The sequence below is a fragment of the Sarcophilus harrisii genome, chromosome 2 (genome assembly GCF_902635505.1).
Source record: "Sarcophilus harrisii chromosome 2, mSarHar1.11, whole genome shotgun sequence".
In the NCBI taxonomy this organism is placed as follows: domain Eukaryota; kingdom Metazoa; phylum Chordata; class Mammalia; order Dasyuromorphia; family Dasyuridae; genus Sarcophilus; species Sarcophilus harrisii.
Genome location: NC_045427.1, coordinates 235,062,852 through 235,133,021, shown reverse-complemented (window position 1 = coordinate 235,133,021; position 70,170 = coordinate 235,062,852). Strand labels below are relative to the sequence as shown.

The following is a 70,170-nucleotide window of genomic DNA, read 5'->3' as shown; positions in this document are numbered from 1 at the left end:
TCTGTATAAAAACTATTCTTAGAGCCATATTTTATCAAGGACATTGATAAGTTGAAGAACATCCAGAAGAGAGAGACTAGGTTAGAGAAGGGACTGGAGAAAGTACTATAAGAGAATCATTTGAAAGAATGTTAACCTAGAGAAGAGAAGACTCAAGAGCCTCTGTGGATGTAATAACTATTTCCAAGAACTTGAAGGGCTGTCATCTATAGTCTACCCACTGATGAACAATAATTTATTAAATTCCTACTATGTGTCATGCTCTGTGCTAGGTACTAGGGATATAAATTTAATAAATCAAGTAATCACTAAAATAAACTTATAATCAAATAATTAAGATGACAATGACATATACATGTTCATATATACATGTGTACATATTGAATAAATATAGAAACAAATACAAATAAATACATTAGCTTTATTTGGTTTGGTCTTGGAGGCTAGAATTAGAAGCAATGTGTGGAAATTGAAGAGAGTCAGATTAGACTTGATTTCAGTAACTAAAGTAATTCAAAAGTTTAATGGGTTACTTTGAGAAAGAGTAAGTTCCTCATCATTGGAAGTTTTCAACTGGTGTCCTGGATGATCAAGTGTTGAGGATGTTGTATAGGAAGGAATGTGTAGGAAGGAAAGAAGAAAGGAAAAGGAAGAAGGAAGGGAGGGAGGGAGAGAGGAAAGGAGGAAAGGAAAAGAAGGGAAAAAGGAAGAAGAGGAAAGGAGGAGGGAAGGAAAGAAATGTTTTTAAAGCATTTTTGTGTTAATACTATACCAGGCACTTTACAAATTGATCTTATTTGATCTTTGTAATGACCCTGTAAAGTAGATACTATTATTCTTTTTATTTTACAGTAAGGAAAAGTGAGACAAACAAGTTAAGTGACTTGCTCAACAAACTGGCAGTGTCATTTGTCCAGGGTGCTAGAGCTGCTAAGTGTCTAAAGCTATATTTGAATTCTGGTCTTCTTGGTTAGACTTGGTCAGGTCCAGTATTCTACTGAGCCACCTGATTGCCTCTAGAGAAGATTACTCTTCGTGTTTGGATTGTGCTAGATGTTCTCTGAAGTCCTTTTAACTCTGAGAGTCTGTGATTCAATCAAAGCGTGAACTGAATATGTGCATGTGATATGTATCTATGTATATACACACATAATATAAAATATATATAAATGTATACATATAGTTAAAGATATAACAAGAATATATAATTAGCAATGTAACATATAAGATAATATATATCACCATATAAATGTAATATAATATATAGTAAAACATGAAGTTTGGATTAATTTTGAACTAACAGGTACTAGCATCAGAAGTGACACTTCAGACGAGAAGTCCATTCCAAACTTCACTTGTGGAATATCTCACATATTGAAACCATATTTAAATGAAATTCTTATGGCAGAGAGTTAAATATAATGCAAAGGAAAGCCACAACTCTAATTTAGCTGCCAAAAGTCATTGACAGGCTTTAAAAGTGATCTATTTTTTTCCTGTTCTATTCTTCATGTGCCACATGCAACAGAATGCTAGAGTAGGAGTGGGATTGGGGGGGGGGGACTGTTGACTGCAATGCATTTCTTCAAGAGGAGACTGGCAGACTGGCTAAAATTTTCATTTATAATCCTAATGTTTTTGTAAGACAATCATCTAGTTGTTTAGTCTACATTAATTCTAAACATCTGGGCTGTCGGAAATGTCTGGATGACTGACTACATTTTTCTCATGGTCTGCATGTTTTGGTAGACATTGCCATCTACCCATAGCAAAATATAACCCAGGTAAAATAGGATATGTGTCAAGGAGAGAAGCAGATAAAAGCTGCCCAGAATCTAAAGCCATTTCCTTTCTCCTCAGAACATAGAGTTTTCCTGTTTTACTTTAAGTAACCAGATCCTTTGCCTTGGGGAAGCCTATCTACAACTCTGCATTTCTGCTACTCTGATGACTTACACAGCCACCTGTGAGAAATGGAAAGTCGAATGCGGAGCAGAAGTTGGACCTACGGTAAAGTTTGGGATAAATAGAATGGGAGTCTCTTCTGATGAGAAGAATATTTGAACAGCCTTCTCTCCTCCGGAGCTTATCCTTTCACCAACCTTTACTCAGCCTTTGAATGCCCCAGTTCTAGGCATTACACAATTATCAAGACATATCCAAACTCTTCTAGGCATATGGAATATAGTAAATGGCCATACTAATTTAATAAATGATAAACCCAAAGATCCAAGCTTTTGGAATCAAAATTTGTTATTTGACAAGATCTTCTGGGAAAACTAGAAAACAGTATGGCAGAAATTGGGTATAGACCAATATCTCACACTGTACACCAAGAAAGGTCGAAATAGGTACATGATTTATACATAAAGGGTGATATCATAAACTAATTTAAAGAGAATAGAAAAGTTTATCTGTCAAATTTTATGGATAAGGAAAGAATTTAGGATCAAAGAAAATATAGTGAGCATTATAAAATGTAAAATAGATAATTTTGATCACATAAAATTAAAAGTTTTTACACAAACAAAACCAATGTAACCAAACTATTATAAAGAAAGCAGAAAATTGGGGAATTTTTTTTGCACCAAGTACTTCTGATAGAGGCATCATTTCTCAAATACATAAAGAACTGAGTCAAATTTAATTAAAATACAAGTCATTTCCCATTTGATAGTCAAAGGATAAGGATAGGCAGTTTTCAAAGAAGTCAAAGCTATGTAATATCATATAAAAATGTTCTAAATCACTTTTGATCAGAGAAATGCAAATTAAAACAATTGGGGTACCATCTTATCCCTATCAGAGTAGCTAACATGACAAAAAGGAAGATATTAGATGTTGAAAAAGTTGGGGAAAAACTGGGACACTAATGCCTTCTTGTAGAGTTATGAACTTATCCAACCATTCTGGAGAGCAATTTGGCACTGTGCCCAAAAGGGTATAAAACTGTGCATACCAGCAATACCACTGCTTGGTCTAAATCCCAAAGACATCCAAAAAAGGGGAAAGGACCTACGTGTAAAAAATATTTATAGCAGCTCTTTTTGTGGTGGCTAAGAATTGGAAATCAAAGGAATGTCTATTGGGGAATGACTAAATAAACTATGGCATATGATTGCAATGAAATATTATTCTATAAGAAATTACAAAGCTGAATGATTTTGGAAAAACTTGGAAAGATATGAATTGATACCATAGTTAAATGAACAGAACCAGAAGAAAGTTTTACACAGTAACAGTAATATTGTTCAATGAAGAATGTTGAATGACTTACCTGTAATTCAGCAATACAGTGATTCAAGATAATCCCAAAAGACTAATGATAAAACATGTTATCAACTTCCAGAAAAAGAACTAATATTGATTGCAGACTGAAGCATTCCATTTTACTTTCTTTTTCTTTTATTTGAGTCTTCTTGTACAAAGTGACAAATAAGGAAATGTTTTACATAATTGCATATATATAGCATATAGATCTGATTGCTTATATTTCAGGGAGGGGTGAGAGATGGGAGAAGGGGAGGAATTGAATTTGGAACTCAAAACATTAAATAAAAATATTTTTTAAATTAAAAAATAAAGAATTGCCTCAGGTGTTAAAATGATTTTATAAGGTTACCTAACAAATACACGTCAGCAATTGTCTTGAACACAAGTTTTTCTAATATACAAGTCAGAAAGCTTTTTATTTTTTTTCTTTAAAGGACAGCTAGGAGATGCAGTGGGTACATCAAATGCAGAGTCAGGAAGACTCATCTTCCTGATTCAACTCTGGCTTCACACACTAGTCGTATAACTAGTCATTTAATATTATTTGCTTCAGTTTCCTCATCTGAAAAATGAGGTGGAGAAGGAAATGATGAACCATTCTAGTATCTTTTCCAAGAAAACTCCAAATGGAGTCATGAAGAGTTAGACATGACTGAACAACAACTTTGTCTAATTTGAATCCTGAATTTCTCAATGTCAGAAGTTGTTTCTTCATCCCCTCACTCTAAGGCATTATTCTCATTTGTAATGGATACAAAAGATATCACCTTTGTAGGCATATAACCTGATCAATTTTTATGCTCAATCTAACATCACCATCACCACTAATTGGTCAAAGATAATTGTAATTCCTCAGAACTCTTGCACAAACTCTGATTTAAAGATCAACTTGTCTTCCCTCATTTTAAAGATAAAGAAACAGAGGGCAACTTGACATGAAGATCAAAGAAAGTAAGTTAACTTCAAACTAGAATTAACTGAGGTTTCTTTCCTTCTACAATCTCTATGAATTCCAGAGTCATCTGCTTTCATTCCAACACTAAATCTCTGAGATCTACAATTCTGAAGTTCTTCCATTGCTTTGTATTTCCTATAAAAATGTTTTCTAAGCATGTGTCTTTCTAACACTGACATTCATCTGGTAATTCTATATCTTTGGGCATCACGGAACATGCATCTTAATGAAAGCATGGATGGAAGTGACATAGAGGGCAATGGAAAGAGCTTGGAGGCAGGAAGTTACCATCAATGATTTCAAAGAGAAGTGGGTCTAAAGGATCTTATTAAGGACTAGTGTAACTGAAAAAGGAGGCACACTGCTCATAAAATAAAAGCAATCAATCAGATAATCAACAAGCACTCATTGAATGCCAAGTATAAGCCAAGACAGGGCACCTAAATAGTGTCATGAAGAGTGCCAGGTCTGGATAGAGGGAGACTCATCTTCCTGAAGTCAAAGCCTCAGACATTTACCAGCGTGTGACCTTGGGCAAGACACAACACTCTGTCTCAGTTTCCTCATCTGTAAAATGAGTTGGGGAAGGAAATGGCAAGTATCTTTGCCAAGAAAACCCCAGAGATCACAAAGAATCAGACAGACTTTATACATATAAAGATACATAAAATATACATATATACATACATATGAAGGTATGTACATTACATATTTTTAAATGTATATGTTCTTTTCCTATTTAGAATGTGAACAGCTTAAGAGGGACAGTTTCATGTCTGTGTTTGTATCCCCAGCATAATGTAGTGGTTGACACATGGTAGATAGACAATAAATGTTTGCAAGTCAACTAAAGGAACTGATAATTTTTGAAAGGGTCAGAGGGTAGAAAAGTGGTTTGGGGCTTAAATTGAAAAAAGTTATATATATATAAAAAATTATATATAAAAAAAAAAAAATATATATATATATATATTTTTTTTTTTTTGCGAGGGTAAGGAGAAGAATAGGATTTCCCAAGTCCCTTGACCAGTGATTTGAGGATAAATTATCCCCAGAGGATTTTACTAGGGAGCTGCAAGAGAAAGGCACTAGTCTAGGCTTTCAAATCCTTTACCATCCTGAGGGCTGAAAACATATTCTGAAGGACTGTGAATTGCACCCTAAGCCACAAAATTCCATGACAATGAAGTAGATTATTGCTTCTTAATCTTTTTCCACTTGAGACTCCTTTTTGCCCCAGAAATTTTTATGCAATCTTCAGTATATAGATATATAAAATTGGTATACAAATCAAACATTTACTCTTAATAAATCATAATTTCATGATCCCCACATTCAGTTACATGACCCCTTCCAATAAGGTCATGACCCACAATTTAAGAAGCTTTGAAATAAAGAGGGTTTAGTATCAGGACTTTGAACAAAGAGTCCTTCACCTAGAGTTCATGAACATTTTTTTTTTAAAGTATATCTTGATATTATCAGCTTCCTTTGTAATTCTATGCATTTTTTTGCATTTGAAACATTTTTTAGTGTTAAAATATGGATTTGCCAGATTTCCCAAAGAGTCTATGACACTCACAGAAGGCCAGGATTCTCATGTATGTATGTATGTATGTGGTATATGTATCAATTTATCCATCTGTGTCTCTTTATTCATATCTCTATCAATCTACCTATCTATCCACTTATCTATATATCTCTGTTATGTATCCATCTATCTGTCTGTCTATATTTGATGACACTTCCATAACTGGCAATCCTTAGAATCAGGATTAAATATAAGTGTAGTGTGCTTTCTAGAGCCCCCAAGTGGGGTGCCAAAATGTAGTGTTCAGACTAGTTCTCTGGAGGATTTTGGGACCAGCCCGAATCTTTGGTCTTAGAGGAAGAGTGACGAGGTAGGGACCCATGTGGATGGTCAAACATGGAGTCTGTTTATTTCAAATTCTTTCAGCCCTAAATACCTTAGTAAAATCACATCACCACAGCACACTGAGCATGTTACATTACTACAACACACTGGGCATGTGCTAACTATAAGCACCCTGCTATTATTATGTAAATTCATCTTTTACTGTAAGTATCTCTGCTTCAAGTAGAATACAGGTTGTCACACACCAATTCAGGAAGGCTGAGATGCCCCAAGGGGGGATGAGAGTCGAACCAGACATTGTCAGCAGGTTCCCTCTGGGCTGAAGGATCTTATAACTCACTGAGAGTTCCCCCACTGTCTGTAGAATCTTATATAAGATTCCTTATAAATATTCATCTCTTATTGGACCTCTCTCACTTATTTTGACTGTAATCTCTATAGTAAAATCCCTTTTAGATATCTGAGGAAATGATGTGCCATTATTACAGAGTAAGGATAGAGGAAACAGTAAATCCTGTTTTTTTTTTTTTTTTTTCCTATGAGAGACCTGAAATTTAGCAAACCCTAGTAAGAAGTGATGGCAGCTAGAAAGCTGAATGAGAGTACCAGAGATTCAAGATCTAGGCTTGCAGTTAAGAGGGAAAAAATAGGATCAAGGGGATTCCACAGGCCCTTATTGCCCTAGTTCTCAAATTTCATTCTAAAGTGAATCTGAGGGCAGGTACTGGACCACTGATACTGAAGCATCTCTGAATGTACATAAAATCACTACAAAGATTCGTTAACCTCTGAACAAAAGATCCCATATGAATGGTATTATAAGTGATTTCATTATGAAATCTTTTGGCCTTTGTGAGATGATAAAGGTCAAATACAAGGTGAAATACAAAAGAGAGCTGATTCTTCAGATCAATCATAACTGCTTCATAGAACTATTACTAGGAAGATGTGTCCAGAGTTTTGCCTCAAGGCATTAAAATCTCATTGATAATGACAGTACTTAAATCCTTTTCACTTAGAAACAACTGATTTTAGCATCTAATTAGCAATAATTAGTTAAAATAGAAAGATGAAAGAGAATGGACTTCCTTCCCTTGGTAGCTGTATCTTAGAGGGCCCAGCAATGGACTCATGGTATCAAAGGTTCTTTTCCATTAGTGAAGGACTCCTTTTTTGTGTGTTAAAACCACTTTTGCAGTCTGATGAAGCCTATGGAAGCTTTCTCAAAATAAGATTTTAAATGCATAAAATAAAATTTATAATAAATTAAGTATATTGAAACAATTACAAAAGTCTATATTTTGATATCTGTTTCAACATAACTGAATAGAATACATACACACAGACATATATAATTACAGACATATAATAATATGTGTTCTTTCTCTCTTCCATTCTTTCTCTTTCTCCTTGTCAATAAATCCACAGATCCAGGTTAAAAATCCCTGGCTTCTAGTGTATCAGTGTCCTGAAGACTGTTCTGCTCCTTAACTCAATTTGCCTTATAAAGTTGTTTAGAGAGTCATTCGATAATATTTGGCTTGGATATATTTTGTGAAACTTGCCCTATGGGCCAAAATTGCTACCTAGCTCTGCTATAAAGACAGATTGGTAGGAATGGGGAGTAGGAACTCAATATGAAAAGACATAGTAAGAATGATCCTGCCTGTTTATTGAATCCTGTGTTATTCTTCAGTTATTTGCTATTGCTATTGCCAGGAAACTTGAAGCTTGAGTCTTTCCTCTCTTTTGACTTCTTCCAGAACAAAATGGCCCAAGGACTCATAACACACATCTCTTATAGTTTGTATAAAAAGACCAATGTTGCTTAGTATAACCTATGAAATAAGATATCATTGACAGGTGAAAGGTTTTCTCCTGATTTTCTGTCCTCAAATAAAGGAGGATAAAATATTGGGTCAGTTTTTCTGCTTTTTGTACCAATTATAGCCATGTTATTCCTTTAATTGGCAAGTATTAGCCTTCAGAAAGAAGGCAAGGCTCAGAAATAATCATGTTTGGGAAAATTACATTTCTTCTGTGACTAACTCTTGAGTTAGCATCTCCATGAGACAATTTCCATGCCAACATGGACTTTAGAAAGGGAAGTGTTTTTCCTTTTTCAGGTATGGGAAAAAGTTTAATTGGAGATTTCTATATCACTTCTATTTGAAGAGGAGAGCATAGGACTATCTATATATTGAAGATGTTATTTTCATCATCACTGTCAACTTTATTAGTATAGGTCATATAATTATATAGTATAAACATGATATATGTCAATGTTATAATTATGCTATTACTAAGTTGTGTCATTATTGTAGCAAGGTTGGGGAGCACTCAAAGCAAGCCAGAAATCAGAAATCAGGCCTGAGCCTTGCTTCAGTGATCCTTCTCATATACTATCATCAAGTCACAAAAATACCCACTGATGGGCAATCTTTTCTAGTGAAGGGAGGTTAAGTTCAATGTGAAGATCAGAAGTATGACTCTAAGACCAAATTTCCCAACTAGAATGTTACCATTCAGTTATTCAACTTTGGACATACTCTGCAATCTGACTCCCAAGAAATATTGAACCCCATCGTACGACTCCTATGGCAAAACAGAAGGAAATGGGGGGGGGAAATCATTGCTTTCTTGGCTGTGCAGAAGACTAAGTCACACACAACTACCAAGAAAGAAAGAGAGGAAAAAACTGTACTACTGCAGTCAAGCTACTAAAGGTTCTAGGAGTTCTCTGGTCACTTTGTCTTTTTTGACTATCCTAGAACTGATATGGAGATTGGGCCAATATGACTAGGGTACAGCAGCCTTGAAGCCAACAAACTGGTTGAATATCTTCCCTAGAGGATATCTATATGTGTATGTGCTTGCACATGTGGGTGAGTGTAGCTTCTGATCGTCATTCCTAGTCTTCAACTCTAGCTCCAGAAGAGAAACTCTATATCCTACCTCCATTTTTGTTTGTTAACAGTGAATCAGAGCAAGGTAAAAGTTGGACCCACTAATTCCAGAGGCAAGAGAGACTTTAATTGCTCATTCTTTCATTTAAAAAAAGAAAAAAATGACTATAGTTATCCCTTCCACATCACAACTTTCCCCATCATGGTTTTGATATATTGTGAGTCAGCATAACAAATCAAATGGGAATTTTTGGGAGAGTTTTGTGGAAGTTACAGACAATATATGAAAGCAAAGAGACAACAAAGAAAAAATTTAGAAGCTCAGAAATGCAGGAAATATATGTATAGTGTGGTATAAAATTAATATATTTTATCTTTTAATAAATTTAGACTTCTTCTCTGGTATGAAGGGAGGGCCAAAAAATTTAACTCCTTGGGGGCAGTGGGTTCATAACCCCAATGATGTGGAAGGAATATATATATGTATATATTGTACATATACATATATATACCCATGGCATTAACCCACATAATAATATTCATAATATGATAACATAATATCCATATAAATACTCACAATTTCATAAAGAATATACATTAGAAAAAGATTCTGCATGTATAGGCATTTTGACCGTAAATAATAAAATCAATTAAAACCAAGATGCTTAGTTAAATAAAATAAATCTACCTCGATTTTTGAAGTGAATGTGACCTATCTGAATTCCAAAAAGTTTACAATTTTTTTTTGTCAGATTTTTTTTTTTTTGAGTTTGTGCTAAGTCATCATATTGTTTGGTTTTGTTTTTGTTTTTTGTTTTGTTCTGTTTTGTTTTTTTTTTTACCAACTCACATAGTTATTTTAAGTTTTTGTTAGTCTTAAAATGATCAGGTTTCCCATGTCCTTTGAGGAGACACAAGCCTACATCATTCCCTTGGCTTCAGTAGATTCCTGACTCAGGCCATTGAAGTTGTTTGGCAAAGATGCCTTTACAGCTTAAAATCTTGTAGTTTTTCTCAAGTTCTAGACCAGGAACTGTGGATCTCCAACCAATAAAACCCTGAGTAGTTTGAGGAACTGGTGGTGATGGGTAGACCTGAAATGGAGAAAAAGACAATATTGTAAGTTATCTTCCTAATAAATTCATATTTAATTTAGCAAACATTTACGGAAGAGCTCCTACATACATATTCTGTGCTAGCTACTGGAAATACAAAGAAAGGTACAAAATAAGCTCTATTCTCAAAGAACATACAATCTAATATCAATATGTTTATTAAGGGCTTATAGTATGCCAGTATTCTGCTAATTACTAGAGGACATAAAGAAAAGGTTCTCTGTCTCTGTGAATGTGTATATACAACCATATCTACATCCTTCCACATGTATATGTATGTATATGCACATATCTGTATATACATATATGTGTAAATACACACATACATATATGTATGTATTTGTATACATACACAAGCACATTTTGACCATAAAGAATAAAATCAATAAAGCAAGATACTTCTTTAAATAAATCTACCTGGATTCTTGAAATGAATGTGACCTATCTGAATTCCAAAAAGTTTACAGACATACACACATCTGCCCTCAAAAGGGCATTCTGAGCGAAGCCTTTGTATAAATAAATATGTGTAACATGTAGTACAATATAGGTAGAAGATAACCGAGGGGAAGGCTCTAGCAACTGGGAGAATTGGGGAAAGTTTCCTAAAGAAGGGATATTTAAGCTCAGTCTTGAAGGAAGCCAGGAATTCTAAGACATGGAAGTGAATAATAAGAACAAACCAAGAATAGGCAAAAATCCATGTAAAGGCAGGAAGATAGAGTCTTGTATGAGAGGTACAGTTCATAAATCAGTATGATTAAACTATCAAGTGTGTGTAAAGAGGTAAAAAACAAAGAGACTTGAAATTAGGAAGGGATCATATTGTGAATGGCTTTAAATGACATTCTGAAGACTTGTAGATAAGGAATTAATTTTTTAAACAGTAACACAATGACCCTAATATCTTATTGATTTGGGTATGTTCCTCCACTAATACAAATCATAGCCCGTTCATGCCTTAATAAATTATATGGTCTTAGAGATCATAACATTGGCCAAAGCATTGAATTGGTTCAAATCCAGCCTGACAGTTTACTAGCTGTATGACTTACAATAAGTCCCTCATCTCTGTTTTCCTCAGTTTCTCTTTTATAAAATGTAATTAATAATAGCAACTGCCTTCCTCCAAGGCCATTGTAAAGACCAAATGAAATAATAATTGGAATGCACTTTGCATAGTGCCTGACACAGAATGAGTTTTATATAAATGGTGTGAATTACCTTGTGGCCTACACTAGAGAGGTTCTGAATCTCTCTTGGATTCACTTGATTGGCCCTAGAACATGGATTATCAAAACTGGAAGGTATCTTAAGAATCAAGCTGGTCCAGTTGCCTCAATTTACATGTGAATAAACTGAGGATCAAAGAAGGGAAATGAATTACTTAAGATCACAGGATAAACTAGCCACAGACTAGAGATTAGATCCCAGATCTCTTGAATTCTTCAGAACCTTGTGGGGAAGGCAGAGTAAATATCATTATATCTAATTTTAGATGAGGAAATTGAGACTCAGAAAGTTAAGGTTCTGTGATAGTAGACATATATAAGCATTAGTGCCATCAGTGTTCCCCGAATCCTTTTTAGCCTGTAAGGATAGAGATGATTTGTGTCCCACGGTATCCCTGCCATAGCTTCGGACTCCCCAGAAACACTCCATCACCACACTGACCCATTAAGGAAGAATATTCACAGAGGAAACAACAATATGAATTTTAAAAATGCGTATTAAGATTAGTGCCTTCATCATTCTTGAAAAATCAATTAGATCAATTAAACATCATTTATCATAGAATTGCTAATGTCCTTAATTTTTATTTTTAGTAAAATAGCTTGATTAACAAAGAAGAATCTGGCCTAAAATGTTTGACATTTTTGTGTCCAAGCTGCCCTTTATAAAATCTATTGCAATCATGTCAGATGACATTCTGGCTGTACAAAACCTTCCTATTTTGATTAAAAAGGCTCTAGTGCAGACACACACACACACACACACACACACACACACACACACACACCAAACAAAAAAAGTACTTCATTGTCTAGACCACATGGAATAAAAGAAACGGAATCTAATTAAAACAAAGAAAATAGCATCATTTCTGGAATGAAAGAACACAGTTCAATTTGTCAGTTCAATCAACAGATTTGAGCATTTTGGAAAATGATGGTAAATGTTTAGAAAGGTTTTTTTGTGACTGTAATTTTACATAATCATCTGTTCTGCTATTACAAGGTGATTTAGACAAAAACAGAGACTAGGAATATTAGATCTAGCTGAGTTAAGTGAGAGACAAGGGTGTTTAATATATTATGGATTACTGAACTTATCCTTATCTTCTTATTTTCCATCTCTGCCTATAATAACCCCTTTAGCTGTCTAGGTTGCTTTAAACTGCTGCAGAGAAAAGAAAAAGCTGCCCTTTAATAGATTTTTCTCTATCAAGCACTAAAATTAATCACTAAGAAAATCCACAGAAAAAGAAAGAAGTCAAAGAGATGCTCAAGGAGCCAGAGTTGCTTAGAAAGAGAAATTAGTTTTAAGGCCAAATAGCTTTTAAAGAAACCCCACCCATCCTGGGGGATTCTTGTAACCAGCACTTTAAATTGTACCTTTTAATTCTGTGTTCAACCAGAAAGATGGCAAAGGAACTAACTTATTTCATTGTGTATGTGTGTAAATAAATATATGTATCTATATGTATATTCATACATATGTATATATTCAGCTCTGGGCCAAAAAGAAACAGCCTTGCTCTCTTGGTGGAGCTGGACTGAGTTTGGCTGGAATGCCTGGTCTACAGGAAAACAGTTCTTTGCTATATGGCTTTCACATCTGGGGACTTACTCAATAGAGAAACACACACAGAGAAAACAATGTTTCGGTTTGTTCTCTTGCCAGGACTATTCTTCTTTGTTCTCCAGCCAAGGCTGGAAACTGTTTGTGATACTTAGGTGGAGCCCCTTCCTTTGAAAAGATAATTATGGCGGTCACAAGTGCCACCCACTGAGCAGCAGAATGGGGAAACCGATGCTTCTCTGTGCCGAAGCCACCGGGAGCCAGACTCCAGAAAGGAATGAGTAGGAGGGGGGATTAAATCTAATCCACCTCAGTGGAAAGGATACAGTCTGATGATCCATTGCTAACAGGAAAAGCAGACAGTGTCATTTTTACCCACAGATGTGAAGAGAATTAATAGTCACTTCCCCCCCCCCCTTTGGCATTTTTCTGGGTATCCAATACATATCCTACAGAGTTCTAACTGATGGTTCTGAACCTGGAAACATAAAACAAGGGCACACTAGAAAATGTGATAGTGTCTTGGAAGACCAGACACTCTTAGCAATAGAGGGGAGAGAAATTAAAGTCATTAAAAGGGAAGGTTCCTCTTTATATGTATGTGTGTGTGTGTGTGTGTGTGTGTGAAATCATGCATTTATTAAATGCTGCCTATGTACCAAGCACTTTGCAAAGTGTTTAAACAAAGAAATGCAAAAACAGCTACTATCTTCAAGTACCTTTTCCCTCTTCTTCCTCCTCTTCTTCCCCTCTCAATCAATCAATATGAATTTAGTAAATACCTACTGTATGTCAGGCACTGTGCTAAGCATAGGGATATAAAGACAAATTGGAATGATGTCTGCCCTCAAGGAGTTATCATTCTATCATCATATTGGTAGATGAAGCAGCGGATAGAGCACTGGGTTTTGAGTCAAGAAGACATCAGTTCAAATACCTCTTCAGACACAATATCATTTTTACAATTGAGGAAACAGAGGTAAATCTAGATCGTGACTTGACCAAATCATACCGATATTGTATATGATTTGGGCAAGTACAATCTAGATTTGCTTATGTTTCCTCAACTGTAAAAATGGTGATAATAATAGCACCTTACCTCTCAGGATTGTTGTGAGAATCACATGAGATAACATTTGCAAAACACTACCACCACCACCACGTTACAGTGTCTGACACATTGTAGGTTAACTGTTATTATTTCATCATAACTGACTTCAGCAGTTTGCCTAGAGCCAGTACAAGAGAATGATAGTATTCACTTGAGCATTCAGAAAACCTGGGTAAGATTTCTGGCTCCAGCAACAATTTGTTGAGTAAGTTTGGGGAAATCATTCTGCTTTTTTGTTCCTCTGATTAATCACTTATGGAATGAGGAGAATATACTCAATAATCTCCAAGGTTCCCTTCCAACTCTAATGGTCTGTGATTGTAAATCATAATGATCATTCTCATCATTTAAATTTAGTCTGACATTCAGAATCTTCTACAATTTGCTTCTAATCTATCTTTTTTTCTAGCCTTATCTTCCACCACTCCCATTCATGTCCTCTATGTTTTTGCCAAATCAGACATTTTCTTGAACTTCTCCCACTTCCATACCTTTATTTACTTTATCTCCCATATCAGATTCTTCCATCTCTGTCGCTGAAATCTTTCCAATTCTAAGAGACTTATGGTGGCAAGAGGGTCTATCTTTTTTCTATGAAACTTTCCCAATTTCTCCCTATCTTTTTGCCCCCTAGATGATCTCTCTTTCTTTCAATTTTTTATCTTGTATTGTTTATACCTCTCCCAGGCACTTAGCAAATTTTAATTTTAACATACTCATGTGCCTTTCATTACTATGCTTAGCTGTAAAAACTGAGATCAGGAACTAAGTCTTATCAAAGATACTTAATGCTTTGCATATAAGGAAGTCAAATAAACAACTAATAATTATGATGATTCTAATTTTAATGACTACATCATTATAGGTTTAGAGGTTAAAGAGACTCCAGAAAGTCACTGAGTTTAATCTTTCTCCTCTCCCCATTTTATAGATGAAGAAATTGAGACCTGAAAGGTAAAATGATCGGACTAGGATGATTGGACTAAGGTCACAACATTAATAAATGCCTGAGGTAGGATTTCAATTCAGGTTTTCCTGATTCCAAATCCATCCCTTTTTCCCTTCTATCACGCTGCTTCCCATTACGCACTAGTGTTTTTTGCTTGCTTTTTTTTTTTTTTTAAAGTATAGTCAATTTACTCCAGACTCAGAATTAAAAGTAGCACTCACTATTCCTCCCAATTTTCCATTTCTTACCCCTCAGGGAACAACAATTGTGCTCTCTGAAGCTTTATATGGAGAAAATCTTCCATCTGTTGCCAGTGTCTGGAGCTCTAGAAAACAATAGCTAATAGTAATCTTATTTTTTGTTGATATTTCTTAAAGCACTTTGAAAAATTAAAATATGTATTAATTATTATTTTCATCATCATCATCATCTATAGGAAATCTTCTCTAGCCTCTCTTAGTTCTAGTGTTTTTCTTCTGTTAATTCTTTCCTGTTTATTTGATATATAGCTTATTTGTACATATTTGTTTGCATTTGTCTCCCCTGCCATTGGAGTGTAAGCTTCTTAAGGACAGAAAATTTTTCTTGCCTCTTTTTTGTAACCCCAGTGCTTAGTAGCACTTAATAAATTTTCATTTATTGAGTAATCATCTTATCATTATCATCATCATAATGCAAGCTGGACTTGAGCTGGATTTAGAAAGATTAGTAGGATTTGGATAGAGGAAAGAAGAAAGATAAATATTTCAGATGAGAGAAGGCATGGAAGAAGAAAGGAGCATGGAATGACCCTGGGAGGTACCAGATCCAGGTGGAGAAAGGAACTTACTTAGTTATAGTGGGAAATAGGGTTAAAAAAGAAACAGTGATGTGAGGGAGACGTTTCAGTTTATTCACTTAAAAAATTTTTTTTTCCTGTCCTTAAGTGATGACATCATTTTTGAGAAAGAGTCACAGGAAAGTGTGGCTATTTACTAGACAATATAAAATGTCTACCAGGTAAAGAGGAGAACTGAGTTCTAGTTCTGATTTTGCCATTATGTAACTAGATGAGCTTGAGGAAAGCACAGAGATTATAGACTACATTGTTTGAAATTTCTGAGGGGTCAGGATTGTTAGATTAGAAAATGAGGAGAATACTATATAATTTATCTAGATTTTAGCAAATATTTTGACAAATTATTATTTTTATGAGCAGGAAGAAAGAGGTGGGCTAAATGATAATATAATTAGGTAAATATGGAACTATTTGAATATTTGACTCAAAATGGTTCCCCTTTAACATAAAAGGAGGTCTATACTGGAATGCCCTAAAGATATGATTTGATCTTTTATTAGATCTATTTGATCTATTATTAGTCTTCTCCCCCCCCAAATGTTCAAATTAAAATTTTTTATTATGACATGATAAAAGTTCACAAATATGAATACTTCAATGTTCAAAGAATAGCTATGCAGTGGATAGAATGCTGAACTTAAAAATCAGGAAGACCCGAGTTCAAATTCTGCTTCAGACTTATGTGGCTTTGAGAAAATCACTTAGCCTGTCATCTTCAGTTCCCTCATCTGTAAAATTGGGAAAATAATATAACCTACCTTATAGAAGGATTGTGAATATTAAATGAAATAATATTCATAAAGTGCTTTGTAAACTTTATAGATCCATGTAAATTATAGCTAGGTTATAATAGGAAAGAAAATTGTATATAAAACTATGTATTCATTTGTATTAATGATGTGGATAAAGACATAGATGGCATTCTGATCAAATTTCTAGATGGCACAAAGATATTAAAAGGACTCTATTTCAAAAAGGCTAGAATTAAATTAAATCAAAGTGAGCAGGGAGATAAACATAAAGTGTTACAGTTGGGGTTCAAAAACTCATTTCCACAACCACAAGAGGGTGGAGATATGTCTAAAATGTCAGTTTGTCTACAAAAGATCTTGGGAAGTAGGCTCTCAATGTACTACAAACTCAACATGTCAACAATATGCTAGAGTAGCCAAGAAAAGCTAATGCAATTCCAGGCTTTGTTAAGAGAGGAATTACATCTCCAGGACTAGGAAGATGATAGTCTTCCTCTACTCTATTTTGATTGTCTGGCATCTGGAGTAACATGTTCAATTCTGCACACTACATTTTAGGAAGGTATAGAAAAGAGAGACCTGAATGGTGAAGAGCCCTATGATTTTTTTCCATATGAAGACTAATTGAAGTAATTAGATATATTTAGTTTAAAGTAGATAGTACTTGTAGGGGAAAGGGAGGGAGGACATGTTAACTATCTTCAAGCATTAGAATGTCTGCCATTTGAAAGAGAGATTAGGCTTATTCTCCTTGGTAAGAAAAAGAAGATCTAAAAACAATGGATTGAAGTTACAAATAAGCAAATTTAGTCTAGGCATTTTTACTGGCTGTCTCCATGCTTCCTTATCTCTACTTTCTGGCTCCCCTCAAATCTCAGGTAAAATCCCATCCACGGGAAAAACCTTTCCTAGTTCCTCTTAAATCCAATATCTTCCATCTGTGGATTATTTCTAATGTATTGTGTATGTAGTTTGTTTTTTTACATAGTTATTTACATATTTTCTCCTTCACTAGATTGTGAGATCTTTGAGAATAAGGACTCCGTCCTTTCATTGTACTTAGCACAGTGCTTGGCACATATTGACTCCTTGATAGCCTGACATTCTGTTTATGTATTCAAAGGTCCCTTCTAGTTAACATCTTATGTCCTATATTCTAAAGACCCTTCTAGTACCAATATGTAGTGAGTCTGATATACAACACAGCACATCCTTCAACATCCCCCAAACTAGAAAGGGATATTTCTATAGTTCTAAATTAAGATTTAGTGCAATTGTGTATTCTTTCTGGCCTCTGAATTTTTATTTTTGCATCCAGAATGAACATGATTTCCATTGTGGTTCATTTTTTATTTATGAAAACAGTATTGAAAATTCCATTTTCTAACCTTAATATATTCTTCCACTGGTGTCACAGGCCGGATGCGTAAATGTCCTGGAAGTTCTATCTTGGGCTTAGGAGGCTTAGGTACTTCCCCTTCTCTCCTCAGCAACTGAAACAGAATGTCTAGGTCACCAAAAAATATTTGAATTCAGCATGATTATTTTCCCCCAAAAGCTGTCCAACCTGTTCCTAGCTTGATTCCCCAAACTAAACTTAGAGCTAATGACTTCATACCTGAAAATTTGCCCAGTTTCTTAAGACTGCAGTCTAAACGTTGGCATTACGAATATATGCACTTTCCAAGGGCAGAAGTAGAATATGCTCTGCTGTACCAAATTTCAAATATTTGGATTCTATAGTAGTTATCATACTAATACTCATGGAACTTGGGAGTAATTGCTTGTGTGGACCACTTCGACTTACTTTTTAAATGGCAAATGGGTCATCTTTTACTGTATTAAACTCTTTGTAAAATGGTCTTTGAACTAATTATAAGCTAGGTCTGCATCAAGACTCTTGGACTATAGAGTCAGCCACAAACTGATACTGATTTCAATGGAATTTAAAAAAAATTTGGAGGGTGTATTTATGAGAAACCCAAACCACTTTAAATCTCCTCCAAAGCTTGTAGGGTTAATTGCCAGTCTCCAATTAACTGAAGAAAGTGATATTTTATTTTTTTTGTGAGGTTATTTGCATTAAATGACTTCCCTGTATTAAGTATCTGAGACTAGATTTGAACTCAAGTCCTCCTGACTTCAGGGCAGATGTTCTATCCATTGCACTATCTAACTGCACCCCCTTCCTAACTTAAAATGTTTTAAATTTGTGTTATCTATGAAAAGTTTGTCAAAAGCATAGGGAAATCATACAAGATTTGTGGTAGTAGTAATGTTTACCCCAAAGAAGACAAATTCATTTTTCAAACACTATAACAGGGGCAGCTACGTGGAACAGTGGATAGAGCACCAGCCCTGTAGTCTGGAGGACCTGAGTTCAAATCTGACCTCAGATACTTAACATTTCCTAGCTATGTGACCCTGGGCAAATCACTTAACCCCAATTGCCTCAGCAAAAGCAAAACAAAAAACAAACAAACAAACAAACAAACAAAAAAACAAAGAAAAAACACTCTAACAATATTTGGTCTGTAGTGGAAAAGGCAGGAACTAAGGGGTCATGAGTTTGAATGTTGTCTCAGCCATTAGACTTGTGAACTCCTTGAGAGTAGGGACTAACCTTTGCATTTTTCATGTTCCTGTCACATAGTAGGTATTTAATAAATGTTTAATGACCAACTTACTCAAATTTGGTGTCTAGAATTCCTTAGTAATGTAACTTTGGAGAAGTTATTCTGTAGAGGATTAAAAGATCATAAATTTAGTGCTAGAAGGATGTTTGGATGGCATAGATGTCATTTTTACAGATGAGGGAAAAGAAGCTCATAAAGACTGAGAGATTTGCCTAACGTCTTAATTGGCATCTCTTTAAAGTTCAGTTTCCAGCTGTAAAATGGCAATTCATTGACTGCCCTAACAAGATAGCTTTCAAGAAATTACTGTGTACATTCTAAATCACAATAGAGATGTAAACAATTATTGTTAAAGTTAGGGTCCTAGCCTTTATTAACACTTTCTTAGCCCAATTTGAGTTGCTGAAGGGATCTGGATTGTTATAAACTGAAGTCATTTTTAAATATAATTCAGACTTTTTGCCAATTCAAAATGATCTGTCTATTTTCTCTCAGATTGGTTAGGTTCCATTGAATTCCTAATTTGCATGAATACATTGCCATAAGAAGTGGTAAATACTTAATAACTTGCTCTCAAAAAATATATGAGACTTTTAAATTTAATCTGCATCATTAACATTTTCTCCTTCACTTTCTTAAATCTAGCCAATCAACAAAACAACAAATCATTTGTTAGTTTCTGAGGTGCAAGCATTCATACTCAAAACTTTGAAAGTTTTATCAATTGGCTCTGGCTGTTAAGAGCTGGCTCTAGCATGCCCCTGCATATAGACTGCCTCTGGATACTCTTTCTGGGTAATAGAACCATAGAGAATTAATCATCTTCACTAAGATGAAAATTATCATATTAGCTTATCCAAATGTAGGCTATTCCCTTCAAGTGAAATATGACTGAAAGAAAAAAAATAGGCTGCATTGTAAACACAGAACACAGTTGTGGCTCACTTTTAGGCCAAATTTTGAGAAAATTATTACAAATTTGGACAATTACAAATATAGTAATGATGATAACTCATATTTTTATAATCATAGATTCAGTATAAGAAAAGAACTTAGGTTCAACCTTTTCATTTTACAAATGGAGAAATTGAGGCCCAGAGAAAGGAAATTATAAACACAAGGGAAATAAATGACAGAGAGGGGATTGGAACTCAGCTTCTCTAATTCCAAATCCAATTTGTTTTTCATATGTTTTCCATTATACTCTATTGCTTCCCTAGAATGTTAAGTTTTGTAAAGCACTTTATTATCAAGATTAAATAGTGGAAAGGAGCTTCTAATTCAATACCCACATTTTAGAAATGGAAACTGAAGTGTACTTCTAATTTCAGAAGTGTAAGGGACCTTAGGGAATATCATTGCCATTTATAAATGAAGAAATTGAGGATAGGAGAATTGAAATTAATTTCCCAAAGTCATATAAGTGATAAGTAAAAGAACAGGGATTTGAATTCAGACCCTCTGACCTCAATGCATTGTTATTAGTTCACTGCTATTTCCAGTGAAATATTTCTAGTATTGTTAACCTCACCTCATAGAACATCTGCACCAAATAATTAGCATGGTGGAGGCTGGCTTATTTTCTGTGAAGCAGATTTTTCTATATTGATTTCTAGAATATCACTGAAGGTAAAAATAATCCTCTAAAAGAATTAATGGGAAATTCTAGTTTCTAAATATTTGTTTTTATAAAAACCTCATTTTGTTGCCCCCTCCCCCCAAAAAAAGAAATGATATCTGACTTAGTTTTGCCTGACACTGGCTATTTTGTTGATAACAACAATGAAAATTGAAGGACTAACAGATTATCTTCATTTGGGTCAGTAGCTGATATATCACAATTTCATCCTTGTACATTGTACATTTCATAGCCATGTGCCTTTTAAAATAAACTATTACCTCCTCCATAGTGAGTGTTAAAAATCCCCACTTCTTAGCCCAATTATGTCGTGCTTCGGCTTCAGCTTTAAGGCGACATTTCCTAAAAGTAATAATCTCAGAGTTATGAAAGCAAATTTTCAGAGCTATATTAACAAATAATCAAACGTATGAAGTTGTGTCATCACAGACTTACATTATTAATTTGCACTGTGTTATTAATTTCCCAAGTTAGACAGTTAAAGTGACCTAATGAACCTGGGCTAGTATTAGCAAGACAAAAGGAAGGAAACAAGCATTTATTAAGTGCATGCCTTATGCCAGGCGCTGTGCTAAATGCTTCATAAACTTTATCTCATTTAATCCTTATAACAACCCTGGGAGGGAAATACAATTATAATAACCATTTTGTAGTCAAGGCAACTGAGACAGACAGAGATTAAGTATCCAGAATGACACAGTGGGTATCTGAGGCTAAATTTGAATTCAAGTCTTCTTGACTCCAGTCATAGCACTTTTCTCTCTCTAATTACATGGTGATGATTACAGAATGGCAGGATTTCAGAGTTAGAAGGGACCCCAGAAAGTACCTTGTATAGCCCCCCCTCCCTTCTTTTATTCATTCATTTGAATGAATAAAAACTTTAGAAAGTGCCTACTATTGGTAGGCAGTATGCTAGATGCTAGAAATACAAACACAAAAGTAAAATACTGCCTGTTCTCAAGAAGCTTACATTCTATTGCTAGAAGCCGTAATCATAGGTAAATACAAATATATACATGAAAATTATTTCAGGGGGAATTAGCCTCTGAGAGAATTAAGAAAGGCATCAAATATATGATAGCACTTGAAGCAAGCTTTAAAGAACCCAGGGATTTTAAGACAGAGTAGAGTAAAAAGGAAGCACATTATAAAAGCATGGAGGAGATAGGAGATAGAATGTTAAATATAGGGAACAGGCCAATCAGTTTTCTTGGATCATGATATCTAAAAAAAAAGCAATGTATAATAGACCTGGAATGGTAGTCTGGAGTCATATTGTGAGGGCCACTAGAATATTTTGGTCAGCAAAGTGAAACAGAGACCTCTCTGCTTTAGGAATATTGCTTTGGCATTTCTGCACAGGATAGGTCGGAGATGGGAGAGGCAGAAAAACCAAAAAGAATGGGATTTCCATTATCTTGAAAAGAAGAGATTATGGTCTGAGACAGGACAGTAGGAAAAATCAACCCAACTTGGTAATTGACTGGATATGGGGAGTGAGGGAAAATGAAAAGGCTAAAATGACTTTGAGGTTGTCAATCTGGATATACAGAAGGATGGTGGTACCCTCAACAGACATTGGGAAATTAGCAGGAAGGTGGGTAATTGGGAAAAGATAATGAGCTCTGTTTGGATATGTTGAATCTGAAATGTCTATAAGAAATCTAATGACTATCCAATAGGCAGTTTGTGATTTGTTACTTGAGCTTAGGAGAGAAACAGATCTGGGAGTCATCACTCTAAAGATTATACTTGAATCTGGGGGAGTTGATCAGATCTTTGAGAGAAGTTATATACAGAATAAAGAGAAGAGGACATAAAAGAGAATTTTAGGGGACACACAGGATGAGATTTAGATGTTGAACTAGCAAAAGAAACTGCCAAGGAGTGACTAGACAGGTCGTAGGTCAACCAAGAGAGAAGAGAGTCATGAAACCCAAGGGAAAGAGAATATCCAAGACCTGATGTATCATCAGCTCAACAGTAACTTCAACAGATAGTTATTCAGCCTTGGCTTGAATAAAGAATAGAATACTACCTCCTGAGGCATTGTACTATACTCTTGGATAGTCTTTATTGTCAGAAAATTTTACCTTACATGAGTCAAATTTCTGTTACTGAAGCTTCCACCATCTTGGAATTGTTCTTCAGAGCCAAGTTTAAAAAAAAAATCTCTCACAACTTTTCTTCAAATATCTGAAGACCATGATTCTATACTGAGGCTTTTCTGGGGTAAATGCCACCATTATTTTTTTTGATCCTTGTATGAGATTCTTTCATTATCCTGATTATCTACTCTCAGACATTTGTCAGTGTTTTCCTGTCAAAGTTTGCCTAGAACTGAATCCAGGGACTACTCATTAGGGCTTGTAATAGAACTATTGTTTTTTTCATTCAGAATACTTTCTTTTTATTATAAAAAATGTAGGCATAGTTTAGAACTACTAAATCTAGCAAGTCTTAGTTATTGGAGCTAAAGTTTAAATGTGAGGCAAACTTTTAATATATACCAATTGAGAAATAAAGTAAATGGATATATTTTACTTTATCTTTCAAAAATTTCACAGAGCTTCAGAGCTAGAAGGGACATCATATATCCAAAACCTACCTAAGTAAAAATCCTTTCTACAGAATTTATGGAAAAATGGTCATCTTGCCTCTGCTTGAATACCTCCAGTGATGGGAAACTCATTACATCCTGTGATAGCCCTTTTATCTGATATATAAAAGAACTGAAAAGAGATTGCTCCAGTTAGCATGCAATGGAAGTGTGTACTGTCTGATGAACATTTCCTTTATATTGTTGGCATGGAATTCTGTGGGATAATATAGCCTCTTGTAATATAAAATAATAATGATTACTAGCATTTATATGGTACCTACTACATGCCAGGCATTGTGCCAAGAGCTCTACAAATATCCCATTTATCTTCACAACAACTTTGTAAAGTAAGCTCTATTATTATCCCCATCTTACAACTGAAAAAACTAAGGCAAACAGGTTAATTGACTTGTTCAGGGTCAGACTGAATTCAGTTCTTCTTGACTCCAGACCTAGCTCTCTAATCACTATACCACCTAGCCACTCTGTGCAAGGAAGCAGGATGTAGAAAGTCTAGTAATCAATTTTTATGTGATTTATTTTGCTATTTTGTCCTAATTAAAGGCTTTGATATTTGATTTATTATTATTAGTCTGTTGGTAAAGAATGCCTTGGGGAAATGTGTGTGCGGGCAGGACTTGAATATTTGTTTAACTGTGAATAACTATTATTATCCATAATAACCTCCATAAAACATGAAGTGGGGAAGGATTCTGTTTGGGTCTTCTCCTATTATACTTCAATGTATCTCAGTCTCTCTCCTTTCAAACTATTTTATATCTCACTAGGCATAAATTTGTATAAATTCAATTTATATTTATCCTATATATATTACGTGTACTCATATTCATAGTATTAGAAAATAAACTCCTTATGATTAAGGATTGTTTCATTCTTTTTACTTGTATCCTCAGTACCTAGTAGTGCCTATGCACATAGTAGGTGTTTCATAAATACTTGTTAATTGATTGATTAGTATAAAGTGTCGTTTATCTTCTCAATACAGAGAAAAATCTAAAACTAAAACCTAGGCCATCAGGCCTGTCTCTGTCCATTTTTGGAAGTTATTTGCTGTTAGGACTCCCTAGTCCTAACCCAGCTATATTTTCTTTTATGCCCCATTGATCTTATTTCTGTCTCTCCACTATATCTCCCCCTTTCCCCCTTAGCACCTTAGGTAGGAATACTGGCCCTGAAATGCCTGCTGAAGGCTAACTAGCTGGCCCTAAACTTTGGCTGCTGCTCTGAGAATTTAGTCACTCTCAGATGAAGGGGAGAACTGTTCTCCAGACAGCTAAGGTCAGGAGGAGATGCAGGAAAATTTTGTTGTTGTCCAGTGGTGTCCAACTCTTTGTGACCCCATTTTCTTGGCAAAGATACTGGGTGGTTTGTCGTTTCCTTCTCTAGCTTATTTTACAGATGAGGAAACTGAGATAAACAAGATTAAGTGATTTGCACAGCAGAATGAATCTTCCTGACTTCAGGCCTGGTATTGTATTCACTGAACTACCTAGCTTTCCAGGAAAATTCAGTCACAAAGTCTATCAATCAGGTAGCATTTATTAAATGCCTACCATGTTACAGGTACCATGCTTGTTCTCTGGAATATCAAGACAAAACTTACAATTGGGAGAGAAAAAAAATTATACAAAATATTTATAAAAGAAACATTAGGAAAAAATTTTTGGAGGACTTATGAACATTTGGAGGTAAGAAGAGGGCACCAGGAAAGGATTCAGGGAGAAAATAGAACTTTAGCTAAACTTTAAAGGAAACAACTAGATATTTTAAAAGGTCAGGAGGAAGTGCATTGCAGGCATGGGAGGCATCCTAGACTAGGCCCAGAGATGGGAAAGAGAATGTCCTGTGGAAGGATTATAAAATATTCCAAAGTATTGAATAATAAATTTGGAAAGGTAGACTGGAGGCAGATTTTGAAAATCACTGATTGCTAAGCAAAGCAATTTGTATTTCTTCTCCATTTCAAATTTTTCTGTGGCTGAATCCCATGCCTGGAATGCTGACTCTTCTCTGACTACTGACCTCCCTGGCTTCCTTAAGTTCAAGCTAAAATTCTACCTGATACAGGAAACCTTCCCCAATCTCTCTTGCTTAGTGTTAATTATTTCCTAGTTATCCTGTATATAGCTTGCCTTGTAAATATTTGTTTGCTTGATCTCTTCCCCATTAGATTGTAAGCTTTTAGAGGACTTTTGCCTGTTTTTGGATTCTTAGTAATTAGGACAGGGTCTAGCACATGGTTGGCATTTAATAAATGTTTTTTAAACATTTAATAAACTAAATGTTTACTGATTGATTGATTGATTAAAAATGAGGTGTCACTGAAGTTTGCTAAATAGAGTGACATGGTTAAACCTGTGTTTTAAGAATATCAACATGGCAGCTCTGGGAAGGATGTATTGGAAAAGAGACCTGAGGCAGAGTCCAATTAGGAGACTCTTTATATAATTTTACAATTTACCCAACCATTGGTCATCAAGCCTTTGCTTGAAATACTCAATAGCTATTTTGCTTGCATTCCCCTCCACACTTCCCCCCCCCCCAATATTCTTTTCTCCAGGAGAAATAGCCTTTGTTTTTTCAACTTAGACTCAAATGTCAAAGCCTTGAACTCCTCCAATCCTTTCCTCAATTCTCCTCACTTGTGACCTCTCTTGCAGCATTTCACTTTTGGTGATTATACTTCTCCTTCTTGATACTCTCTAGGATTTCATGACATTGCTGTCCTTTGGTTCTACCCCTTTGGCTGATCACACTATATCAATTTCCTTTGCTGAACAACATTTACATCATATCCCTTAACTGCAAGTGCATTCCCAGTTCAGTCCTGGGGCCACTTCTCTTTCCCTTATTCACTTTAGCTATCTCACTAGTCCACATAGCCCTGAATTATCATCCAGGCTTAGGCTTTCTCCTGAGCTCTAGTTACAAATTACCAATTGCCTATTGGGCATTTTTTATTGGATGTTAACTTGACATCTTAGAACTTGTTAGAACAAAATTCATAATCTTCCCCCCCTTTCTATTCCTTCTCCTAATTTCTCTATTGTTAATGAGAGTGCCATTCTTCTTACAGATACTAGGATTTACAGCCTGAATAATTTTTGACTTCAAATTTTTCTCACCATATCCAATCATCATTTGCCAAATTCTGCACTTTTTCCCACATAAGCTTTCACATCTGTCCACTTTTTACTATTTACAGAATTACCATCTTGACATAGGTCTTTATCACTTGTTGTTTAGACTATTGCAGTAACCTCCTAATAGTTTTCCCTCCCTCAAGTTTCTCCCTTCTCCATCTTTAAGAATAAGTCCGACCATGTTATTCCCCTGCTCAATAAAGTCAAATCTCTCTATTGCCTCTAGGATCAAAGACAAACAACATTGTTTGACATGTAAAGCCCTTTACAGTCTTGCTCCTACTGTCTTTCTAGGCTTATTACTCTTTATATACCCTATATTGCAGTCAAACTGGGTTGCTTGGCTGTTCCTTCCATACAGCACTCTATTCTTTGCATAAATTGTCCCCCATGATTGAAAGGATCTTTAGAATTCTTACTGTCCTCAAAAATACAACTCAAACACTATCTTCTACATGAGGCTTTTTCTGAGCCCACAGTTGCTAGTATCTTCTCCCTTAACATACTCCCTTTGTATGCGTCTTATATATGCATGTATGTAATTATGTCCACATGTATCTAACATATACAATGCAACCTATGTTTTAAGTACACATATTTTATAAAATATATTTGTACAAATACATATTATATGAAACATAATATATAAAATATTTTTCTATATATGTACTTATATGACTACATGTTGTCTTCCTTAAGAGAATGTGAGCTCTTTGAGGGAAAAGACCCTTTCATTTTTGTCTTTGAATCCCCAATGCCTGGCCCATAGATAACATTAAAAAAATTTTTTTTGGTTAATTGATCCTGGTGCCCTTTCTCTGAATATTCTTTAGCTTATCAATGTCACTTCTAAAATAGAATCCCCAGAACTAAACACAATACTCTACATAGGGTCTGACTCCATAGCAGGACCCTTACTTTCCTGGTCCTATGAATGAGACCTCTCTTTTAATGCAGTTTAAGATAACATTTAGTTTTGATTTTGGCTGTCACCTTAGCCCATTGATTTATACTCAGTTGCCTTCCATTAAATATGTCAGTTCTTTTTTTTCCCCAGAGGAACTGCAAGCTAGACACCCCCCCCTACTTGTTATAACTGCAAAAGTAATTTTAAAAGAGAAAGGAAACAAGTTGAAGATTTTTCATTTGTCCTTACTAAGTTTCATCTTTCTAAGTTTGGTTCAGGTTTTATCCTCTCTCAAGATTGTTGTAAAGTTTTTTGCCTTTGCTATCCAAAGGATAAGCCATTTCTTCTAGTTTTGTGTCACTTGCAAAATGAATAAGAATTCAATATATCCTTTTGTCCAATTCAGAAATAACTTTGTCCAAAAAGAAAATGAGATTGCTCTATCATTACTATTTCCTAATAAAGTTGGAGTGACTCTTTGTGATTACTGCTTCTTTTTCAAGATATTCATTAACCATCCTTTATAAATTTGTTCTAGAATTTCTCTAGGAACAAAGTTTTCCACCGGTGGTCGAATTTTTTATCCTTCTCTGATTTCTGTCTTATTCCTTATGATCTTTCAGAAATCTCTAACACAGCATATGCCTTTTCATCTGCCATAGTTTTCATCATCTTAGACTATTGTTCATCTGGGCATGGTGACTTGGATTCGTCAAGGATGCCTGGATGCTCTTTTACTATCTCCTTGTCTCCTTAGTTATCTTAGATATGAAAGTTTTAATAATATGTTTTGGTATTTCTTTTACATTCCTTCTCATGGGCATTCTCTCTGTTAGTTATCAACTGTCCTATCTATGCCCTCTAGCCTCAGTGTTGCTTAAAATTTTCCTCTTTTCCCCTTAGCATTCCTTGCCAAACTCAATTTATTCTGAGTATTAGTGCTCCTGACATTATTCTTGTAAGACTTGTGTTCAGCTTTTATTACCTATCCTAACTTCTGTCTTCTGTGTTGTCTTTTTTCATATTCTAAGCTGGACAATACCTTCCTTGTGCATTCACAATAATCTCTCTGGACAACATCCCTTTTTAAACCTCAGTGGAATTATTTTTATGCCTTAAGAGTCTCATTCTTTATAGTTTCTTTTTCCACTATGGTTGACTTCCCCTGTAGAATTTTAGTTCATGGGATCTTACTTACCCTTTCTCTGAACACATTGAAATTTAGTCTTCCAAATTTCTGCCATGCATATCATAGCAGTCATAAGAATGTTGCCTAAACAAGAACCTCACTGAACAAGACTAAAATAAAAATTACCCAAGAGATCAGAGGACCATTTGAAATTCTGAACTAGAGATATAAGTAATGATTTGATAAAACCAAGCAAATAGCCAGAGTTTTTGCTTAAAATGGGACTTCTATTTTCCTGTTAACTTTTCTTCTCTGCATTACTTTCAGAGAAAATGCATCTCTTTCATAGTTTCTTTCACTTCTTTTTGGAAGACTATCTTATGAATTTTTGGTAATGATACATTTCATGTTTCAAAATTTTGATCTTCTTTGCAGCCAGCACAGTGCTACCTGTGTCAGGTTAAACTGAAATGAAGAAGTTTAGAATGTGGAAGGTAATGGATTGTGTTGGTCTTTGGAGAAGACTAGCCATATGTAAATGACCAGAAAGTTGGCTACTGGGGTGATGTACTTTCCCTAAGTTACCATTCTTCCCCCAAATGCACTGCTCTTGTAATCAATGTATTTTTCTTACTAATCAACTCTCATTAGCTTGTATTATCTTTAACCCTGAATAGTATGGAAAAACAAAAAGAGAAAATTGCTGCAGGTGGACAAAAATTTCTTAATGGTGAAATATATGAGAAAAGAAGTCCCAAAAGTTTTTGGACATTCATAAACTTGTGGCTACTGCCAAAAAGCCATAGTAATTTTTGAATATTTTATTTGAAAATGAATGTTGGGACTATCACACATCTGGAAACTTTATCCTATTAAGTTTAACCATTATTAAAATTCATCAGAGAACTGGAAATAGTGGTAATCCCCGAATCTTACTCCAAAAGAACATAGTTTTTAAATTAGGCTAAGTCACAATTATTGAATCCATTTTTGATTACAATAAAAACAAAGACAAAACAAACAAATGCCACAATCAACCAGGGACAAAGTTTGTCCAGCACATTCCACTACCAGAGTGTAATTTTTCATAACGTTCAGAAGCAGTAAGAAGTAAAATTACTAGGGAAAGCATTTTGGTGGCAGTTTAGAGGTTAGTCCTATCATTCCAGAAATAATTCTCTGGGGACAGTTTTTCAACTACATTCCTTTATGCCTACCTTTAGCTTCTTTTATATCTCCTAGATAAGGCTAGAATCTAAAATGGATCCTGAAGTAAAATTCAAGGATTTGGGAATTGGGGAATAAGGGTTTGAAGGATTAAAGAAAGGAGGTATAGGGATTAGGGAATGTGGTTTGGATTTTTAAGAGTGAAAATTTAGAATTGAGAGAAAGAAGGGTTAAACCATGGATTTTAGGGATTAGGGGGATGGGAAATTGTAGAGATTAATATGAAATGAAGGATTAGAGATTGGGGCACTAGAGTTTAGGGAAACAAAAGATAGGTGAGTCAATGGCTGGAAATTAGAGATTGAAGGATTAAGGGGTTAGGAGTAGGATGGGACGGTTTGAGGATTCTAGAATAAAGAATTCTGATGTTATGTTATGTGTACGGAATGGAGGATTGGGAAATAGCATCTGGAAGGGCTATGGCATATTTGATCAAGGGGCCATAGACAGAGTAATATTAGTTCCGGGGGTGGGTGCTCATCAATTCTCGGGCTGCTTTCTAGGAGTCTCAGGTTGTGGGCAGTGAGTGTATTTCGGAGCTGAGGAGTAGGTTTGAGAAGGAAGAGGAGAGAAAGAAGGTGGAGCAGGAGCAGCGGGCTGGAGCAGCGATTAGAGGCAGTCAGCTGAGGTCCCGCGGCTCCGCAATTACCAGATCTCATCTTGTGCAACGAAATTGAATTTTTCAGCGGCTGAGATGGTGAGGGGTCTCTGGGCCATGGCTGGTTCTGGTCTGAGTCGTAGTGCAAAAGGCAGGGGTGGCTTGGACTTCTGCCTGGGTCATTGTGTCCCTACTGTTGCCCTTGGCAACTGGGTGTTGCCAGGAGATGGAGAGTGGGAGGCTGAGGCACCTGTTCAGGTCGCTGTCCAAGCCTCCCTACCAAAAGCTGTTGGGAACCCCCTCCTTTTCCCTCTTCCTTTTTGCTTTAGGTACCTTAAGCTCGAAATACATTATTCTGTTTTCCTTTCCATCTTTACCCCTCGTCTTTCTGCCTTTGTCCCTCAGGAAGAAGCTACTTTCCTTTTCTCAGAGGGAGTGAGATGCGGTGGACAGAGTCCTGGTTTAGCAGCAGTCCATTCCCTGAATTCCATCCAGCTCCTGCTGCGTCACTCACTTCACGGAACTGAATGTCAGGACCGCAAGGAACTTTAGACATCAAAGACTGGGACTTTTGAAGCAAGAGACTTGTATTCAAATCCTAACCCCGTTGCTTACTGCATAGGTTGTCATTAACCTCTCTGTCTACCAGATTCGTTATCTCTAAAATGAGTTTGTTGGACTAGATGACTTGTAAGGTTGTGTTCCAGCTCTGGATCTAGCATCCTGTGGTTGTAGGTTTCCCAAGATTCTGTCCTCATGCCATTCTGAACTCTCATCCAGAGGAGAAAATTAAGTCTTCGAGATGGCAAATGGTTTGTCCAGCATCACACGAAGCAATTCAGCAAGGACTGGAACCTCTGTAGTCTGAATTTTTTGACTCCAAATCCACTGACTTCCGTCTCCTGTTTCGTTCCACTAGTTGATATCCATGCCTGGGATGTACTCTTTCTACGTTTTCATCTTTCCAAATTCTTAGTTTTCTTCAAGGCTCAGCTCAAGAGACAGTGGCAATCCTTCCTTCCTTCCTTCCTTCCTTCCTTCCTTCCTTCCTTCCTTCCTTCCTTCCTTCCTTCCTACCTTCTTTCTTTCTTTCTTTCTTTCTTTCTTTCTTTCTTTCTTTCTTTCTTTCTTTCTTTCTTTCTTTCTTTCCTTCTTTCTTTCTTTCTTTCTTTCCTTCTTTCCTTCTTTCCTTCTTTCTCTTTCTTTCTTTCTTTCTTTCCTTCTTTCCTTCTTTCTCTTTCTTTCTTTCTTTCTTTCTTTCTTTCTTTCTTTCTTTCTTTCTTTCTTTCTTTCTTTCTTTCTTTCTTCTTCCTCTTCCTCCTTGTTCTTATTTTTGTTGTTCTTGTTCTTTTTTTCCTCTTTTCCCCCCTCTTTCTTCTTCATCTCTACCTTTTTCTCCTTTTCTTCCTTCCGTTCTTCCTCTCTCCTCCGTCTTCTCATCCTTCTCTTCCTCCTCTTCCTTCTTGTTCTTATTCTTATTGTTTTCCTCTTCCACCTCATTCTTCTCTTCTTCCTCATATATATATATATATATTTTATTCCTCTTACGTGTTAATTTTTTTTAACATTTAAGAAAGTTTTAAGTTTTCTAACTTCTATCCTTCCCTTCCTCTCTCCTCTTACCTTTTCCTGAGATGGTAACTAATGTGATATAGTTTATGTATGTGCAATCATGCAAAACATCTCCATCTTAGTCATTTTGTACAAGAAGACTTGAATAAAAAAAAGAATGAATAAAACAATAAAAAATAGCATGCTTTCATCTGTATTCAGATACTATCAGTTCTTTCTCTAGAGACAAATAGCTTGCTTCATCATGAGTCTTTTGGGATTATCCTGGATTAATGTGTTACTAAAAATAGCTATCATTCTCAGGTCTTCATTGTACAACAGTGCTGTTACTATGTACAATGTTCTTTTGGTTCTTTTCACTTCACTTTATGTCTGTTCATGTAAGTCTTTCCAGTTTTTTTTCTAGAAATTTTACTGCTTGTCATTTCTTATAGTACAATAATGTTCCATTATAATTATATACCACAACCCAATTGATGACCATCCTCTTAATTTCCAATTCTTAGCCACCACCAAAAAGCTGTCAAGCACTATTTTTTAACATAATTGAAAATGCTAGACTTTCTCCACCTCCCCCATATTATTGCTTTATATAATAAAGTTAACAGCTATGTAGCACTAGTTTGCAAAGAACTTTACAAATGATTTTTTTCTTGTAAAACCCTGTGAGGTAGGAAACTGAGGCTGAAAAATATAGTTTTCATCAGAATCATAGAGCTTAAGTTTTCTCTAAAGTTTTCAGATTGGATAACTAAAAGTGTTTGAGGCAGGATTTGAAACCAGGTTTTCCTAACTACAAGTCTGGCACTTTACTATCCCACATTGTATCTATTCTGTATCTGTTGTGTATATTTGTTTCGCTATTTCAGTTGTGTTATTTAATAAATGAGAAAACTTAGGCAAACAGGGTTAAATTACATATCCAGGATCAAACAGTGTTGTCTTCCTCTGCAAGACTATAAATTATAAATTGATTTATATCAATTGATTTATAAAATGATAAAATGATTTTTCCTTTGTTTTTTGCTAATGCTTAGCAAATGCTTGGAATTTAGTAGATGTTTAATTAGTTATTGATTGATTGATTAATTAATCTAAACTATTAAGGATAGAACCTTGAACATATTGCTTAATCAACTTCAGCTTCTGTTTCCTCATGAAGATATCATACTTGCTTCACAGGGATTTTGCTATGATTAAATATGAATATGGATATACAATGCCTTTTATGCTAACTCTCAATAACCAGTAGAAAGTGTTATTAATAAACTAAATAATATTAAGACTTACCCTCCATTCAGACCATCCCACTTCCTTAACATTTTTCCTAATTCTTGTTCCACTTCACCTTTTCTTTGGTGTTTTTCATCTACCTCAGCCTTGCTTTAGATTAGATAATCAAAGTTATCTCCCTCTCTAAAACTCTCCTGCCTTCCAGTGATGTCACTTGGCACTTCTACACTTCAAGAAACTTTTTACTTTTTTTTCTATCAACTTCTAGATGTCCAAAACTCTGGGTCACATATCTTCCTCTCCCCAAACCCAACCAAAGAAATTTATACTTACTGTAATGAGACAGCTTTAATCCTGAATTTTCTCATGTAATAAGCAATTCAGTGTTTACTAGACTCTTGGGGGGATACAATGATGCACATGACAAAAGATGTGGGCCATAAAGTAGCTGACAATCTATTTTAGAAAGCAGAACTACATGCCTGCAAAGAAAACTAACTATACAAAGCTCCATACACTTAATCCCTCATCTCTAAAATAAAGGAATAAATGATCTCCTGAATCCTTTCCATGACTAAAAAAATCCTATGAATTTCACATATGTGATACAGACAATTAAGGAATCAGAGATAAAGGAAGAAAGGGAAATGGGAAAGGGAAGGAGGAAAAAGGGGGAAAGAGAGAAAGAGAGAGTGGGAGAGAGAGAGAGAGAGAGAGAGAGGGAGAGAGAGAGAGAGAGAGAGAGAGAGAGAGAGAGAGAGAGAGAGAGAGAGAGAGAAAGAAAGAAGGGGGAGACAGAGACAGAGGAAAACAGAGATAGATACAGACTTACAAAGAGACAGAGACAAACAGAGATAGAAACAGAGAGACAGAGATAGAAAGTTAAGGATGAGAGAGATAGAGACAGGGAGAGATTGGCAAGGAGAGAAAAAGAGGTAGACCGATAGATTGGGACACTTAGATAGACAGGAGAGCTGCTATTGGTGGCTGTTGTCATCAGAGAAGGCTTCTTAGAGAAGATAGGGCTTAAATTTAAGAAGATAAAGCATTCTGAGGAAGGTAAGAGTCCTGATAGGCAAGGTGAATGGAGCTGGAAGGAGCATTGGATTCACATTCAGAATTGGGTTCAAATAACAGTTTTGTTAAGGTCATATTATAACCCTGGACAAACCACTTAGTCACTATAGGCTTCAATTTCCCCATGCACAAGAGGAGGTTGGATCAGGTGGCATTTAATATTCCTTCTAGTGTCAAAATCCTATGATGCCTAGAGGAGGAAGAATATAAATCTGTAAAATGGACTAATTTTAGAGGAGCAGAAAATTTGGTGGACTTTAAAGACACAAAACCAAACTCTTTCTTGCTTATGTTTTCCCATATTTGTCGAACTCTAGAAATCTAAGACAGTGAGAGAACTCCTTTTGTGTGATATGGCTCTGCTGAGTAACAGAATCTATAGCAGCTAATTAGTCAAGCATCTTCTCAGAAGCAGAGAGGAAGGCTGTTTTTCCCAGGTCTGATAGCACTTATTTGTTCTGTCACAATCTCAGGAGGTTGTTTGCCTCTCTCTCTTTCCCTGACCTCCCTTTATCAACAGATTTGTACTTTAACAGGGCGTTGGAAGGTTTCACAGCTGGTGTTTTTTCCTATTGTAACCAATTTCCCCAGACCCTAGCCGGGTGGTGTCTTCTTGGCTGCGAGAAATGCATGGCAAAAACTCAAAATCAGGGTGGGTCACACATGCCCACTCAACTAAAATAGTTAAAAGAGGGAACAGGAATTGATTCTGGATTAATTAGTATGTATTCACAATATGCCAGTGACTGAGCTTGAGGTTTACAGCAAACAGGAAGGCTATAAGATTTCTCTAAATAGGAAAATAAGTCAATTACTCCATGATGGTATTAGACGAGGAATCAGAGACCAAGATGCAAAATATAGCTCTATTGTTAACCACCTTAGAAAAGTCACTCATTCTCTTTGAGTTTACTTACTTTCCTCATTTATATGTGTGTGGGGTAGTTAATCTCAGTAGTCCCTTATCAAAATAAGGAATTCTTTTAAAAATTATTTTATTTTTCAGGTACAAGTAAAACAGTTTTAATATTCTTTATTTTAATATTTAAGGTTTTGAGTTTCAAATTCCTTTTCTTCCTATCCTCACACTGAGAAGGCAATTTAATGTAGATTATACATGTGCCCAAGTCATACACCATATTTCCATTGTTATAAAATAAAACAAAGGGTCCCCTGATCAAAAACGACAATATCAGAAATCAAGAAAGCAAAGTATGCTTTGATCTATATTCAGATTCCACTAGTTCTGTCTCTGGAGATGGATAGCATTTTTTTTTTATCACAAGTGCTTTGGAATTATCATGAATCGTATTTTTGAGAATAGCTAAGTCATTTGCAGTTAATCATTGTACAATATTTCTATTACTGTGTACAATGTTCTTCTGGTTTTACTAATATCATTTTGTGTCAGTTCAAATAAATCTTTCCAAGTTTTTCTGAAAATATCCTGCTCATTTCTTATATACTATAATATTCCATAACAATCCTATATCATAACTTGTTTAGTCATTCCTCAATTGATAAGTATTCCCTCAATTTTCTAATTCTTTGCCACCACAAAAAGAAGTAATATATATATATATATATGTATATATACATATATTTACATATAGGTCCTTTTCCTTTGATCTTTTTGGAGTACAGAACTAGTATGGATATTGCTGGGTCAAAGGGTATGTGCAATTTCATAGTCTTAGGACTATACTCTCCCAAATTACTCTCTTTTTTTTTTTTTTTTTTTGGAGGATGGATTGGTTTTTTTTTTTTTTAATAGCCTTTTATTTACAGGTTATATGTATGGGTAACTTTACAGCATTGACAATTGCCAAACCCCTTATTCCAATTTTTCCCCTCTTTCCTCCACCCCCTCCCCCAGATGGCAGGATGACCAGTAGATGTTAAATATATTAAAATATAAATTAGATACACAATAAGTATACATGACCAAAACGTTATTTTGCTGTACAAAAAGAATCAGACTCTGAAATATTGTACAATTAGCTTGTGAAGGAAATCTAAAATGCAGGTGGGCATAAATATAGGGATTGGGAATTCAATGTAATGGTTTTTAGTCATCTCCCAGAGTTCTTTCTCTGGGCGTAGCTGGTTCAGTTCATTACTGCTCCATTGGAAATGATTTGGTTGATCTCATTGCTGAGGATGGCCAGGTCCATCAGAACTGGTCATCATATAGTATTGTTGTTGAAGTATATAATGATCTCCTGGTCCTGCTCATTTCACTCAGCATCAATTCTTGTAAGTCTCTCCAGGCCTTTCTAAAATCATCCTATTGGTCATTTCTTACAGAACAATAATATTCCATAATATTCATATACCACAATTTATTCAGCCATTCTCCAACTGATGGGCTTACACTCAGTTTCCAGTTTCTGGCCACTACAAAGAGGGCTGCTACAAACATTCGTGCACATAGAGGTCCCTTTCCCTTCTTTATGATCTCTTTGGGATATAAGCCCAGTAGTAACACTGCTGGATCAAAGGGTATGCACAGTTTGATAACTTTTTGAGCATAGTTCCAAACTACTCTCCAAAATGGTTGGATTCGTTCACAACTCCACCAACAATGCATCAATGTCCCAGTTTTCCCACATCCCCTCCAACAATCATCATTATTTTTTCCTGTCATCTTAGCCAATCTGACAGGTGTGTAGTGGTATCTTAGAGTTGTCTTAATTTGCATTTCTCTGATTAATAATGACTTGGAGCATCTTTTCATATGACTAGAAATAGTTTCAATTTCTTCATCTGAGAATTGTCTGTTCATATCCTTTGACCATTTTTCAATTGGAGAATGGCTTGATTTTTTATAAATTAGAGTTAATTCTCTATATATTTTGGAAATGAGGCCTTTATCAGAACCTTTGACTGTAAAAATATTTTCCCAGTTTATTGCTTCCCTTCTAATCTTGTCTGCATTAGTTTTGTTTGTACAAAAACTTTTCAGTTTGGTATAATCGAAATTTTCTATTTTGTGATCAGTAATGATCTCTAGTTCTGCTTTGGTCATAAAGACCTTCCCCTTCCACAGGTCTGAGAGGTAAACTATCCTGTGTTCCTCTAATTTATTAATAATTTCATTCTTTATGCCTAGGTCATGAACCCATTTTGACCTTATCTTGGTGTACGGTGTTAAGTGTGGATCAATGCCTAGTTTCTGCCATATTAGTTTCCAATTTTCCCAGCAATTTTTGTCAAACAGTAAGTTCTTATCCCAAAAGCTGGGGTCTTTGGGTTTGTCAAAGATTAGGTTGCTATAGTTGTTGACTGTTTTGTCCCTTGAACCTAACTTATTCCACTGATCAACTAATCTATTCCTTGGCCAATACCAAATGGTTTTGGTAACTGCTGCTCTATAATATAATTTTAGATCTGGTACAGCTAAGCCACCTTCATTTGATTTTTTTTTCATTAATTCCCTTGAAATTCTTGACCTTTTGTTTTTCCATATGAATTTTGTTGTTATTTTTTCTAGGTCATTAAAATAGTTTTTTGGGAGTCTGATTGGTATAGCACTAAATAAATAGATTAGTTTAGGTAATATTATCATCTTTATTATATTTGCTCGCCCTATCCAAGAGCATTTAATATTTTTCCAATTGGTTAGATCAGACTTAATTTGTGTGAAAAATGGTCTGTAATTTTGCTCATAAAGTTTCTGATTTTCCCTTGGCAGATAGATTCCTAAATATTTTATATTATCAGTAGTTACTTTAAATCCCAAATTACTCTCAAGAATCATTGGATTAGTTCACAGTTTCACCAATGGTATATTAGTGTTCCCATTTTTCCACATCCCCTCCACAATTTGTCATTTTTCCTTTCTGTCTTCTTAGTCAATCTGATAGGTGTGAACAACCTCAGAGTTGTTTTAATATGCATTTCTCCAATCAATAGTGATTTAAATAATTTTTTCATTTTATGATTAAATATAGTTTTGATTTCTTCTTCTGAAAACTGCCTTTCCATATCCTTTGAACATTTATCATTTGGAGAAAGACCTCATTCTTATAAGAATTCAGTTTCCATATATTTCCACATATTTGAAGTCTTTGTTACAGAAAGTTGCTGTCCCCCCTTTCCTCCTTTTCCTTTTAATGTTGGCTGCCTTAATTTTATTTGTGGAAAACAATAAAAATTTTTTTCCTAGTAAATTGATTTATCTTTAATACACATTGCTTTATGAATCGTGTTGGGAGAGAAAAATCAGAGCAAAGAATATGTTGGTTAACATCCAGTCTCCTGTTTTTTTTTTTTTTTTTTTTTTGGATGCAGATGGAATTTTCTGTCCAAAGTCTATTGGAATTGCTTTGAATCACTGAACCACTGAGAAGAAATGTCTTTCATAACTGATTGTCACATATTCTTGCTGTTATTGTGTAGAGTGTATTTCTGGTTCTGCTTGTTTTGCTTATCATCAGTTCATGTAAATTTTTCTAGGCCTTTCTAAGAGAAACAATAATATTCCATTACCATCATATATCTCAACTTGTTCAGCCATTCCCCAATTGTTGAGCATCTACTCATTTTCCAATTCTTTGCTACCACAAAAAGAGCTGCTACAAACATTTTTACATATGTAATTTCCTTAGAATACAGACCCAATAATGGCACTGCTGGGTCAAAGGGTATGCACAGTTTGATAGCTGTTTGGGCATGGTAACAAATTGCTCTCCAAAATGGTTGGATCATTTCACAATTCTACCAGTAATACATTAGTGACTTAACTTTTCCCACATCCCATTCAAAATTTATCACCATCTTTTCGTGTCATTTTAGCCAATCTGAGAGGTGTGAGGTGGTACCTCAGAGTTGTTTTAATTAGCATTTTCTAATCAATAGTGATTTAGAGCATACATTTTAAAATTTAATGTAATTTCCAGTTTATATCTTGTAATGCTCACTATCTCTTGTTTGGTCATAAATTCTTCCCATATTCATAGATCTGATGGGTTAAATATTCCATGTTTCCCTAATTTGTTTATATCACCCTAAACCATGTAACCATGTTGACCTTATCTTGATATATGGTTGAGATGTTGCTCTATACCTTTTTTCCCCTACTAAACTAACTGCATTCTGATTTTTCACGGTGATTTTTATCAAATAATGAGCTCTTATGCCAATAGTTTATCAAACACCAGATTACTATGATCATTTGTTACTGGGCATTGCATATTGATCCACCACTCTATTTCTTAACCAATACCAGATCATGTTGATGATTATTTTGTAATGCAATTTTTAGACCTGGTACTACCAGTCTACCTTCCTTCACATCTTTTTCTTATTGATTCTCTTGATATTTTTGATCTTTTGTCCTTGCAGATGAATTTAGTTACCATTTTTTCTAGCTCTATAAGATTTTTTGGTAGTTTAATTGGCATGTAACTAAATAATTAAATTAATTGAGGCAGAGTTGTAATTTTTATTTTATTTATTTGGTAGTATCCATGAGCAATTAATATTTTTCTAGTAGTCTAGATCTGACTGTATATGTGTGAAAAACATTTTGTAATTGTTTCCATTTAATTCCTCGGTTTCTATTGGCAGGTAGATTCCCAAGTATTTTATATTATCTGCAGTTATTTTAATTGGAATTTTTCTTTCTATATCTTGATGCTGGATTTTGTTGGTAGTTTATAAAAATGTTTATGATTTATGTGAGCTGATTTTATATACTGCATCTTTGCCAAAGCTGCAAATTAGTTAAACTAAATTTTTAGATGATTGTCTAGGATTCTTTAAGTATGCCATCATGTCATCTGCAAAGAGTAAAAATTTGTTTCTTCATTGCTTATTCTAGCAATTTTCAATTCCTTTTCTTCTTTTATTGCTATAGCTATTATTTCTGGTACAATAATGAATAATAGTAATAAGGGGCATCCTTGCTTCACCTTTGTGAAAATTTTAACTTTGTGAAAACTATTGCAGATTCTCACTGATGGTTTTAGAGAGATACTACTTATAAGCTCAAGGAAAGCTCTATTTATTCTTATGCTTTTTAGTATTTTTAATAGGAATGAGTGTTGTACTTTGTCAAAATATTTTTCTACATATGTTGACATAATCATATAATTTTTGTTATTGATATGATCAATTATGCTGCTAGTTTTCATAATATTGAATTAGTCTTATATTCTTAGTATAAATCCTACCTGGTCATAGTGTATGATTTGCATAATATATTATTGTAGTCTCAGTGCTAGTATTTTATTTATACTTATTGCAACAGTATTTATCAGGAAAATTGGTCTATAATTTTCTTTATGTTTTTGCTCTTTCTGGTTTAAGTATCAGCATTTTTAAAAGGAATTTGGTATAACTCTCTCATCTCTTTTTTCAAATGGTTTTTATAGTATTTGAATGAATTTTTCTGTAAAAGTTTAGTACAATTTACTTGTGAATCCATCTGATATTGGGGATTTTTTCCTTAGGGACTTTCTTTATGCCTTATTTAATTTTTTTTTCTAAAATAAGGTTATTTAAGTATTCTATTTCTTCTGTTAATCTGAGCAATTTATATTTTTGTAACTATTTCTGTAATTTACTTAGATTGTTAGACTTATTGGCATATAATTGGAAAAATGGTTTCTAATAATTACTTTAAGCTCCTCTTCACTGTTGGTGAATTCATCCTTTTCATTTTTGATCCTGGGAATTTCATTTTGTCTTTCTTTTTTTTTTTTTTAAGCAAATTAATCAATAATTTACCTACTTAATTTTCCCCCATAAAACCAACTCCTAATTTTATTTATTAGTTTAATGGTTTTCTTACTTTGAATTTAAAGATATGAAATTTCCCCTCAGTACTGCTTTGGCTAAATTCCATGAATGTTGTATGTTCTCTCATTGTTGTCATTTTCTTTAATGAAATTATTTATTATTTCTATGTTCTGTTCTTTCATTTACTCATTTTTAAGGATTAAATTAATTTCCTAATTAATCTTAATCTATATTTCTATGACCCTTTATTGAATGTAATTTTTATTGAATTATTATTGGAAAAGGATGAATTAGTATTTGTGCTTCTTTGCATTTGATTTTGAAGTTTTTATGCCCTAATAAATGGTCAGTTTTGGTGAAAGTGCCATGAATAGCTGAAAAAAAGATAATCCTTTCTATTTTTATTCACTTTTCTTGAAAGGTCTCTCATATATACCTTTTCTAAATTCTATTAATCTCTTTAACTTCTTTCTTGCTTAATTTTTGGCTAGATTTCTCTAGTTATGAGAAAGTAAAGTGGAGGCTTCCCACTAATTTAATTTTACTCTCTATTTTCACCTTAAGTAAATTTAAATTTTCCTTTAGGAATTTGGAAATGTATTATATAAGAATTTGGATTCGTTTGGTGCATATCAATATTATTTCATTGTTCATGGTACCTTTTAGCAAAATGTAGTCTCCCCTTATTTCTTTTTAATCAGATCTATTTTTGCTTTTGCTTTGTCTTAGATCATGATTTCTGTTGTTTAGTTGTTTCAGTCATGTCTGAGTCTTCATAAGCACATTTTTTTTTGCTAAAGATATGAGAGTGATTTGCCATTTCCTTCTCCAACTCAATGTACAGATAAGAAAATCATAAAAGAGATCATAAAAGGGAAAAGGACCCACATGTGCAAAAATATTGGTAGCAGCCCTTTTTGTAGTAGCAAGGAACTGGAAACTGAGTGGATGCCCATCAATTGGGGAATGGCTGAATAAGTTATGGTATGTGAATGTTATGGAATATTATTGTTCTATCAGAAATGGTCAGCAGGATGATTTCAGAAAGGACTGGAGAGACTTAGTTGAACTGATGTTCAGTTAAATTAGTAGAATCAAGAGAACATTGTATACAACAACAAGATTATCCGCTGATCAATGTTGATGGACATGGCTCTTTTCAACAATGAGGTGATTCAAGCCAATTCCAATAGACTTGTGATAGAGAGAGCCATCTGCATCCAGAGAGAGGACTGTGGGAACTGAAAGTGGATCACAACATAGTGCTTTTATCTTTTGCATTATGGTTTCTTTCTCATTTTTTCCTTTTTGATCTATTTTTTTGGTACAGCATAATAATTATGGAAATATGTATAGAAGAATTGCATGTGTTTAATATATATTGGATACCTTGCTGTCCAGGGGAGGGAGTAGGGGGAAGGGAGGAAGAAAAAATTTGGAACACAAGGTGTTACAAGGGTGAATATTAAAACTATCTGCATATACTTTGAAAATAAAAAGTTATTTTTTTAAAAAAAGAAAGTAATAGGGAGGTTCAGAAGAGAAGAAAATTTAAGGTGAAAGATAATGTGTTCTGTTTTGGATTTTATCAGTTGATGTCCATAGAAGATTCAGTTCAAAATATCTGAAAGTCACACAGAAATGTGGTATTAGAATACCACAGAAAGAGTGGAGCTAGACATATAAACCAGAGAATCATCTATATAAACATGATAATGAGTCTATGGATTCTGATGAGATGACGAAGGGATATAGTTTAAAAAGAAAAGAGAAATGGTTTTAAGACAAAGTTTTGAAAATCAGCCATATTTAGGCAGCATTAGAGGGATAAAGTAGTCTGAGAAGGAACAGTTAGTAAGGTCAAATGAAAATTATGAGTTAGAAAGGGAGAAAAACAAAAGGGATTAGTTCCTCTCTACTTCCATAGATTTAAATTCTGGCTATACCATGTAACTTTGGTATTACTTTATATTAATTATAGTTCTTAATATATGTTACATATATGCAATCTCCATATTCTTTATTGTTATGCTTGATAATTTGAGTAATTTTAAATTTTCATGTATTTTAACTCTTTTATGTTGTGAGTAAACATAATATATATTCATATCTATATATTGGTGATGCCTTTCCACCTATATTATTGAAGGACATATTAGTATATTCCATCTATATTGTGTAAATTAAAAACTCTTATAAAATTCCTTCTACTATATGCTTCTGTTTTATGTGAGTTTATTCTATTCACATTCACAGTTATGATTATTGTGTATTTCTTCCATATTATTTTCTTTCCTTTTATCCTACTCTCTTTCTTTTTATTCTGCCCCTTCTCAAAAGTGTGTTTTGCTTCTGATCACTAACTCCTTTAATCTGTCCTCCCTTCTGTCAGGCTCCTCCTTCTCTTATCCTCTTCCCCTTCTATTTCCCTATAGAGTTAGATAGATTTCTGTATCTAATGGAGTGGTCTTTAAGTCAATTTCAAATATAGTAAGGTTTAAGTATTGCCTACCCCTCTACCTCCATCTTTCCCTCTGATATAAAAGTTCTTCCTTTCATGCCTTTTTATGTGAGATAATTTTTTCAGTCATATTTTATTTTTCCAAATACACATAAAGGTAACTGTCAACATTCATTTTTGTAAGACTTTATTTTCCAAATTTTTCTTCATCTCTCCCTTACCTTCTTTCTTCTCAAAACAGCAATCTAACATAGGTTAAACATGTACAAATTTTAAAAATATATTTGATATTTGTCACATTGTGCAAGAATCAGATCAAAACAAACAAAAAAGGTGAACATCATCAGGGCTCGGGGCTGGCTCCTGTAGCTCTCCCATGAGCAGATCTAGACAAGAATTCATAAATTTTCCTTCCTTGATCTATTTTCCAAATCATTGTTTTTCTTCTAGGAATTTTTTGGGGGGACTTCTGTCCAATTCACTTTTTTTTCATTGCACGTTACTATTTTAACTTCATTGTCTTCTAAGTTTTTGTCTTGATCTTCCCAGACTTCATAGTACCTGTCTTAAAAGAGATTATTTTTTTGTTTTTCTTTACTCAGTTTTCTAATCTATTTTTTGAATTTAACTTTAGGTTCAAGTTAGGCTCTGTTCCTGGGGTAGAAGAGACATTGTCCCAAACTACTGGTTTTTCATGCTGCTATTTTCAGAGCTAGTACTTTGATATCTGTAAGATCTTGGTTCTTCTAAGATGTTGTGATGAAAGGAAAGGCATGGTCACTGCTCTCCTGGCTTGTGGTCTATTCTGAGTTCTGAGTTATCACGTGCTCTCTTCCTTCTTTCCTTCTTTCCTTCCTTCCTTCTTTCCTTCCTTCCTTCCTTTCCTTTTTTATTTCTTTCGAAGCAATTGGGGTTAAATGACTTGCCCAGGATCACACAGCCAGGAAGTGTTAAGTGTCTGAGATCAAATTTGAACTCAGGTCCTCCTAACTTCAGGGCTGGTGCTCTATCCACTATACCAACTAGTTGCCCCACATGATCTCTTTTCTACCCTAGAACTGTGACCCAAGCACTAAAATGATAGACTTCCTACTGTTAACCAGAACTGTGTATGGACATACACAGGATCATGCACTCAGTGCCAGCAAAGGATTCTCTGTAATCCCCTTTTTGCCATATATCTGATCCCCTTACAGTATGAGACCTAAGAGCTTAGACTTCTGATTAAGCTGCCTCTAAGATCTGCTGCTGACTTGCCAGGTCTTGAGCCCTAACCACTACTTTGCTGAGACATACCTTTCCTATTGACCTCCTAAGTTGTATTGGACTAGAAAATTATTTCACCCTAACCTTTTGCTGGTAATACAACTCCAGAATTTGATTTGAGATATTATTTAAAATTTGTTTGAAGGGAAATTGGGGAGAATTCAGGTGAGTTCTTACCTTTATTCCATCCTCTTGGCTCTATCTCAAGGAGTTCTTAAAATAATATTATGAAAAAGTAGGGAATGCACCATTGTTTGAAAGTTACTGATATGATACTGGGAATATTTAGTATTTGTTGGATTAAATTCAGTTTCTTTCTTCATTTCTTCTACAGCTAGGAGGCACCATGGATAGACTGTTGGGTTGGTATTTAGGAAGATGCTTCTTTCAGAGTTCAAATCTGGTGTCAAACATAATTTCTAGGTGATTCTGGGCAAGTCATTTAATATTATTTGTGTTAGTTTCCTCACCTGTAAAATGAACTATAGACAGAAATGGCAAACCATTATAAAATTTTTACCAAGAAAACTCCAAATAATTTCATTAAGAGTCAGATATAACTGAACAACAACAAAAATATGTGCTTATGGTATAAAAGTTTATAAGAACAGTTTATAAAGTCTATTCTCTGAGGCTATGGTTTTTAAGAACTCTATCTTCAACTTTATCTGTGTCTTTTTCTGGAATTCAGAACCAGAAATGGAATTGATTTCTCCCCTCTTCCTCCAATCTGGAGCAGCAATTTACACAGAAGCACCATTTGCTTGAACAAATATTGAGAAGAGAGTTCCAGAATCTCAAGCTCCTTTGAGTAAAAGGGAGATTTTTGAATTAGATAGAATAATACTGAATTTTAGCCTTTTAGCATTTAATCTTTTAACACGCTTTCTGCATAGCACATTCTTTAAGACTTGTGTTCTGAGTAACTCCAAGTTCAAGAGTTGCTGATTTTAAAAGTTCGGATACTGAACTTTTAGAAGATTTCCTGATGTGTCCTGCTTCTTAAATGAAGACATTATTGTAAATGGCTTCTGCATATTCTGCTTGAAGAGCAAAGAATGTATTAAAACAGAACAGTTCCAACATGAATAGTATATTCAGCAAGCTCCAAAGGGTGTTGTTTTGTTTTATTTTGTTTTGTTTTATTTTTGTGGGGAATCTAAACCACAGAGTCGTAGGATGAATATTGGAATCCTGTGTAGGACTCTGAGGGAAAGAGGGAGTTACTGAAATGACAATATTGAATCAACAATAAACTCAAGTTCTGTACCCTTGAAAGTTGGGAAGTAGGAAAGACTGATGGACTATTTGAATGATTTTTACTTGTATTTGATTATGTACTCTGGTGGCTACATGGAGTCCTATACATATGAATTAAGATAAAGTCTGCCCCACACTTAATATCACATTTTTTGGGAAGCAACTTGCAAAATTTGGAAATCTTGCCACTCATATTTGAGACACTCTACATATGAATTATATGTGGCTTTTCAAAAATTGATTCCATTGGATTTTTACCAAGGGTAGGGAATGGAAATCAAAGAGAGATCGACCCTTTGGTATTCCTCAGGATCAGATATTGTCTATGTGATTCTAGAATCCTATAAGTTACATGTAAAATAAAGGTACTGGGCTAGATGTCTTCTGAGGTGCCTTCTAGCACTGAGTATGCGATTCTATGCTCTAGTGCACTAAGTGCATCGAAGGTTGCCATGGCAGTGAATTTTCCTTCACATTCTATTCAACTACACACCTGAAGCAGGTAGGTAGCACAATGGATTGATAATTGTACCTTGAGTCAGGAAGACCTTAGACATTTAAAAGTCATGTGATTCTAAGCAAATCTGCTTGGTTCAGTTTCCTGGCATATAGTAAATATTTAACAAATACTTGTTTCCTTCCTTTGTTCCACTAGGAAAAGAGAGCCTATATGAACATCTTGTTTTCTTCCTTGCCACTGTTCCCCTTCTCTCTACTTGTGACAGTCAAACTTCAGACCCGACCTTCAGGGACCACATCTTGTCCCATTGATCTACTCAGCTTTAGATCTTTACCCTGAGACTGGATATTTGATTGATGAGTGAGTTAGTACAGAATTATTTAACCTCCTATATTTAGCTAGTTTAACATATTTTGCAGTCATTAAACAAAAAACCAGGGGTAGCTCTAGCATCTTGCTTTTCACTCTTCTACCTGCCAATGCTCCTTATGCTTTTATGCTTCTTATTCTGGGAAAAGTAAGCAAATCAATAATAGCATTGCTATTAGAAAGAACATAACAACTGATTGTTTTATGGCTCTATTAATAATTCCTGTGATTTTCCAGACCAAAATTCTTTCTTCTTTCTGTCTCTCCCTCTCAGAATGTAATTTTCTTGAGGATAAGGATTGTTGCTTCATTTGTGAGTAGCACAATTCCTTGCATATTTTAATTATACTAATATTTCTCATGTAATCATTTGAGAAGAAAGCATTCAAGTACTCATGTGAAATGAAAAATTGTATTAAATGTTGGAGCAGATAGAAATAAAAAAGTGCTTAGTATATAATAGATATACAATAAATACTTGTTGATTTATTGCAAGATAGGTGATCCATGATACCATAAAATTCATTCTATCTCTCAGAGTAGGAAGATGAAGAGAAAGTGGATGTCAAGATTTTCTTTTTTCATATAGTATGGTCTTCCTTTTTTCCCCTAGGAAATGGTGCCCAAACTTTTTTTGGTATCTAGATTAAGAAATTACTTTTCCTCAGTAGGTATTTTGAAATTACACTGGATTTGGCTACTCCAATGTCTGTAGCCCTGGACTTTTTAACCTAACAAGCAATCTCAGTCATGGATGCTTATGTTTCTTTCTTGTTGATTTCTTTTACATAACTTCCTGATTGCTGTTGCCCAAATCATCTTCTTTCTGGTATTTGGAACAAGAAATTTGTGGCCACTTGACAAAATACAATAGCTTCACTGAGTGGTATTTTGTGTGTGTGTGTATGTGTATGTGTCTATGTGTGTATGTGGTGTGGCTTGTCTGTATGTATCTAAATTTTGTTATTCAGAATAGATTTCAAACTGGAAGGATTTGAAAGAGAAAGGGACTGCTATACTTTATGATTCTATGTGGGGAACAGGAAAATATTTACAGCTTGCAAAAAGTTCACTATGTTCCAGTATATTAATATTTTTGGCCCTCTATCAACTTTTCAGTACAATTTTTCTTCTTGCTGTTGCTATATAAAACATTTCAACAACAATGGAGCCAACTGGCTCTTTCTCGTTTATAAGCTTAAACAGTTTTCTTTCTTTTTTTCTCATTTCACTATTATTATTTTTTTAAACCAAAGAATGCTTTGTGCACTCAACTATTACCGTTAATGCGTCTTTTCCCACAGCATGGGATGATTATTATCTCTGAGACACAATGAATGCCACGAAAACTTGAGCTAAATGTGCCAATTTACAGGTACTGTTCTTGATAGCTCGCCAGTGTGTGTGTTTCAGCCCAGGAACCTGAAAGTTCTAGTCTTCACCCCTCGATTTATTATAAAACCTTTACTCAGAGCCAAATACTTCTTTCCTTCATAGACAAATAATTTCCATGCCATACACCTACACTAACAATTAACATCACTCCTTGGGTTTGAGGAGGAAAAATTATTATCCCTCTTATAACTACCATAGAAATTCTAATTTAGACCTAATTATCAATTAGGTCACCAATTAGAGGACTCTGAGTCCATGGCTGAGACTCTACATAGTCCTGTTTGTTTAGATCCTGCTGTTTTTCAGTTGTTCAGCTTTTAGGCCACAGGGGCTCCCTTGAAAGTATTTCATACAAGGAAAAGGAAACTAGTGAAAATCTATGTCATTTGAATGCAAGAGAAACAAGCTACTTTCATTTCAAAGTGTGAATAATGCTTAGTAATCTTGATAATTTAAGGTCTTAAGTGCATAGAAACCTTTCTTTCAGCTCCATTACCAATCCAAGCAGAGTTAGTAGATGGTTATGGGGAAGATTGTTCCAATTCAATTTGCAATTAAGTCTTAATGGATTGGGAATGACTCTTTATTTTAGTACTACATATACTTAGAGAAAAACATTTTAAGGTATATTGTTTGAACTTTAAATTGTTTATAAGTCGCTTTAAATCAAAAATATTGAACTTGAATAGGAACTTTGTATTAATGTAATTCTCTGTTTTTCTTGAGCTAGATCAAGAAGTTTTTGCTAATAAGATACCAGTGCTCTGACCCTATTCTGAAATCATCTTTGAATGCCCCTTGATTCTTGTATGGAAGTGACCTTGGATTCTCAAAATTATGCAGTAGAGTACAAGGTCTGGTGAGTCCTCCCAAACTGGAAAAGTTTTAGATATAAGCCTGACATGTATGAGCATGTTGACTAGGGACCCGTCCAGATACACGTGGAGAGGCTTATCAATGATTAATTTGGAAGGTATATGGTGGGGTTGGGACTAGCCATTCATGTGTACCTCCATATAGAGGGAACACCTACAATGATGCAAAATCTCAGCATATCAAATTAAAGAATTGGTAGTCTGAAAAGTAAAACGACTGTCTAGATTACATAGCAGAGCTTGTACTATAGCACAGATCTCTGGCCCTAAGTCTAGTACTTTTTCTGTTACAGAGCACTTTCCCTAAGAGATTGGTAATTTTTTATTTTCCATCATGAGTTGCTTTAAGGGATAGTTGAACATAGTGAGAGGTATTGATCAACACATTTATTAAGTGCTTTACTGTGCTCCAGGTTTTGTGTTAAATTCTAGGAATACAAACAAAAAGCAGAAAAAAGGACATTCCCTGCCTTCAATAAGTTTACTTTCTAATGGGAAGACAATGGACAAAAGGGAGATGAAAAGAGGAAAGGGAAGAAATTGGGGGCAGGGTAAAAAAAGTCCCCTGGAGATGAAAGAGATGAAATAACAGTATATAATAAAGTACATAGTTGGTCTGGGCCTCCTCAAATTGGAAATTCTGGGAAGAACCAGTCAACCCGAAGGAGAGGCTGCAATGCTGTAGGTCACTCCAATGTGATAAATAGATCAAGGGTGAAGCAAGCTTTTGGAGTGAAGAGCTTTCTATGGCAATGTAGACAAAGTCCTGTGAAGTTAAGTCAGTAATGGAGCTTGGAGAGGAATAAAGACTGATTAAAAAGAATGATGGAGAGAAAACAGGGTATATCACCTTTGTGGCTTGTTTTTTTTAAAAATTTGGAATTCCCATCTGCCTTTCCATCCTTACCCACTGTTTCCCTACATGAATTCTACATTCCATCCAAACAGGATAACTAACTGTTCTCAGGTTTGAAACTCCATAGTCTGTCTCCATGTATTAGAACAAGCTGCCCTGTCTCTTTGGAATTCATTTCATCCTTGTCTTTTCCTTTTAACATGTTGTCTTCCTTCAAGACTCTATGAAGTCTTATCCACTCTATGAAGTCTTTCCCATTCTCCTAATTGTCCACGTTTTCTTCCTCTTCATTTTCTCTCTTACTACAATTTTTTTTTGGTATGTATGTGAATATGTTATATCATGGCAGGAAAACACAAGCTCCTTGACAGTAGAGATATTTTCTTTTCTTTTTCTATTGTTTTTCCAGACCCTAACTCATCACTTTGCATATAATGGGTACCCAGTAAATGTTGGTTAAATTGAGTTGAGCTAGTCAGTAAAAATTTATTCATTACCTTTTATGTGTCCAGGACAATGCTAAATGTTCATCAATAGAAACATGTAATATACAATATTCTTATCTCAAACTACAGACTAATGAGATTGATTTCAATTCTAGGCAAATTCCTAGAATGTGTTAAAGGATAGTTGTAAAAATTTAGAAAAGGAACAGAATGACAAAGAGGCCGCATGGGTTCATAAAGAATGAGTCACCACAAATTAACTTTATTTCTGCTTTTGACTGGAGAACAGGAGAATGTCATCAACACAGTATGTTTAGATTTCAACAAAACATTTGATTTTGGACAAGATAATAGTAAATTTGGAGCAGAGGTTCTTAGCTAGGGGTCCATAAATGTGCTTTTCAAAATATTTTTATAGCTATTTCATTATAGTTAGTTCTCTTTGGAATCCTTGTATATTATATATTATGAATTTTAAAATGTATTCTGAGGAGTCCACTGGCTCCCTCAAACCACCAAAGGGGTTTATGATAAAAAAAATCAAATTTATTGAATTAGAAGAATTCAGAAGTGCTTGAATGACTGTATCCCCAACATGGTGATTAATATTATATTAACATGAAGGGAATGGTTCAAATAGCTCTTCATGACCTTGTCCTCTTTAATATTAATTAATGATTGAGATCAAGACAGATGATTTCCTTATGAAATTTTTAGATAACATGAAACTCAGAAGGGTATAGAAATATTTGAAAAACTGGGCTCTAGAAAGATTTCAGTAGGCTGAAATAATAGATCAAGTCTTAAAGAAGAAAATTAGTAAGATAAATATTAAGTATTCTTATTTCAGTTTGGAAAAAAATTCAACTCTAAGAATATAGAATGGAGGGAAGTAGCTGGATAACAGTTTACATGAAAAATACCTGTAGGACTTATTGGGTCCACAAACTAAGCATAAGCTAGCAGTCTTACATGGCAGCCAAAAAGCCTACTGTGGTTTTAGGTTGCATAAACAGAAGTGAAGAATTCAAAATGAAGGAATTACTGTTTCCAATTTACTCTATTTTGATCAGTTCACATTTGGAGTATGGTAATTTGTTCTGAGGGACATATTTTAGAAAGGCTGTTGATAAGTTAAAGTACTTTTAAGAGCAAGGTGTTCAGAATGGCTAAAAAAAGACAATAATATTACACCAATTGGAGATAAACTGAAGAATTGTGTATGTTTAACTTGAATAGGGGAAGATTTAGTAGAAACATTCTATCTGTAATCAAATATTTGAAGATCTTTTATGGAAAGTTCTCCCAAGAAACAGAGCCAGAATTAGTAAGTAGAAGGTACAATGATCCTTGATGTGAAGAACCACTTCTTAACAATTAGAGTCTAGAAATCAGTCAGTCAATAAGCATTTATTAAGTACCTACTATATGCCAGACAGTGTGCTAAGTGCTGGAGATGCAAAAAAAGCCCTTTAGAGCTCAGTTTATGAGAAAGACACAATAGCACAGTAGATAAAGTGCCAGGCCTAGAGTCAAGAAACACTGAGTTCCAATGTGACCTCAGACACCTAGCAACTGTATGACTTAGGTAAGTCACTTAACCCTATTTGCCTCAGTTTCCTTATCTATAAAAATAGAACTGGAGAAGAAAATGGCAAAACCACTCTACTATCTTTGCCATGAAAATCCCAAAAGGATCCATGAAGATTTGAACATGACTGAAATGCCCAAATTACAAGGTTAAACCTGAGTCATTTCTGAGACCATTTTCCAATTCTCATATTCTAACTAGGTTGTGAACTCTAAGGGGAAAGGGAATAACACTAAATATAATGAGAAAAAAAGTCATTCATTGAAGCATCAAAATGTATGATGCTGCCATTTTTAAAAGCTTGATAGTTTTTGCATTAATTTTGCAGTGAAAATAAAGGTATAGCCATTTTGGACTCCATGTATTTGTCAGAACGAGTCTGGGGGGTTGATCTCTTTTAGTATCTTCTATGTTCATTGAGGTTCCTCTTGTTCCTTTTTGTGGGTACCTTAATATGACATGGATTTTAAATGAAAATTTTGGGTGTTATGAAAACTAGGTGAGTGAAGGGCTATATTTTAGGAGGCAACATAGACAGAGCATTACTGAGGCAGAAGAGCTGTTTTTGAATGGGAGCTTTACCTCTTCCTGGTGGGAAGATTGTGGCCCAAGGAATTAAAAAAGAAAAAAAGAAAGTTGCTTCTTCAATAAAATGGGATTGTGACACTTGTACTGCGTATTACCTCACAAAGGTTTTTTTTTGGGGAAGAGTTTTTTCCAAGCTCTAAAGCCATATGGAAATGTAGGTTATTATTATTTAAGACATTTCAACTGGATCAATTCCTTGATGAATTTCAGAGGCCATACTGTATATCTCCCAATTATGCATCTATTCTTCTAAAGTTAGCAAAATGACTTTCTTCTAGTAGCTCCATGAAGAATTAGAACAACTATTATTTTGCCAATTTAAATAATAATAGCATGTCTTAAAATCTGTAAAAAACCCTTTCCAAATATCATCACAGCAACTCTTAACACAGCATAACAGCACCTGAGGTAGGTGTTGTTATTATCCTCATTTTATTTATGAGGAAACTCTGGGAGATAAGTGGTTAGGTAATTTGACCAGGGTCACACAGCAAATAAGTGTCTAAGGGCAGACTTGAACTCAGGTCTTCCTTACTCCAAATTCAGAATCTTATTTACTGCACCACCCTTAAAAGGAGGAAGTTGAGACTCAAGGAGTAAAGTGAGATATCACACAGCTAGTGAGTATCAGAACCAGGATACAAGCAGGTCTGCTATACAACGCTGGTTCTCCAGGTATATTCTGGGGCTTTATGCCAGGACTTTACTGAACATTTTGCTCTAAAATACACAAGAAGATGAATTTGCTCAACCCAATCCTCACTGAAGGGAGTATGAAAATCATGTTTATTTTCTCAGACTTAATTTTTGCAGCTTTATTTTACTTTAGTGAATCTATAGAAAATGTTCCTGCATATGCAAGGTCTTTTGATGTTCCTTTTGCCTGTCTCCCTGCTACATCTGCTAGTGTATCTGGGTTGAGTTTTTGTTGTATTTCTATGACCTCCCCTCCGCTCTTTATGTAAATGTGACAAAAGGTTGAAAAAGGCACCAGAGTCAGAATAAAAACCAGAGTAAAGTCAACATTAAAAAACAAAACAAAGCAAGACAAAACACGGGAAGGTGGAGAGGGTATGATGGAAATGCATAAGGGAGTATAAATAATTCAGGCACAGGACGTGTCCTTAACATAGTGTGGTCATCTCGGCATGCCTCATTGCACAGAACAGTGAGTCACAGACGGTCATCTCAGCCACCAGGGGCTCTCAGGCAAAGCAAAGAGAAAATGGTTTAGGAAAAGGAGATGGAGAATTCCGATTCCCACACTGTTCTTTGGATGGGAATTTTTTCCATTTGCCTCATGCCCATTATTTATTGAATGTCTACTGTGTGCAACCATTATAGGGTGAATAGAGAAAACTGGTCTTGAATATGGGAAGACTTGGGCCGCAGTGCTGCCTCCTATACATCCTGGCAATGTGACTGGGGATGTCACTTACTGACTTACTTTGATAGAAAAAATTTCTCAACAGAAGCTTTGTCCTCTAATGAAATGTCATTATTCACATTACTCAGAGGCAAGCACAGGGAAGCAATGCAGATGCATAAAACACCAATCCAGACTTCAGGAGGCTCATAGTCTGGTTGGGAAAACAAGACTATGGTGCAGTGATAGAAGGGATGGAGATCTAGATTTGGAGACTGGAACACCTGGTTTAGAATCCCACCTCAGATACCTATTTCTATGTAACTTAGCTACTTACTACCTATGTGACCCTAGAAAAGCAAAAGACAGAGAGAGGGGAGGAACAGCACTTTATAAATATGTGCTCATTTGATCCTCATGACAGTCCTGGGAGGTAAATGCTATCATCATTCCCATTTTATAGTTGAAGAAATTGAGGCAAAAAGAAGTTAATGACTTGCTCAGAGTCACACAATTAGTGTCTGAGGAAGGAGTGACTTCTGAGGATCCTAGCAGCCTGAAATTCATGATTCTATAATGACAAACACACATGAAAAGTAAAAACAAGCAATAGGTTGCAAGGCAGCTTGTGTCATAGGCACATGAAGTAGAGCTACAGGACATGAGCGGAGGGAGGAATCATCAGGGGCCCACTAAAGGCTCAGGAGTAGGGGAAGGGGCATTCCATGGAAGATGAGGATCTTGAAGTTTAATTTCCAGCACTGGCAGGGACACTAAAATTTCTCTAATCTGTGTCCTCATTTTATAGATAAACCAAAGTGAGGCTAGAGTCACTCTTCCAAATTAATATGGGCAGTCAGGGCCAGGTTTCAAATCCATTTCACCTGACTCCCTATCTGATGTGATTGCCACAAAGCGTTACTGTTGACAGTGGATTGAAGAAGAAGAGAGAAGATGTTTCAGTATCATGGATGAGAGAAAATCTCATGAATAAAGTGTCAGAAGCAGGAATATACATTTTATTCTTGGAGGACAATGAGATCAGCCCAACTGGAGCAAAGATTTGCCATGAGAGAATAATGGGAATTAAGGTTAGAGAGTTGGTAATTGTAAATTAAAATTTTAGATTAGTGATGTTTGGACATTGATCCTGTAGACCAGTGGTTCTAAAAGTATGGTCTAGAGAATACTGGGGATCTCTGAAACCCTTTTAGAAGATCTACAAATTCAAAAATAGTTTTTATTTCCAATATGGTAAATTTCTATAAATATAATACAGATAAACAAAAACGCTTTGGAGAGATCCTCAAAAATTTTTAATAGGATAAAGATACTGAAAACAAAAGTTTGAGAACCACTGCTGTAGACAAGGAGGAAATGTATAGAGTGAAGCAATATGAGTTATGGTGTTAGGAAGATTTCTTTGGTAGTTATGTGAAGAATGGTTTGGAGACAGAAGAGAGTAGAGACAGATTAAGAAGCAATTGCAACAGACCAATATGAGGGCTTGGGCTAGGGTAGGAATAGAAGGGCTTATATGGAAGACATCATCACTTGATTGTGATGTCTTCATCATTAAAATCAAGTAAAACATGGAATATTAACAGGATGATAGCATCATGAAAGAAACTTAAAGATTTTTTAGTACAATTCTGTCACTTTACAGAAGCAGAAACTGAGACCTAAAGACGTTAACATGACTTAAGATCCTACATAAAGTAAGTAAGAAAGGTCAGAACAAGACTTGAAACCCATTGGCTCCAAATTCAGCCTTATTTCCACCATACTGCTTGGTTTTCCATTTGGAATGCTACACCAAAGATAGAAGACAATGTAGTAAAGAAGAAAAGAACACTAGATTTGAGCTTAGGTATGAATTTCTAGGTGTTCAATTTGTTGCTACAGTCTACAAGAGGGAGTGTGATTCAGTAGATGGAAGACCTAGAGTGGGCTTACGGGGAGGAGGTGTGTGTTTAAATTCTGACTAATATATTAGTAACTATGTAATCTCAGGCAAGTTAAATAATTTCTCAGACCTCAAAGTTCCTCTTTTATATAATGGGATTGATCATTTTACTTGCTGGTTGTCTCCTAGGATTTTGTGGGAAAAAGATGCTATATAGACTTAAAACACAATGTAAATGTGATCTTTCATTATTATTAATCAATTGATCTTGACTGTCACTTTTGTTGGGGGGGGGAGTCTCACTTTCCTTATTTGTAAAACATGGTATTGTACTAGATGATCTTCACTGGTGTCTCCAGCTCTGCCTTTTGATCTTGAAGCTTCAGGGTCAGTGGATTTTGTCCACATGACCTCTGTCCCTGTGGGAAACATCATGGCTTCCAGTGGAGTAAAAGATAGTCAGTGGTTACTGAATATATTTCATTCCTTTCAAGGTGCAATGAACGTCCTTGGGGGAGGTGATGGGTTCTTTCTATAGTGAAGGTCTTCAACAGTAATCACTTGTTGGAAATGCAAGTAACATACATATCATTCCCTATTGGGCTACAACTCTTTTAGTTTTGTCTTTGTACTCTGAGTGTTTTACAATAGTGAGTTGCATGGTATTTTGCAATAGTAGGTATTTAATATAAATGCTTATCAGATTTAAATTAAATTAGATTTGAATGTTGTAGAAGCAATTTTTGAACAGGAGTATGTTAAGTTAGATATAGTCTGAAATTTCTTCTAATATTTTTCCAATATTTCTCTGATATTTGGATAATTTGGAAATTTCTTCTAATATTTCTCTAATATTATACTTTGGACAAGTAGAGAAAAGAGGTGCAAGGAAATTATCTTTTTTTTAAAAAAATGGATACATTTTGTTTCTACATAGAAATACTTCCCAACAAACACCTAGAAAACTGCTTTCACAAAGTACATCTTCCTAAAATAATTAAGCAAAACCTGTGAATACTAAGATTACAACTTCTTGTATGTATTGCTTTGTACTTTTGTAGTTTATTATTTGTTAGTAAATAGGAAGAAAGGAATCCTGATGGGGTAGCAGACATAAATCTAGGTTCAGAGTTTGGAAGAATTGGGGTCAAGTCCTCTCACATACTGGTTGTATGACCCAAGACAAGTCATTGAACTTCTTTTTGTTTCAGACTACTGAAAGTTACCTTACTAAGAAACAGCTATGCCAATTAAATAACTTGTCTGAGTGATCTGTCTCTATTTTCATCATCATCATCATTTCTCTCATTTTCTCTCTTTCCTCTCTCTCTCCATATATAACTATAGCTACAGCTATATCATCTATCTCTACAGATCTGTATTTATTGATCAATGTGTATCTATATCTATCTATGGATTTATCTGTTTCTCTATTGATCTATATATCTATCTAGATTTATATTATCTATATAGATCTATCTTGATCTATATCTATCAATAGAGCTATCTGTATCATTGATCTGTGTGTACCTATATTTATAGATCTATGTGTATTTATATTGATCTATAGATCTGTATTTATATCTGTCTATAAATCTACCTATATCTATATCTGTTTATAGAACTATCTGAATCTATTGATCTATGTGTATCTATATCTATCTATATATTTACCTGTATCTCAATTGATCTGTACATCTATCTGGATTTATAGATCTACCTGTAAATACATCTTTTTATAGAGCTATCTGAATCTATTGATCTATGTTTAACTATATCTATCTATAGATTTATCTGAATCTAAATTGTTCTATAGATATACCTATAATTTATGTCTACAGAGCTATCTGTATTTGCATTTGTCTGTGGAGTTATCTGCAGCTATATTTGTCTATAGAACTACTTGTATCTATTGATCTATATCTATTTATAGATCTATGTGTACCTATATTGATCTAAATCTATCTGCACTTATAGCTATCTATAGATCTAGCTCTATAGATCTGTCTTTTTTATGCATGCATGTGTGTATATGTGACAGGTGTAGGTGCTATAATTGATTGTGTGGGCAAACTATATCCCTCATAATTGACTAGAGTTTTGTTTCCTGTTGACACGGTCTTTACTTACATTGTTGTCATTTTGGAGACAGCTCTTTTGGCTCTGCTCTCTTTGCTCTGCATCACTTTGTACAAGACAGGTGAGCAGATTGATTTATGTCAGACCGATGCAGCTACTTCCCTCACTTAGCTCTGCTCTTTTCACTTTCATTCAACAAATCTCTTAAATACCCAGATCTATACCAAACTCTATTAGGGTTGCTAGGTTGTCAGAGTGGGACAGTAACAAGAGACTGACTTGGAAGTTGAAGGACTTGGATTCCAATCCTGGACCTGCTGTGGACTAATCACTTTCTCTCTAGTTCTCTCATTTACAAAATGTCAGGGTTAGGTTAGATGACCTCTGGGATCCGCTTCCAGTTAATAAAATTATAATCTTGCAATTTTATATAATTCCTGATCTCCAGGAAGGAGACCATAGACTATTTAGGGATATAAAGGTAAGTATAAAAGAAATGAAGAACAATTAGACAACTTACTCTGATAAGGCAAAAATTGTGGGATTTTTTTTTTACAGCTACTCCCTCTTTTCCTCTCTTGATGCTCATTATTTTTTCTCTCATCTCCAAAAGTCAAGTGCAGTTTTAAGCTATCTCTTCCTATGGAAGCAAAACAGATTATTAGAGCTGGTCTTAATCCTAATTCTCCCAATCCCAAATCCAATACTTTTTCTCCTGGACTAGGCTGTTTCACTTTTACCTCAGACTCCATATTAACTGTGTGATTAATAAAACAACGGCATCACTGAATGCAAGCTCTGAGGTCCTTTCATCACATGCCATGTAGTTTGTTCAAATAGAACAGGGGAGAGAACATCTGGGGCTCATAAGAACATCTTTAGTAGTTCATAGCTTGCATTACAGAATGACATTGATCTGGCCTTCAATCTCTCATTCCATCTCCTTTTCACATTATCTCTCATATAGAATCTCATTGTCGAGCAACAATCGAAGATCCTTGATTCCCTGATAGCTGGGCCTTAATCAAGGGAGAACAAAGTATCTTTACATTTTCTGCTTTCATTCACCTTGCACCATCAATTAATCATACTTGGAGTAACAAAGATATGTGTTTCATGGGAGAAACATACTTTATGTGGTCTATCCTATATAGAAAATTTTTATTCTCTTTTTCTTATAGACAATTATATTGTGTTAGGATAATGGCTATGGCCAGAAACTGGAGAGTTCTGTTTAGAAGCCTCTGTCAGGCCACTTTATCTTCCTTTAATTAAATTAGACTAATTGCAAGACTAGTCTCCCTCCTCCTTAGAGTTCAGGATGCTTCTATGAGATCTCTAAGGTCCCTTCTGGATTGAAGAATATTTGAATGATGATTCTGGTATAAGAATCTGTTATATCCCTACCAGGAAATAGCTCAAACTCTAGTTGTCTTAGAATTAGTTGCAATACCTTAATAATCTTGGTAAAATGACCTCTCGTAAATTAAATTTTATTTTTTAATACATAAAATCTAGCTTCTCTTTCACCAGCTAAGAAAAATAAAGCTCCCTATTATAAATATTCATAGCCAAACAAAACAAATTCCCTCAATAGTCATGTTCAGTAAAGCATATCTCAATCTGCACAGTGAACCTATCACTAAATAGCATGTGTCATTATGAATCCTCTAGAATCATGATTGGTCACCCCACTGATAAGAAATTTTAAATATTTCAATAATATGTCTTTATGATATTGTTGTTATTGTATAAGCCTTTCTCCTCTCTCCTTGTTCCTTTGACCTCACTCTGTATCAGTTCATATATTTTCTCAGATTTCTCTGAAATCAGCTAGTATTTACTCTGAAATCATTCCCTTCATCATTTCTTATAGCACAGTTGTATTCCATCATAATTTTATGTTATGACTTAATCAGTAACTCCCCAAATGGTAGGCAACCTTCTGTTTCTAATTTTTTACCACTGCAGAAAGAATTGCTTTTTATGTTTCCCTTGACTTCTGAGTTTGTACTTCAAAGTTTCTATGCAGCTCTGATCTTTTCATCAGGAATTCTTAGAAGGCCTCTATTTCATTAAAAATCCATTTCCCCCCTGTGGGTTTATATTCAGTTTTTCTGGTTAAGTTATTCTTGGTTATCAGCCTATATTCTTTGTCATTTTCCTGGCTTTCTATATCTATAGAGGGTGGCAGCTAAATCATATGTGACCTTAATTGTAGTTCTTTGCAATTTGAATTATTTTTTTTGTCTGCTTGCACTATTTTTTCTTTTGATTTAGATTTATAGATCATATATACATATGATCTATAAATAATATACCTGAGAGTTTATATTTTGGAGTATCTTTCAGGAGGGGACTGGAGAATTATATCTATTTATACTTTGTCCTCTGGTTCTAAGAGATCTGAGCAGTTTTCTTTCATGATTTCTTGAAATATGACATTCTCTCTCTCTCTCTCTCTCTCTCTCTCTCTCTCTCTCTCTCTCTCATGACTTTCATTGGACTTTTATTTTTATCCATTCTAATTTTCAGGGACTTTGTTACTTGGTTAGGGTTTTGCATCTCTTGGGTCAAGAGTTGTTAATTTTCTTTCTTATTCTTCCTCCAACAAATCTCATTTCTTTTCTAGTTTTTTCTCTAGCACTCTCATTTCATTTATAAAACAAAATTTCAAATTCTTTTAAAAAGAATTTTTTTGGGTTTCATTTCTTCCAGCAATGCTAGTTGAACCTGTGCCCAAGCTGAGTTTTCTATGTGTAGATGTTTCAGAGTCATTTTCTTCTGGATTTGTGTCTTGAGTGTTTCTGTTACTGTAATACCTTTTTTAATTAGAATTGTTTTTGGTTATTCATTCTTCTAGCCTACTTCCTGTCTTCAGACTTTATGTTAAGGCTAGGCTCCTGGAGCCTGGTTTGTCTAGATGCTGCTTTCTTGATGAATTGAGCATTAAGTTATTCCAGTATCTCAGAAAAAGAAGGCTGGGGACCTCAAGTTGTCAGTGTTCCCCAAGTGGTCTAATCCATGGCAGTGCCTTTGAGTTCTGCAAGTTACTGACCTGGTTTTGTGTCTGAGAAACATACCTGTATCCATCCCATCTGGAGTTCTAGTAGACTACTCATCCATTATCCTCCACCTAGAAAACTCTGCTAGTTTATTGTGATTGAACTGCAGATTCCTCTGTGGTCTGGTTTCCTCCCATAGTTATTCTACTCAGGCTCTAGACTAGGCTGAAGATTAGAGATGTGATCCTACTTTGCTTCTGTCCTTATAAACACACAGTAGTTGCTTGCTTTTGAGCTTTCTCCTTGCTCCATTGCTTGGGGTCTATGAATACTCCTTAGCTTTGAAAACCACTCTTGATTACAGGTTCCCTCCTTAATCATCCCTGAATCTGTGACCCAGAACTGGGTAATAAGCAACAGATCTTCCATATTCTATCCTCTGAACAAAGTTGCTGGATTTGGAAACTCTTATTTTTTTGGTTCACAGATTCTCCCTGCTCCAGAATAGTAAATTTGACCATTCTTGCTTAGATCTCCCAACTCTAGTGTCTTCAGACCTCTGACATAATTTTTAGCCTAGAAAAGTGACTCGTGACTTTTTCTTGAATTTCCTGCACAAAACTTGGTCTGGTGAATTTTCTAGATCTGTTTGTGGTATTGTCATGGGAGCAAATTCAGCTGTACTTTTTGTTGATCCTCTGCCATCTTGGTTTTACCAGAGCTGACTTCTTAAATGGATTTAGTAATATCCAATTGAAAATTTTTAAACATCTTATGATTAAAGATAGAATTTCTGTTTACATTTTGATAATGAACAAGCTGAGACTCTAACCTAGAGTATTGATGTTCAACAAGAATTTATTTTGTACTTTATATGTGTAATGTACAAAACTTTTAGTAGTTCTTGTTTACTTTATTTGATTTTTTAAAAAAAGTTTTATTATTGTTTTTTATTTTTATAAATTCTATAGCTTCATGTAGCTAATATGGTACTGTGGAAAGAATACTGGTTCTAGAGCCAGAAGGCTGGGGTTCAGATTCTGTCTCTAGAATCTATGATGAGATGATCATGAGTGAGTCACTGAACTTTTCTAAGCTTCAGGTTCCTTATTTATAAAATGAGAAAGTTAGATTAGATCAACTCTCTGAGCTCCATTCTAGCTCTAGGACTGATTCTTCCATAATCTGGCTCTTCTAATCACTTAAGACAAACAAATATCAGGTATTTCCTGATTTAATTTTCAGGGAGTTTGTTGGGTGGGTAGGGTTTTGTACCTCTTGAGTCTGTTCACCATGAATGTTCACTTCTTCCTAAATCTATCTACTGAAATCCTTCTTATCCCTTAGACCCAGCCAGATGCCACCTTATCCATGAAGTGATCCTCCACTCCTCCCCATCTTCCATGATTTTTCTCTCCTTAAGTTTTTCTAGAATATTTTGTCTTACCCTCTCCTTTTATCTAATATGCATGCCATATCCCTGCTATTAGATTGTAAGCACCTTGAAGTCAGGTACTGTATTCTATTTTCTATTTCGTATCCCCCTCAGCCACTAGCATGGTGTTTCCAACATAATAGTAAATAATAAATGTTTGTTAAATTGAGTTGAATCTAACTAAAATGTGCCAGGTAGAAAATACACAAAGTTAAATATGATATAATACTATTCTCAAGCTTACAAGTAGTATATAGATATATGCATAATTATAATTTAGGAAAAATTGAAAAGAGTTCAAGGGGAAGCTCCAGGCAAAGTCAATGAGAAACAGGAAGAAGGGGGCATCCCTTTTATCTGAAGATGCTGGGAGAGTGGTCAGGGAAGCTTCTAGCTGTAACTGGCACCCATGTTGAAACTTGAAGGGACACAGTTGTCTCTCACAGAGACAGTTGGGATATAGGAGTGTCTTTATCAGGCAGAGGGTACAGTAAAAGCAGTAAAATCATTTAAATAAAATTCTCAGCTTTTGCTTTTAATCAACCACTCATAATATTACAAGATTAGATTTTGCTCATTGAAAGTATATTTTTGAAATCCTTGATGGTATGTTACCCAGAAGAAAGGGTTTTAATTTTCTCTTTATTTTGGTAGCTGGTGTTTTGTCCCATGTGCCCCAAAGGCCTTAGTTTAGAGGACAATAGAAAACAATAGATGAGAGACTCTGGTACTACAGAGGTTTGCAGGGTTGTTATAATAGTGTATGCATGAGAAATCTGATGACAGCAGATGATCTGGGAATTGAAACCTTTGCTCATTGTGTGTTATTTTGGTAAAGTTAAATGTCTGTCAGTGGCGAGACAAATTTGACTATCTTTAAACCTTCTTTTGAACGAGTTCTTTTAAATATTAAATAAGAAGAGCCCAAACATTGCATTTTATTCCTTAACATCAACTCATTTTTAGAACCTCTAGCAATGATAAGGTTCCACATTCAGTATTCTAAGGCCTGCATTGTAGCTCCCTGGGTGGCTCATTTTGAAGCAAGGAGCTGCTGGGCATAAATGTCTCTCAGAGAACCTAAATACATTTACTCAGAGATGAGCATGATAATAAATGTGAACCATTCTCTAGACTCATAAGAGGATACTTGATTGCATATTTATTGAATTTAAGGTATTGTTTGGATGATAATATAGTAGCAGTGATATTGGGGGACCTTTGGTCCATCATTCTTTCCTTCTTTGGGTATTTTCTTGATCTCAAGACTGAATGTTATCAGATGTAGGAAGGGTGCAAAATAGAAACAGAGTGCTCTAACAGAATCCCCAGGGAGGCCCCCAGGACTTGATTAGGTCCTGGGTTGGAAACAATTTTCAGTCTAGCAACATCCATTAAGGCAGAAGTGGGAAGACTTAACTTTGAATTTCCTGGCTTTTTTGGGGGTTTAAGTCAAGCTCTTAATGTTATTTCAAAGTCACTTTTTAAGGGTATATTTTATACAGTGAATGTTTCAAATCAAGGAAAGAGCTTTTTTTTTTCCCCATGAAAGGCAGGGGGTCTAAGACATTTTAATAGCTTTCATATTCCTTGCTCCAAATATATTATTTCAGCACAATAGTTTCTTTGCAGGAGAATTGCTTAAATGATTCAAAATGGATTTAAAAATATATTTCAAGTTTTAATTTTATGCGCAGAACATTAATGAACAGCACCCCTTAGAGACATTCTGCCAGTTTAACATATTCACAATATTCTCAACACAGATGTTATTCCATCTAAATCCTCTTAGTGGGAAGAAACCAGTAATTTTTTCTTGGAGGATGTCAGAAAATATATTCTTCTGGAAATCATATTTTGATCCCAGAATACTGTGTAAAAGTAGCATTGTTAGGAAGTATATGCACTTGTCAAGTCCTGTGGACATAGATCCCTTTCCCTTTTGACTTTGAAAAAGTTCTATGATTGCTATTTTCTTTATGCCATCGTCTCCCTTTGAAATCACACTGTGGTTGCAAGTTTTAATTTAACTGAGTAAATTCCTGTTATAGGTTCTTACAATATCCTGACCCTTGCATATAAGGGCAGAAAAATTTGAAATCAAGGTGCTATCTTTATTTTGTTGAATGCCATTTAAGATATAAGATAGTAAACTTCATATTATGAAAGTGTCTCACTCCAATGACTGAAGGTACTCTGAAGTTACCCTCACCTTTTGAATAGTATGCCAATGGAATACAAGCTGTGCCGATCTGGCAGTGTTTGGGGGATGGGCCTGGCAATGGATTACACATTTGCCATCAAGATACCAGCCTACCTAAATATGTGATGAAAAGCCAACAGGTTGTTTATAAGGGAATTATTATTGTCATTAGTAGTATTACTTGTTGTTGTTGTAGAAGAGTACATGATTTAGTGGAAAATGTATTTGATTTAGAGTAAAAGTTCTGGATTCAAATCTCAATTCTGATAAGATTTGATACTACCTCTGAGCTCTTGGTAAATCATTTAATCTTTATAGGTCTCAATTCCTTATTTTAAAAAAGAGTCTTCTCTTCTAAGGTCCCTTTTATCTTTAGAGCTATGATTGTATGATGAAATTTTTCATATTTGCAATCAAATCAAGTAATTAATTAAAATTAAAAGTCAATTTTTTCTTGTTCCTTTTTTATTGCCTATCATTTAAGATGAATTAATCCATTTAGTTTTGGAGCTCTGCTCAGAGATGAACTGTCCTGATTGAAGAGTGAGTGAGTGTAAACTCAGCTAACTCACTATATCTGATTAGCTCTTAATCATGCCTTCTATATACCATCTATCCCAGGAATCTTGCCTTTTGGGAAGAATAATCAAATCACTAGCATCATTGCTTCTGGAACAGGTGTTTTCCATTCAATCATTCATTCAGTTCATTCTGTTCTAGTTACTTCTGCTTATGTCATATATCCCTCTTCTCGACTTTAAATTCCGTGTTCTCTATAGTGTCTAGCATGGTACTCTCCATGAGACAAAAGCTTCATAAACATTTGTTGAATTAACATCTTTTGACATTTAAAAGCCTTCACAGTCTAACACCAACCTTTCACAATGCTACTTTTCATATACTTTTAATTCCAATCAAATTGGCTGACTTGTTCTTCAAACCCTCCATTTTGTTTTCCATCGCTGTTTGCACAGGCTGTCCTTCATGTCTATGATGGTGTTTGTTCTTCCACTTAGCATCAGGGCCCTAAAGCCTTTCTTTTTTTATTATAGCTTTTTATTTACAAGACACATGCATGCGCAATTTTTCAGCACTGACCCTTGCAAAACCTTCTGTTCCAACTTTGGAAAGTCTTTCTTGATCTCCTTATTATTAGTACTCTTTTTTTCTTCCTCATATGATTATGTCAAGACTTTATTCATTGTTCTCTTTTTCTGAAGAATATAAACTCTTTGAGGTCAGGGTCTGTTTTTATTTTGTCTTTTCAAGCACCCAGTTTACCCTTTTCTATTGGATTTTTGTAGTTCTGTAATACTTTTTAAATGTTTATTGTGCTTTAACATTTACAAAGTACTTTTGTATTCATTATCTCATTTTATCCTTATAATAACTGTGTGAAGCAGGGAAGGAAGGCATTATTATCTCCTTAATATAGATCTGACACTTAGAACGACTGCTGAATCCAAGGCATTGGGGCATTATACCTTCTCCCTCTCCACTAAGGAGCCCCTCTGTCTCTGGATTCATGCCCATAATAACTTCTAGGGGATTTTGGCTTCTAATGGAAGAGGTTAGGCAACGTTTCTCCCACTCTTTGGCTCTCTATGCCTCCAATTTAGCCCCCAGGGGAAAATACTTGAAACTTGACTAAGGTTTAAGATATCCCCAAATGATAGAGTAGAGAGAGGTTTCATAGATATAATTGATTGGATATAAGACAGCTATTTATTTTTCCTACACAAATAAATGCTTAGCACACACAAGATTCACATGTGCTAATTTACAACTAACTTAACAAATAGCAATGATAACATAACTACTGCCTTACTTTGCTGGCAGTTTGATGGTGTAGTTTATGGGACTGCTGAAAAAAAAGCATTTTAATTTTATGTTGGCTCTGAATTGTCCAAAGACTTTCTTTTCAAGTTCATGCAGATGGGCTATATAGTAAGGCTGGGTTTTCCTTGTATCTCTCTTGGGGTAGGCTTCAAAAATTTTGACACAAGCTGTAGCCTCTAAGAGAAAGGAGAGACTCAAGCATGGGTAAAATCTTTCTAAAGAGCCACTGACTCATCCATATTTTCCTGCTCATTAACAAGAAGAAATTTTCTTCATCATAGAAAGTTCCCACTCCTTCAGGGGTGGCTGTTTCTCTGGAAGCAGCCAGGACAGAATCTTAACATTGTAAGGATATGTCCTCCAATCCAGTTCCTACTGCAGCTCAGAGAAAGTTAAGGACCTTGTCCAGGGTCACAAAGTAACCCTATTTGTCCCTTAAAGCCCCTGGACACACAGTTTCAGTATATCTCTCTAACCTTATTAAACAATAATTTTCTGCCCACGCTCTACAGAGCAGCCAAATGGTCTCTTCGTCCTTCACATACCACATTCAATATTCTGTCTTCATGCCACTGGGTAGACAATTTTCCATGTCTGGAGTTTCCTCACCTTTTCCTTTTAGAAGTCCTTGTTTCCTTAAAATTCTGCTTAAATGTCTCCCTTTTCCTACATGAAACTTTTTTTCATCTACTCCTATTGTAATATCTTCCCTTGCCAATTTTTCTTAGATTCAATTTATACATATTTTTTATGTTTCTCTGATAGAATGTAAGCTCTATGAGAACAGGGTTTATCTTTGTATTGCCAGAGCCTCACACAGTGGTTGACAAAGAACTGATGCTTCATAAATGCTGGTGGATTGATTGATTGTTTCTGCTAGCATATTTCCCACACAAATCTACCATGTCTAAATCCTGCAACTCTTCTCTGCTCTTGATAAGATAGCTTCACCTCAGTGGCTCTGCAAACAAGAATTGATTCATATTCTGGGTAGCATGGTTGCCAAGCTATTCTGACAGGGAAAAAAAAAACCAAAATACAAAATTGTATTAGAATGATTCATATACTATCCAGGAAAGTGGGAAGAAAATGCTCACCTGTATTCCTTCTTCTCTTCCCTATCCTCACAAATATCTCATGATTATTTGTTTGACCAGATGCAGAGTCTGGCCAGGATCTGAGTTATTATGAGGTGATGGGTGCTGAAGTTTCTGTCACTGTCCCAGGATGGAATCATTAGGTTCAGAATAGCTCAGGGGAGGAATATGGTTGCCACCCAGTGAGGTCTACTTCACTGTTGGATCTAGAAGGGAACTTAGAGAGCACTGAGTCTCCTTTCTTTTCCCCCCATTGGACAATGAGCAACCTGAGGACCAAAGAGGCAAAGAGATTTATTTTAGCTTATACAGCTATGAAGTAAGCCACTTTCTCCTACTCTGGCTCATATATTTTATTTTTGGTTGGGTAATGAAAGTATATCACAGATGTACAATTCAAGACTGAGCTATCTTTTAGTTTTAGATGAAGATCATATATGATTGTAGTGTGTTTGATTTTGTGGGGAGGTGAGCGCCCCATTGTCTTGTATTAAACACACACACACACACACACACAAACCCTTATATATCATCTAGCCCAGCTCTTTTATTATATAGATGTAAAAATCAAGTCTTGGAGAAATTAGATAATTTGTAAAATCACAGAGGAGCAAAAGCAGAACTAAAGCTCAAGCTTCTTTTTGTCCCACTAATAAATACTCTACTGAATTGGGAATCACATTTCTATCACCTTTTAGAAAGTACTTTCCTTATAACAATCCTGTGTTGTAGGTAGTACAAATATGAATATTCCCTTTTTAAAAATGACTAACCCAAGTCCCAGAATCTTGTTTGATTTTCCCATTGTCACACAATTACTGAGTACCAGAGGCAAGAGTCAAACTCTGTTCCATGACCAATGGGTCTTGCATCATGATACATGGTTCTTCCATCCATATAAGCAGGAAAGACAGAACTGATTTTTAATTTCAATTTAGTAGAATAGGGCTAAAACAGAAGAACCACATGTTAGTCCTAGAAACATCCATACGCTCTGAGGTTGGCAGGGCTTCCAGTACAGTCTTAGAATAGCTCCCACAGAACATAATTTATCTTTAAAATGAAGAGTATGCCTTTGAGTATGACTCAAATCTAAAGAAAACTTGCATAATCCCACCACTAAATTTTTCAAAATGTCCGATAAATTTTTTATTATTTGAACTTGTAAATGTAGTATTTTGACATGCACTGAAATATTTAGAGAATTTTGGCTGTAGACACTAACAATAAAATACTACTGTATTTTTTAAGAGAGAAGGGAGTAATAATTTGATGGAGTCCTTGTAAGTAGTTACTAATCACCCCTGTGGTACACATCATTAGTTTCCTCTGTATTTGGAAAAGTGGAATATAAAAACTTGGTCAGAGTTGGCCATGAATTTGGGTCTTTTGTATCTAGAATTTTTCTTGCCTGATAATGAAAGATTTGTTATTCCAAAAAGTTGAATTAATGTAGAAGATATATCTGTGACCCAAAGAGATGCTAGGGATTTTTTTTTAAATCAAAGAGTTATTTTTGCTGATAAATTAGGGATAGAACTTCATGTTGTTTCTTAGAAATAATTTTGAGAACATGCTGGCCTTCTTGGCTTGAGATAATGCTGTGACCGACAGAAAGCAGAGGGAGGAAGAACAAGGTATTACTCCAAGAATGAACAGTAATTTTTGGACCCACACTGAAAATGGTGAAGGATACGTTTAAATATTTTTGAAGTCCTTTATTAAAGTCCTTCTCTGATGTCATATTGTGGCATGTCAGGATTATACATGCACACACAGAGATATACACACATATTTATGTGTGTGTGTATATATATTCACATACACAGAGAGAGACAGAGACAGAGAGAAAGAGACAGAGAAAGAGAAACAAAGAAAGAGAGAAAGAGACAGACAGAGAGTGAAAAAGAGAGAAGGGACCTTACAAATAATTTAGACCAAACCCATCATTTAACAGTTGAGAAAAATGAGGCTCAGGGAGGGTAAGGGTGACTTAAGGTCACATAGATAATAAGCAACAAAGTCAAGATTTAAATGTCGGTCCTCTTGATTCTAAAATAGTTCTCTTTTCTTTTTACCATACTGTCTCCCTGAATTTCCAAGGCTATGAAGCAGAAATTACGCAAATTGGTTCTACCACATTGAAAAGCATCATGGGATCATATAGATGTTCAGGACACTAGTAGGAACATATATCTGAAAGATATCACAAAAGCCATGGAGTCTACTCTCTCATTATACAGTTGAAATAAGTGAGACTAAAGTATTTTAAACAGCTTGCTCAGGCTTTTAAAGCATTAGGTTTTAAGCATTAAAGGCAGGAACTGAACCCAAGACTTCAGACTCCAAAGTAGGGCTTTTTCTATCATACCACATCACTTATATATTTTGACCTATGGATTAGCTTAGATGTATTTGGAAGGCCTTCCCACTGGAAGGTTGACCACCAGGTGAATTTTTTTTTTGGACACAATATATTGTAAGTTATGGAAGGAATACTAGCTCCATCATTTAGGGAATACTGACAGTGAATGGTAAAAATCAATTATGACTTCAGAAATATTA

General features: G+C 35.0%; 1 protein-coding gene across 1 annotated transcript; it reads right to left on the bottom strand.

Moving 5' to 3' along the window:
• Positions 1 to 9,839: 9,839 nt before the first annotated feature.
• C2H20orf85 (chromosome 2 C20orf85 homolog) lies at positions 9,840 to 30,647 on the bottom strand. The gene is made up of 4 exons (XM_003757662.4): positions 30,534 to 30,647; positions 21,113 to 21,194; positions 17,966 to 18,070; positions 9,840 to 10,104 (listed from the first exon to the last, which is right to left on the bottom strand). The coding sequence occupies exons 1-4, from the start codon at positions 30,599 to 30,601 to the stop codon at positions 9,949 to 9,951; spliced, it is 411 nt and encodes a 136-aa protein (XP_003757710.1). The 5' UTR covers positions 30,602 to 30,647; the 3' UTR covers positions 9,840 to 9,948.
• Between the last annotated feature and the right edge of the window lie 39,523 nt (positions 30,648 to 70,170).

What these genes read in the sequence shown, in the direction of transcription:
- C2H20orf85 (XM_003757662.4), bottom strand. Translation starts at nt 30,601, where the DNA reads ATGGCCCAGAGACCCCTCACCATCTCAGCCGCTGAAAAATTCAATTTC. An exon ending in TAACACTCACTATGGAGGAG is followed by an intron (nt 18,071 to 21,112) that starts GTAATAGTTTAT and finishes ATTCTGTTTCAG; the next exon opens with TTGCTGAGGAGAGAAGGGGA. An exon ending in CAGTGGAAGAATATATTAAG is followed by an intron (nt 10,105 to 17,965) that starts GTTAGAAAATGG and finishes TCTCCATTTCAG; the next exon opens with GTCTACCCATCACCACCAGT.